Raw genomic sequence first — 72,089 nt, forward strand, 5'->3', positions numbered from 1 at the left:
CGTCACTTTTAAACACTCAAGGTTACACAACCATTTTTCTCTTTAAAATAGCGACGGATTCAATAAATTTTATTGATATTGTTCTCCCAATAACTCCCCAATATAAATTTCTAAATTTCAACATTCAAGTGATAACAAATAACGGTCGCATATTCAATGCATTTTCTCTCCAAAAAAAAGGTCAAACTTAACAAGAATACAAAAAAGGGTAAAGGTTGGAATTATATTAATAAATTCCCCCAACGAAAGCCCATAAAAGTTCGTTTGTCTATAAATCTAAGTATAAAGGAACCTACATATACGAAAGAGAAGTATCTCGATGAGTTTTAAGCTATAAAATATAAATTTCAAACCCACCAATAAAACACATTTTGCCAAAACATAACCCAAAAACACCTTCGTTTGAGTACGCTTTAAAATAGCCTCGACTATGTCTCCCTCTCTAGAGTGTAAAAGCATCACTTCAAGTGCTCTCATGCGGTTCTATAATTCCATTTCCACAAGGAAGATACATTTGCGAATTTAACATAAATGAATTTATAATTACTTCAGCCTCGACGACGAACGACGACGACGTGTCCTTTCTCTCTATGTCCATGTGGAGGGAATTACCTATAAATGCATTAGGCAATAGTCCAATTCTCTATCTCTCTCTCGTAATACATAAATTATATTAATACTTAAGAACAATTCGAGCCATTACAATGGCAATTTATGTCTTACCTATTTATTTCGTACACTACACTTTTCCTAGTATAAAAAAGAGTATTAGACAAAAATTCTCATTCTTCCCAAATTTTGGGTGCGGATTGTTAACAAACATGAAGCTAAAGCTTTCACGATATAAACTCGACTCTACTCTTGCCTGTCCTAAGTACCACCCATCACTTTTTTAGTCTCTACCAAGAATATACACAAGTCTAAACTGAGTGAGCTTCATAATGAACTCCCAATGACGAAAACCGACAAAGTTGAAAGAACAAGGAAAACAGCTTATACCTTTTTACCCCCCAAAAAATAATATACATACACGTTTGAGTCCAGTCGAGAAGGAGACTTCCCTGCTCAAGCCCAAAAAACATACAATGGGTTGGGTGTATCGTTATAGTGCTGACTCCAAAGTTTGCTCTAATCCCATATCCGTTCAAAAGCAAGCACAAAATTTAAGGACCAAAAGTACCAATTCAGGAAAGGGTATCGAGTTGGGTTGGTTGAGAATATAAAGACGAAAGACGACAAAACAACACACAAAAAAAAAAAACACCACAAAAGGTCGGATGCCAACCATTTTGGAAAAGAGGAACATTGAAACGCTTGCTTCGGTTGCTTCAGAGCACACATTGTAAACTGCACAATAATTCAAACTCGTAAAGGTACTTTAAGCTTTTTGGCCCTTCTTCGACCCTCTTTTCGAGTTCTTCCTCTTCCATATATCGTTCAACTATCTTTTTTGATAAGTGCGGAATCGAAAAAAGCCTTTTTGGATAACCTGGGAAGTTTCTTAAATAAATTGCCCATTTTCGTTTTTAGAATGAAGGCAATATCCTCGTTCTTGTTCACTATTTTCAACGTCATCTAGCGTTTCGTTGGACTACTACAGCAAGTTTGTAAAACAAAATAAAGGAGCTCTATACGAGAATGAACGGGATATAGACTTTCTTAACCCTCTTTATATTTTATTACTTTTGTATTGCTATTTGGAAAATGATTTTGATTGTAACTGCTTTTGGATAATCTTTTACTCGCTCTCTTCTGGTAGTTTTTGAGCCTATTGAAATGTCTATCAGGGTGTAGTAGTACAACCAAACACATACCTATTAGACCATTTTCATTCGTTTTGTTTGTTTTTTTTATTTCATTTGGGGCAAAAACCTTTTCCATTTCTAACTTAAAGTGGAAAACCAAAAATGTGTGACGAGTGAAATTTAAATAAGATATAAATTTTGTCGTTTTTCAAAATATTGCTTGGGGGTGGGGGGGGATTTTGTGTCAAAGTTAAATAACGTATGTTAAATGGGATAGAGAAAGGTCTATATTTTGATTGTGACATGCGTCAATCTTCTTCTATAACATAGTAATTATGATTAAAATCACATGAATATGGTGGTATAGCCTTGGGCAAGAAGTTGTGACCTTTTGAAACATATATTTAAATTTTATGTGATGGAGGATGGAAATTTATTTTGTTGGGGGGGGCCGGGAAGGTGTTAATTGATAGAAATCAAACACAGATTTTGAAACAACCCATATAGAGCAAGAAGATGATTTATTATACTTTGATTTATTAAAAAACAAATTTAATTAGCCTCAAGGATTATCTAATATGTGTTTATGGTAGGTACATAAATTTTCTGCAATTCATAATATTACTCAAGGAAAAAGTTTACAGTTTTAATTTGAGAAGATAATGATTTTATTCAAAATTAATTAATATTTTTAGACTTGGATGTAGTTTGGATAAGAAAGAGCCTTTTAAAATAAAAGACACCAAATAATTTCAAAATGTTATTTCTAAACAGCTCGGTACAGAAAAGTACAAGTTTTTGGCGTTTAAGTCTACGTTACCACCCTCGAACAATTTGACGCATAGATTTTTGTATTGAAAATTCGATTTTACATCCAATAATGCAGCAATATTTTAAGAAGCCATTCAAATAGGTATAATTGTAAAGAGTTTCAAATACCATAATGGGAATTGATTAATTTTTTCGTCATTTGGACAACGTTGATTTGAAAAAAATTTGTGGCAATAGGTAGATATATTTTGACAAATTTCTTTAATGTAGGTATAAAGCGGTTTTGAAAATTCTTTATCACAAAATAATAACTCAAACATAACTTGTGTTTTCATAAAAAAAAAAGGTGACATAATTATTTTATCTGACTGCACCAAACGAATGATCACATTTCATATTCCAATTCTGAAAATTGTAATAATGGCCTAAGTTAGTTTAGTTATTGTATATAAATAAGAAACAAATCAAATAGGTTTTCAATAATGAATTATTTAATGTAATTAATCAAAAAAAAAATTAACAAAAGTTCAAGGCCAGAATTTAGATAAATTTTATCGCGGAGCTAAACAATTTTTGATGTGAACACGGTGATGGTCAAACAGCAAGAGAGCGAGTTAGCTTTGCGAAAATTAGCATTAGCTGTAGTTTTTAAGTATGCATTAGTATTATAGTTGATAAGCAAGAAAAAGAAAAAATCTGCATTGGCCGTTAAGATAAGAGAACATAAAAGAATTTAACATAGATGAAAATGAAACATAGAATAATTTAGGGTGCATTGGTTAATGTTTTGTTTTTTTAAATGTTTGTGCAGCACATTTCAGAACAGTTATATTTTATACAACGACTGAATAAGCAGACAATTTTTACTTGATCTATAGGACAAGGGCATCACTGACGTACGAGTACATGCGTTGCGTACGGGTTGGGGTCAAAATTCTGTTTTCAAAATCCTGCTTTACAAAATTCTGCTTTCAAAATTTTGCTTTTCAAAATTTTGTTTTTCAAAATTCTGTTTTTCAAAATTCTGCTTTTCAAAATTCTGTTTTTCAAAATTCTGCAAAAAATTAAAAAAGGGTTTGGAAAATGTTAAAAAAAAATTTGTAAAATCATCTTCATAAAAAATTTTCTGCTTATTTGATTACTTACCTTCATAATTTGTCATTCTTTGAAAGCAAATTAATTTTTGTTTTATAAATGAATAAATTTGAAAATATTAAAAAAAAGGTTTTTAATACATTTCCGAAAATAATTAAAATTTTTTAAATTTATCAAATAAAGATGAATATTCAAAAATTTGAATAAGAAAAGGAATATTTTGTATCAAACAACATCGGTTCCAATTAGTTTAACATAGATTTTATTACCCGTATAAACTTAGCATGACAACTTTTGAAAAGTTAATTTTTTTTTGGCTCAGTAATTGCCGCATAATTGCCGTGTTTATGCCGTGAAGTCAAAAAAATTGCCGCGCGCTTAGTTTGGTCAGAATCGGTAAACCAAGTTTGTCATGCTAACTTTATATAAAGTTAGCATGACAAATTTTAATTTTTGATCAATTTAAATTTTTTTTTCGCTAATTATTTTAAGTTTAATTGCCGTAATTATGCCGTGAAATCGAAAATAATATATCTCTTTTGGTTTTCTCAAAAAAAAATAAAATGTATTTTTTGTTAACCCTATTCCATATAAAGTTAAGATGACACACCCTGTATTTCTTAAATCCTTGGTCAATTTTTAATTTTTTTTGGCCAATTAATTGCCGCATTGGGTTAATATAAAAACTGCAAACTCAAAAAAATTGCCGCGCTTTTGGTTTTTTAAAAAAAAATTAAAAACTGTTTTTGGCCTCATATCGTATAAAGTTAGCATGACAAACCATCTATTTCTTAAATCCTTGGTCAATTTGAAAATTTTTTTGGCCAATTAATTGCCGCATTGGGTTAATATAAAAACTGCAAGCTCAAAAAAATTGCCGCGCTTTTGGTTTTTTTTCAAAAAAAATTAAAAACAGTTTTTGGCCTCATATCGTATAAAGTTAGCATGACAAACCATCTATTTCTTAAATCCTTGGTCAATTTGAAAATTTTTTTGGCCAATTAATTGCCGCATTGGGTTAATATAAAAACTGCAAGCTCAAAAAAATTGCCGCGCTTTTGGTTTTTTCAAAAAAAATTAAAAACTGTTTTTGGCCTCATATCGTAAAAAGTTAGCATGACAAACCATCTATTTCTTAAATCCTTGGTCAATTTGAAAATTTTTTTGGCCAATTAATTGCCGCATTGGGTTAATATAAAAACTGCAAACTCAAAAAAATTGCCGCGCTTTTGGTTTTTTCAAAAAAAAATTAAAAACTGTTTTTGGCCTCATATCGTATAAAGATAGCATGACAAACCATCTATTTCTTAAATCCTTGGTCAATTTGAAAATTATTTTGGCCAATTAATTGCCGCATTGGGTTAATATAAAAACTGCAAACTCAAAAAAATTGCCGCGCTTTTGGTTTTTTCAAAAAAAATTAAAAACTGTTTTTGGCCTCATATCGTATAAAGTTAGCATGACAAACCATCTATTTCTTAAATCCTTGGTCAATTTGAAAATTTTTTTGGCCAATTAATTGCCGCATTGGGTTAATATAAAAACTGCAAACTCAAAAAAATTGCCGCGCTTTTGGTTTTTTCAAAAAAAATTAAAAACTGTTTTTGGCCTCATATCGTATAAAGTTAGCATGACAAACCATCTATTTCTTAAATCCTTGGTCAATTTGAAAATTTTTTTGGCCAATTAATTGCCGCATTGGGTTAATATAAAAACTGCAAGCTCAAAAAAATTGCCGCGCTTTTGGTTTTTTCAAAAAAAATTAAAAACTGTTTTTGGCCTCATATCGTATAAAGTTAGCATGACAAACCATCTATTTCTTAAATCCTTGGTCAATTTGAAAATTTTTTTGGCCAATTAATTGCCGCATTGGGTTAATATAAAAACTGCAAGCTCAAAAAAATTGCCGCGCTTTTGGTTTTTTCAAAAAAAATTAAAAACTGTTTTTGGCCTCATATCGTATAAAGTTAGCATGACAAACCATCTATTTCTTAAATCCTTGGTCAATTTGAAAATTTTTTTGGCCAATTAATTGCCGCATTGGGTTAATATAAAAACTGCAAACTCAAAAAAATTGCCGCGCTTTTGGTTTTTTCAAAAAAAATTAAAAACTGTTTTTGGCCTCATATCGTATAAAGTTAGCATGACAAACCATTTATTTCTTAAATCCTTGGTCAATTTGAAAATTTTTTTGGCCAATTAATTGCCGCATTGGGTTAATATAAAAACTGCAAGCTCAAAAAAATTGCCGCGCTTTTGGTTTTTTCAAAAAAAATTAAAAACTGTTTTTGGCCTCATATCGTATAAAGTTAGCATGACAAACCATCTATTTCTTAAATCCTTGGTCAATTTGAAAATTTTTTTGGCCAATTAATTGCCGCATTGGGTTAATATAAAAACTGCAAACTCAAAAAAATTGCCGCGCTTTTGGTTTTTTTCAAAAAAAATTAAAAACAGTTTTTGGCCTCATATCGTATAAAGTTAGCATGACAAACCATCTATTTCTTAAATCCTTGGTCAATTTGAAAATTTTTTTGGCCAATTAATTGCCGCATTGGGTTAATATAAAAACTGCAAGCTCAAAAAAATTGCCGCGCTTTTGGTTTTTTCAAAAAAAATTAAAAACTGTTTTTGGCCTCATATCGTATAAAGTTAGCATGACAAACCATCTATTTCTTAAATCCTTGGTCAATTTGAAAATTTTTTTGGCCAATTAATTGCCGCATTGGGTTAATATAAAAACTGCAAACTCAAAAAAATTGCCGCGCTTTTGGTTTTTTCAAAAAAAATTAAAAACTGTTTTTGGCCTCATATCGTATAAAGTTAGCATGACAAACCATCTATTTCTTAAATCCTTGGTCAATTTGAAAATTTTTTTGGCCAATTAATTGCCGCATTGGGTTAATATAAAAACTGCAAACTCAAAAAAATTGCCGCGCTTTTGGTTTTTTCAAAAAAAATTAAAAACTGTTTTTGGCCTCATATCGTATAAAGTTAGCATGACAAACCATCTATTTCTTAAATCCTTGGTCAATTTGAAAATTTTTTTGGCCAATTAATTGCCGCATTGGGTTAATATAAAAACTGCAAACTCAAAAAAATTGCCGCGCTTTTGGTTTTTTTCAAAAAAAATTAAAAACAGTTTTTGGCCTCATATCGTATAAAGTTAGCATGACAAACCATCTATTTCTTAAATCCTTGGTCAATTTGAAAATTTTTTTGGCCAATTAATTGCCGCATTGGGTTAATATAAAAACTGCAAACTCAAAAAAATTGCCGCGCTTTTGGTTTTTTCAAAAAAAATTAAAAACTGTTTTTGGCCTCATATCGTATAAAGTTAGCATGACAAACCATCTATTTCTTAAATCCTTGGTCAATTTGAAAATTTTTTTGGCCAATTAATTGCCGCATTGGGTTAATATAAAAACTGCAAACTCAAAAAAATTGCCGCGCTTTTGGTTTTTTCAAAAAAAATTAAAAACTGTTTTTGGCCTCATATCGTATAAAGTTAGCATGACAAACCATCTATTTCTTAAATCCTTGGTCAATTTGAAAATTTTTTTGGCCAATTAATTGCCGCATTGGGTTAATATAAAAACTGCAAACTCAAAAAAATTGCCGCGCTTTTGGTTTTTTCAAAAAAAATTAAAAACTGTTTTTGGCCTCATATCGTATAAAGTTAGCATGACAAACCATCTATTTCTTAAATCCTTGGTCAATTTGAAAATTTTTTTGGCTAATTAATTGCCGCATTGGGTCAATATAAAAACCGCAAACTCAAAAAAATTGATGCGCTATTGGTTTTTTTTTGCAAAAAAGTTTAAGTTTATTATTTGAGTCACTTTCCATATAAAGTTAGCAGGGCATACCCTCTGTTTGTTAAATCGCTGATTAAAATTTAATTTTTTTTTTTTTGCGAAATAATTGCCACACTTGGTTTTTTTGTAAAATGCAAACTCGAAATTCTTTTTGGCCAGTTTTTTATTCAAAGTAAAGGAAAAAAAAACTACCTACTATTTTTTATGTAACTACATTCTTTGTTAAGTGGTTCCTATAAAGTCATACAAAAAAACATTTTTGTTTACAATGTAAGGTGTTCTTGAATTTTGTAGGTCAATCACATACACCATTTATTATTGTACTATTGTACATTCTAGGACATAGCTTTTTATAACTGAGTGATAGTATGATAGACAGGATGTCGGCCGAATAACAGGTAGCTACCTATTACATATATTATAAGATAGTAATTTTTCGTTTGAGCAATTAACATTTCACTGGCTAACAGAATAACGTTACAGACGTCCATCCCAATAACAGCTATTAAAGACTATTATTACTTTTATTATAATAGAAGCAATTATATATTACGTCCTCGCAGAGATTTTTTTCTCGTTTATTACAATTTTAGAAATGCTTAAAATATTAATACTTAGATACTTTGCTTTATGAGCAGTGAGTTGTTGTTGCCACTTAAAAACCCATCCTTCCAATACTTGTTATTGAAAACAAGTCATTGGAATATCGCTTTAACAATAAAAATAGTTATTGGAATAGAAATTATGTTAAATTAAAATAAAAAAAAAAATAAAAAAAATAAATACAAAAAAAAAAACTCGTTCCCATCACCGTACTCGAACTCATCGTGTAAGAGGCCGACATCCTGTCTATCATACTATCACTCAGTTATAAAAAGCTATGTCCTAGAATGTACAATAGTACAATAATAAATGGTGTATGTGATTGACCTACAAAATTCAAGAACACCTTACATTGTAAACAAAAATGTTTTTTTGTATGACTTTATAGGAACCACTTAACAAAGAATGTAGTTACATAAAAAATAGTAGGTAGTTTTTTTTTCCTTTACTTTGAATAAAAAACTGGCCAAAAAGAATTTCGAGTTTGCATTTTACAAAAAAACCAAGTGTGGCAATTATTTCGCAAAAAAAAAAAATTAAATTTTAATCAGCGATTTAACAAACAGAGGGTATGCCCTGCTAACTTTATATGGAAAGTGACTCAAATAATAAACTTAAACTTTTTTGCAAAAAAAACCAATAGCGCATCAATTTTTTTGAGTTTGCGGTTTTTATATTGACCCAATGCGGCAATTAATTAGCCAAAAAAATTTTCAAATTGACCAAGGATTTAAGAAATAGATGGTTTGTCATGCTAACTTTATACGATATGAGGCCAAAAACAGTTTTTAATTTTTTTTGAAAAAACCAAAAGCGCGGCAATTTTTTTGAGTTTGCAGTTTTTATATTAACCCAATGCGGCAATTAATTGGCCAAAAAAATTTTCAAATTGACCAAGGATTTAAGAAATAGATGGTTTGTCATGCTAACTTTATACGATATGAGGCCAAAAACAGTTTTTAATTTTTTTTGAAAAAACCAAAAGCGCGGCAATTTTTTTGAGTTTGCAGTTTTTATATTAACCCAATGCGGCAATTAATTGGCCAAAAAAATTTTCAAATTGACCAAGGATTTAAGAAATAGATGGTTTGTCATGCTAACTTTATACGATATGAGGCCAAAAACAGTTTTTAATTTTTTTTGAAAAAACCAAAAGCGCGGCAATTTTTTTGAGTTTGCAGTTTTTATATTAACCCAATGCGGCAATTAATTGGCCAAAAAAATTTTCAAATTGACCAAGGATTTAAGAAATAGATGGTTTGTCATGCTAACTTTATACGATATGAGGCCAAAAACAGTTTTTAATTTTTTTTGAAAAAACCAAAAGCGCGGCAATTTTTTTGAGTTTGCAGTTTTTATATTAACCCAATGCGGCAATTAATTGGCCAAAAAAATTTTCAAATTGACCAAGGATTTAAGAAATAGATGGTTTGTCATGCTAACTTTATACGATATGAGGCCAAAAACAGTTTTTAATTTTTTTTGAAAAAACCAAAAGCGCGGCAATTTTTTTGAGTTTGCAGTTTTTATATTAACCCAATGCGGCAATTAATTGGCCAAAAAAATTTTCAAATTGACCAAGGATTTAAGAAATAGATGGTTTGTCATGCTAACTTTATACGATATGAGGCCAAAAACAGTTTTTAATTTTTTTTGAAAAAACCAAAAGCGCGGCAATTTTTTTGAGCTTGCAGTTTTTATATTAACCCAATGCGGCAATTAATTGGCCAAAAAAATTTTCAAATTGACCAAGGATTTAAGAAATAAATGGTTTGTCATGCTAACTTTATACGATATGAGGCCAAAAACAGTTTTTAATTTTTTTTGAAAAAACCAAAAGCGCGGCAATTTTTTTGAGTTTGCAGTTTTTATATTAACCCAATGCGGCAATTAATTGGCCAAAAAAATTTTCAAATTGACCAAGGATTTAAGAAATAGATGGTTTGTCATGCTAACTTTATACGATATGAGGCCAAAAACAGTTTTTAATTTTTTTTGAAAAAACCAAAAGCGCGGCAATTTTTTTGAGTTTGCAGTTTTTATATTAACCCAATGCGGCAATTAATTGGCCAAAAAAATTTTCAAATTGACCAAGGATTTAAGAAATAGATGGTTTGTCATGCTAACTTTATACGATATGAGGCCAAAAACAGTTTTTAATTTTTTTTGAAAAAACCAAAAGCGCGGCAATTTTTTTGAGCTTGCAGTTTTTATATTAACCCAATGCGGCAATTAATTGGCCAAAAAAATTTTCAAATTGACCAAGGATTTAAGAAATAGATGGTTTGTCATGCTAACTTTATACGATATGAGGCCAAAAACTGTTTTTAATTTTTTTTCAAAAAAACCAAAAGCGCGGCAATTTTTTTGAGTTTGCAGTTTTTATATTAACCCAATGCGGCAATTAATTGGCCAAAAAAATTTTCAAATTGACCAAGGATTTAAGAAATAGATGGTTTGTCATGCTAACTTTATACGATATGAGGCCAAAAACAGTTTTTAATTTTTTTTGAAAAAACCAAAAGCGCGGCAATTTTTTTGAGTTTGCAGTTTTTATATTAACCCAATGCGGCAATTAATTGGCCAAAAAAATTTTCAAATTGACCAAGGATTTAAGAAATAGATGGTTTGTCATGCTAACTTTATACGATATGAGGCCAAAAACAGTTTTTAATTTTTTTTGAAAAAACCAAAAGCGCGGCAATTTTTTTGAGTTTGCAGTTTTTATATTAACCCAATGCGGCAATTAATTGGCCAAAATAATTTTCAAATTGACCAAGGATTTAAGAAATAGATGGTTTGTCATGCTATCTTTATACGATATGAGGCCAAAAACAGTTTTTAATTTTTTTTTGAAAAAACCAAAAGCGCGGCAATTTTTTTGAGTTTGCAGTTTTTATATTAACCCAATGCGGCAATTAATTGGCCAAAAAAAAGTAAAAATTGACCAAGGATTTAAGAAATACAGGGTGTGTCATGCTAACTTTATATGGAATAGGGTTAACAAAAAATACATTTTATTTTTTTTTGAGAAAACCAAAAGAGATATATTATTTTCGGCAATTAAACTTTAAATAATTAGCGAAAAAAAAATTTAAATTGATCAAAAATTAAAATTTGTCATGCTAACTTTATATAAAGTTAGCATGACAAACTTGGTTTACCGATTTTGACCAAACTAAGCGCGCGGCAATTTTTTTGACTTCACGGCATAAACACGGCAATTATGCGGCAATTACTGAGCCAAAAAAAAATTAACTTTTCAAAAGTTGTCATGCTAAGTTTATACGGGTGATTTTATTTGAAAGAAAGTCAGTCTATGCATTTTAAAAAATATTTGCGACACTTTTCTTTAGTCAGCGCATATGCTAAAAAAAAAACCGAATTGGCAGAATTTTTTTGTTCAAGTATAATGCTGGCAGAATTTTGAAAAGCAGAATTTTAAAAAGCAGAATTTTGAAAAGCAGAATAGAAAAAAAGCAAAATTTGGATAAACAGAATTTTCGTTAAAAACAAATTCAATCCTAAGTGGGCTTTAGGTCTGGTTTAAAAAAAAAAAAAAAAATTATAAACCAGACCTAAAGCCCACTTAGGATTGAATTTGTTTTCAAAAATAAGGTCACGAAGATAGGAATTATTTTCGTTAAAAAGGCAGAATTTTGAAAAGCAGAATTTTGAAGCCAGAATTTTTACCCGATCCCGTTGCGTATACATTTCTACTTCCTAGTGAGTAAAGGGACTTTCTTTTAAATTTGGCACAGACGAATTTAATTAAATTCTGAAAGTTATGCTTTTTTTTATTTTTTATTATGCATCTTACTTGGGACGTACAATATTCAATACAAAATTTACGAGTTATTACAATTTTCTCGAAAATTGCTCAAATGATTTTGATTAAAATTTAACATACCTACAATAATCAAATAGTTACAATTAAACCGCATTTTTTAGTCCTAAAAAAATCAAAAAGCGGAAAAGTAGTAGTTTTTTTTTTCAAAACTTCTGGTCATAAAACTTATTGGTTAAAGAATATTATGTGCTCGAATTTTTTAAACAAAATTTTGGAAAAAGCTAAAAAAAGTGAAATTTAAAACGAAAAAAATTCATTGGAACTTCGAATGTTAATAACTAAACCCAAAAAATTGTAAACGATTAATATAACAGATTAACAGATTGGAACTCAGAATTGATGTTTCTCTCTTCAGAATTTTTCGATTACACATCAACTAGGTAATAACAGTTGGCATCGGGCTCTGTTTTCAAAACTTTTGTCAATTTGTCAAAATAAGATTTTAAATTTTTTTTTATCAACTATCAACTGATATATGCAAATTGCAATAAGGGTGATAAACTATTTAAATGCGTGTATTTTTTTTAACAAAACTTGTATTGAAAAATCATTTAGTTGAATTATAAAATATTCGTCAAATACCTATATTTCAAAAATTTTATTATTATTTATTATGTATTAAATTTTAATAAAATTAAAATTAAAGACCTATATGTAACCCAAAAAATATTAAAAAATACACCAACATTTTTAACCGTTTACCAAATAACACGAATTTTTGCGAACCTTGATATTTTTAAGTGTTTTGATAGTTTTAACCTAATTTTTCAATCCGAGGCTGAACACTATATCTACCTAATACATCAGCATCTGTGAAATATAACACAAGCTTCAGCTTGAAAAAGCTCATTGTAGGTTTCTCTTTGCTTTGAAAAAAATGCAAATTAGGAATTAATATTATTATATACAAATTTCATGTTTTTATAAAAAAAATGTACCCGAAGTCTTTCGAATATTTGAACAATTTGCAGATTTGTTTGGTATTTATGACGTGCTAACGGCTAACATTCAATCTTTTTCAGCTTTTATTCTTTTAGTTTAGGTTTTTAAGATATTTGGTACAGGCATTTATTAAGCTGACTTAGCTGTAACATATCAAAACACGCGCCTGTATAATGGTGCTAGAAAGCCATTATAGATGTCTTTCTGAAGTCCTTGTTCCATCCCACTGAAGTCTTGACGATGTTTGAATATTTTCGAAAAACATTTTAAACTCTTTTGAAGTTATTGACGAAGTTTTAACTTCTATAAAAATATTCCTTCAAAGGAAAGTTCCTATTTTTGAAGAAAAAAGAATCATTACATAAAATCTCATATTTTTAAAAGGTAATACTATTAGATATTTTTTTACAAGTTCTTTTTAATTATGATTTTATTTAATATTCAATTTTAAACTAATATTTACAAAAATGAAAACAAAATTTATTTCACATTCAAATTTTATGAATTCATAAACATTTTAAATGCTTGGAATATTTAAAGAACTAATCGAGCCTAATCAAGCTCTAGATTGCAGTCGAATAAGCACCATCATACATCAAAAATCCTATCATAAAACTAGTGACTCTTGGGTATACTCGTTGTAGTCGTACCTATATAAACCAAACCTATAATTATACCTATATTGATGGCCTGTTTTCTGTTTTGCTACCATTAATTTTGTTCGTTCTTCAAATAGCTTTAAGCTTCACTCTTGATGTTAAACAAGCAAATTACCTTTGTTTAATGAATGAACGAAGACTCATCTATATATATCTAATGAATAAGTAAACACTGCAATAATACTTAAATACCAAGCCATCAAATTACGTTTAAATGTATGTACTTAAACTTAAACATATATTTCTCTTAAAGCGGCTAACTACTAAAACAAAAAGGAACTTTCCCCAGCAGATGCGTGTGCTCCTTTAAATAGAATATGTAGGTATATTTATGTACATAAAATGAACCCCTTCTATTTTAACAAGGAAATTGCCCCGTTTTGTATTTGGTTTTCCTGATGACCCAACTCTGTCTCAGACTTAAGCATGCATCTAGCCAAAGTATTTCCGGGAAAAGAGGAAAATAGCCTTTTGTATTATAACCTTGCCATGGAAGCCATAAATAATTTATTTCTCCTTTCTCTTTCTCTCTCACTCTCACTCACTGAATATACAAAGAATGTGGGTAAAGGAGTCATTTTTAATGGTCACATCAGCTAAGCTTGAAAGGATAAAATGTTGAATAATAATAATAATAATAATATGGACGAAGGAGATGATGATGGAGAGATTCCTATAGGTGGTATGAAATTTGAAGAATTTGTTGAAAATGTTTGCAGCTCACTTCAAGAAAATGTCAAAGGAAACCGCCTAGGAATATGTTTCCGTACCATCATAAAGAGACATATCCTTTTCTCTATATAAACGGGTATTTTAATAACAATATATCATTTGAAATCCGAGTGAAATTCAATGGGACTAAGCAACACCACCATCACCTTTAAGTCCTTGTGGGAATTTTTGTTTTATATATATTTTTTTATTTGACTTTAATAAATTTATGAAGATTTAAAAAATTTTCACAAGTTTTACAGTGGTACAATGAATGTTTAAAGCTGGGAAAAATTAACATAATTTTTTTCATTATTTTAAATTTCATAAAATAAGCTTAGCAAGTAGGTACCTATATTTATCGAAATAAGTGATTTTGTTTTATTTGCTAAAAGACAATACTAAAAAGCAAAATCTGAGAGATTTGAGAAAAGGTGTCGGACAGAGGACCTCGAAATTTTTTGAAAAGTAAGATTTTGACTGTGTATTGTGTTTTTTTGAAGTTCAAAAACTTGGTTAAAAAATACCTAATTTTTTTTCAAAAATGTTAGTTTTTCAAAACAAAAAAATTCATTGGATCGACCAAATTTTTTAAATATGTGCGTAGTACCTACGTATATCACAAGTTAAAATAAAAACGCTCAACAAAATCTGCACTTATTTAAGTCTAATCCTCCTTTTAAGTCTCATTTCTAAACGAAGCTTTCCGTTAAGTCACACTTTAATTTCGTTAAATCCTCATTCATCACGAAGACTTTTTAACATGTTGTGAAATTTTCCTTCTTTTTACCGAACGCGAATTACTTTAAACTATGATTTGTTTAGATTTTCGAATCCAAACAAATCAAACAAAACGATAGCGATACACTTTTAATAAAAATAAAAAAAAATAGCAAAGCACGAACCGCGTGCAAAAATGAAAATGACAGTTCGATAAAAAAAATGAAATTAGACAACTGACAGCAAGAAAAGTGCTGCCACTTTTAGCTCAGATTTGGGGTGGGTTCGATTTTTTTATTGGAGACCTTTTTATCAAGTATAGTACTTTTTTTATACTTAATCAAAAAGTCTATCAAAATAGATTTAGATTAATTAAGAAAAGAAAAAAAAAATAAAACCAATTCAGGGTCGTACCTACAAAAAATTAAATGGGCGCCAGGAAACTTTTAAGGTAGTTTACCAAACCGTACACTGAAAATAATGTCTTCAAATAAATGAAAGATAAAGTATTTAAATTTTAATTCTTTTAATATCTAAGAAACCTTGGATAACCAGGATAAAAACTTAGAATTTTTTCAAAAAAAGTTAAAATATACAATTTTTAGAGTATGGCCGTGGGCCAATTATTGTTGAATCAATAAATGTAAAAAAGATGAATGTAAAACAAAACAAGAACAATTCTTTGTGTCACAGGACACAAAGGAAAATCACCAGGGGTTAATTTCCGAAAGTTCAACTGTTTCAGAAACGGACGCGAGTCCCGCAATATCGGGAAAAAAATAACGGATAGCGAAGGCCTACCGGTACAAAATTATTGCCACTCAAATGGGCCACAAAATAACGCACTTTTCTGACAGAACAAATAATAGAAACAATATCAAAAATATACTTAGCTTCTTTTTAATTCCCCAGATTCTATCTCCTGAACTTCTGATCTCCCTCTAGAAAATAGTCCTTCTCCAACGGTTATTTTTCCCTTCTGGAAAAATAATCAACTCCTCCTTTTTTTTTGATATATAAAATCCCCAACTGGGCTTTTTATCAAACACCTCTTTTTTTTTTTTTTACAAAACTATCCAATCGTAACAAAAACTGTCGCAAAATAATTTTTGGCTAACTTTTTATGTTCTCACTCGTTTGGTGGGCTTTTCAAAAGTGGCCATAAAAATGGTGGGTGAAGCTCATCCATGAGGTTACGACATATAGCCATCCTACTCAGATCTTTTTGCATGGTGGTGTTCTCTTTCGGACATTCAGCAACATCTCGCCCATTGGCTGAGATTTTGCGTCCAGCTAGAAACAACCATCGCACGCGATCCCGTGCATTGGTGAACGTGATCACCAATAGCTCAGTGGACGCATTCAACCCTTTTCCGTCAATTCCAATATAAAAAAAAGTTAGCGAAAAACTATTTTATAAAACTCGCAAAGTCCCCAGTCCAAACCGGCCCAAACTAATAATTTGGAGAAAGAGTATTTTCGTCGAACGGAATCTACACCATTTTCCCTCTAAAATGGTGAGATAGAATCTGATGGATTTTCTTTTAAATCTACTCTAAGCCCGTAGACCTTCGCGCAGATAAACAGGGGATAGGAAATTCATCAACCGGGTGATTTTTCTTTTATGTCGACGACACATTAGGGTGGGCACTCAGCCATACTAAATTTAGGTTGGGTGTTTTATAATTCACACCTTCGTTGGACATGGGTAAATACTTCATGCCTTTTTAAATCCTGTGTGACTCATCTCTCACACAAACTCCAATTATAGTTATTTGTATGTTTATTGGACCGCCCGTCCAAATATTATGGTGTGTTGTTTATGGGACCGCCTGTCCCAATATCATAGATATGTATTTATTAATCGGACCGCCTCGCCTGTCCAACAATTGTATATGGATAGGTGTTAACCACCATTTACACCATTATTTATAAAGCCTGTTTGGGTTGCATTTCCAAAATACTCAGAGAGTAAGCTTCTGGCTGATGGCCCAGGTCTCTTAAAACCTCTTAGAATATTTTGGAGCAGCAATTAAAAAGGATTTGAAAAGAAAAGGTTAATCTTAAAAGGAATGGGTCGTTGAAACTTGTTGTGGTAAAATTTACCGCAACAAACACTCAAAGTCACATTTTAAATGAAGCCTTGATGCATTATTTTTATTTCATTAAGTCCTAAGCTACATGAAGTCACGCTTTTTATTTTTTGAAGTGCTCATTAGTCAGACTCAAAGTCTCATTCTCAATGAAGCCATTTATTTCAATTAAAAAGTTAATAACTTTTTATTATTAAAAAGTTAAATTGACCTCAACTCCATATGCGTTTCGCCCAGGTATGACAGTGGGCTCATCAGTTAGATGCTGTCATACCCTTACTAAAACGCAAAATTTTGGTCCATGAATACAGACACTTATAAAAATCACAACCTGAATAGACTGTGAATTTTAATATTTTAGGGGAACATGGTTACATTCTTGCACCTAAAAACATATACCAAAATTTTGCGTCTTAGTAAGGGTATGACAGCATCTAACTGATGAGCCCACTGTCATACCTGGGCGAAACGCATATGGAGTTGAGGTCAATTTAACTTTTTAATAATAAAAAGTTATTAACTTTTTAATTGAATTATATTCAATCACTCCGCTTAAAAATAAAAATAATTTTTATTTTTATTATTTTTTTCACTTTGTTTGCCATTTATTTCATAAATTTTTCACTTGCCAATTAATAAATACTAGCCGACCCAGCCCTCGAAATTCGAGTGCCAATTTCTTTATTTTTTTTTATTTGCAACAATTTTGAACACAATTATACCAACACCACCACGAGATAATTTAGTTCGTCTGTGATCGTCGTCGAGTCAACATCGGAAACCAGCTCCAGGAAATTGGTGAGTATAGAATTAAGGCTTGTTTGGGACACGTACGGGACATATCCGGGACATGTCCGGGACACGTCCGAGACATGTCCGGGACACGTCCGAGACATGTCCGGGACACGTCCGGGACATGTCCGGGACACGTCCGGGACATGTCTGGGACACGTCCGGGACATGTCCGGGACAGGTCCGGGACACGTCCGGGACATGTCCGGGACATGTCCGGGACATGTCCGGGACACGTCCGGGACATGTCCGGGACACGTCCGGGACATGTCCGGGACATGTCCGGGACACGTCCGGGACATGTCCGGGACACGTCCGGGACATGTCCGGGACACGTCCGGGACATGTCCGGGACACGTCCGGGACACGTCCGGGACATATCCGGGACACGTCCGGGACACGTCCGGGACATGTCCGGGACACGTCCGGGACACGTCCGGGACATGTCCGGGATATGTCCGGGACATGTCCGGGGCATGTCCGGGATATGTCCGGGACATGTCCTGGACACGTCCGGGATATGTCCGGGACATGTCCGGGACACGTCCGGGACATGTCCGGGACACGTCCGGAACATGCACGGGACACGTCCGGGACATGTCCGGGACATGTCCGGGACACGTCCGGAACATGCACGGGACACGTCCGGGATATGTCCGGGACACGTCCGGGACATGTCCGGAACACGTCCGGGGCATGTCCGGGATATGTCCGGGACATGTCCTGGACACGTCCGGGATATGTCCGGGACATGTCCGGGACACGTCCGGGTCATGTCCGGGACATGTCCGGGACACGTCCGGAACATGCACGGGACACGTCCGGGACATGTCCGGGACACGTCCGGGACACGTCCGGGACATGTCCGGGATATGTCCGGGACATGTCTGGGACACGTCCGGGACATGTCCGGGACAGGTCCGGGACACGTCCGGGACATGTCCGGGACATGTCCGGGACACGTCCGGGACATGTCCGGGACACGTCCGGGACATGTCCGGGACATGTCCGGGACACGTCCGGGACATGTCCGGGACACGTCCGGGACATGTCCGGGACACGTCCGGGACATGTCCGGGACACGTCCGGGACATGTCCGGGACACGTCCGGGACACGTCCGGGACATGTCCGGGACACGTCCGGGCCATATCCGGGACACGTCCGGGACACGCCCGGGACATGTCCGGGACACGTCCGGGACACGTCCGGGACATGTCCGGGATATGTCCGGGACATGTCCGGGGCATGTCCGGGATATGTCCGGGACATGTCCTGGACACGTCCGGGATATGTCCGGGACATGTCCGGGACACGTCCGGGACATGTCCGGGACACGTCCGGAACATGCACGGGACACGTCCGGGACATGTCCGGGACATGTCCGGGACACGTCCGGAACATGCACGGGACACGTCCGGGATATGTCCGGGACACGTCCGGGACATGTCCGGAACACGTCCGGGGCATGTCCGGGATATGTCCGGGACATGTCCTGGACACGTCCGGGATATGTCCGGGACATGTCCGGGACACGTCCGGGTCATGTCCGGGACATGTCCGGGACACGTCCGGAACATGCACGGGACACGTCCGGGACATGTCCGGGACACGTCCGGGACATGTCCAGGACATGTCCGGGACACGTCCGGAACATGCAAGGGACACGTCCGGGACATGTCCGGGACACGTCCGGGACATGTCCGGGACATGTCCGGGACACGTTCGGTACATGTCCGGGACATATCCGGGACACGTCCGGTACATGTCCGGGACACGTCCGGTACATGTCCGGGACACGTCCGGGACATGTCCGGGACACGTCCGGGACATGTATGGGACACGTCCGGGACATGTCCGGGACACGTCCGGAACATGTCCGGGACACGTCCGGGACATGTCTGGGACACGCCCGGGACATGTCCGGGACATGTCCAGGACACGTCCGGGACATGTCCGGGACACGTCCGGGACATGTCCGGGACACGTCCGGGACGTGTCCGGGACATGTCCGGGACACGTCCGGGACACGTCCGGGACATGTCCGGGACATGTCCGTTACACGTCCGGGACATGTCCGGGACATGTCCGGGACACGTCCGGGACATGTATGGGACACGTCCGGGACATGTCCGGGACACGTCCGGGACATGTCCGGGACATGTCCGGGACACGTCCGGAACATGCACGGGACACGTCCGGGATATGTCCGGGACACGTCCGGGACATGTCCGGGACACGTCCGGGACATGTCCGGGACACGTCCGGGACATGTCCGGGACATGTCTGGAACACGTCCGGGATATGTCCGGGACACGTCCGGGATATGTCCGGGACACGTCCGGGACATGTCCGGAACACGTCCGGGACATGTCCGGGACATGTCCAGGACATGTCCGGGACATGTCCAGGACATGTCCGGGACATTTCCGGGACACGTCCGGAACATGCACGGGACACGTTCGGGACATGTCCGGGACACGTCCGGGACATGTCCGGGACACGTCCGGGACATGTCCGGGACACGTCCGGGACATGTCCGGGACACGTCCGGGACATGTCCGGGACACGTCCGGGACATGTCCGGGACACGTCCGGGACATGTCCGGGACACGTCCGGGACATGTCCGGGACACGTCCGGGACATGTCCGGGACACGTCCGGGACATGTCCGGGATATGTCCGGGCATGTCCGGGATATGTCCGGGACACGTCCGGGATATGTCCGGGACACGTCCGGGATATGTCCGGGACATGTCCGGGATATGTCCGGGACATGTCCGGTTTATGTCCGGGACACGTCCGGGACATGTCCGGGATATGTCCGGGATACGTCCGGGATATGTCCGGGACACGTATGGGACATGTCCGGGATATGTCCGGGACATGTCCGGGATATGTCCGGGACATGTCCGGGACACGTCCGGAACATGCACGGGACACGTCCGGGATATGTCCGGGATACGTCCGGGATATGTCCGGGACACGTATGGGACATGTCCGGGATATGTCCGGGACATGTCCCGGACATGTCCGGGACATGTCCGGGACACGTCCGGGACATGTCCGGGACATGTCCGGGACACGTCCGGAACATGCACGGGACACGTCCGGGACATGTCCGGAACACGTCCGGAACATGTCCGGGACATGTCCGGGACATGTCCGGGACACGTCTGGAACATGCACGGGACACGTTTGGGACATGTCCGGGACACGTCCGGGACATGTCCGGGACACGTCCGGGACATGTCCGGGATATGTCCGGGACATGTCCGGGACACGTCCGGAACATGCACGGGATACGTTCGGGACATGTCCGGGACACGTCCGGGACATGTCCGGGATATGTCCGGGCATGTCCGGGATATGTCCGGGACACGTCCGTGATATGTCCGGGACATGTCCGGGACATGTCCGGGACATGTCCGGGATATGTCCGGGATATGTCCGGGACACGTCCGGAACATGCACGGGACACGTCCGGGACATGTCCGGGATACGTCCGGGACATGTCCGTGACACGTCCGGGACACGTCCGGGACAAGTCCGGGACACGTCCGGGACATGTCCGGGACACGTCTGGGAAATGTTTGGGACATGTCCGGGACATATCCGGGACATATCCGGGACACGTCCGGGACATGTGTGGTACATGTCCGGGACATGTCCGGTACAGAAAGCGTTATATTTGATGGGTTATTAATGCGTAATTTATTAATACATAACTCGGTCTTTTTGCTGTTAGCTAAACGCTTTTTTTTTTTAGTATAGTAACACATTAATTAATTTTTCTATTAATATTTTAACTTACTCACTCCTATAATTTGAAATATAATTTCATGATCATCAAATTGGGAGCGGGTCATAATTCTGCTTGTCAAAATTCTGTACGACAAAATTCTGTAGGGTCAAAATACTGTAAGACCATAATTCTGTACGTGTACGTCATTATACTGTAAATACAAAATTCTGTACGTCAAAATACTGTATGAACAAAATACTGACTTGCAAAATTCTGTTTTGTAAAATTCCGTATGGCAAAATACTGTATTTTCAATACAATATTTTTAAAGAAATTTCCTTTGATAAAAAAACACTAAATAGTAGCTTTATATATAATTATTGACAGCAAAGTTGTAATTTTATACAAACATAATTATTAAAGTAAAAAAGTAAATCAATTCTAGGAACACAAATCAAACTTTTCTTAAACATACAAAATACCTACATTTTACAAAAAAAAATGTCAAAATCAATATAAATTTAATTTTTTTTTTCAAACCGTTTTAGGTATGCAACGTGGTTTAATTCAGATTGTTTTTTTTAAATAAGTGTAGTTTTGTTTTCTCTCTCTTTTTTCCGTAGCTCCTAATAAAGTACCTAGATTAATCAGCACTGGTCGAGTGCCAATTTCTTTATTTTTTTTTATTTGCAACAATTTTGAACACAATTATACCAAAATAGTTTTTTTTTTATTTTTTATTGTATTTGTTGTTGTTTTCTTGCGATTAACTACAATTTTTGAAGACAAATAACACAGGAATGTATAATATACCTACTTTTTGATATATTTTAAACGATTTAGATATTGTTGAACTACGTTTTAACTATGCTCAACTACGTAAAAAAAGTATTGAATAAGAAAATGCAAAGTGTAATCGCCTTAAGACATTGTGTTTGCACCTTGCATTTTGCGATTCAATTCAACCTGTTTCATGTTCCATTCGTTCAAATTCCAACATTCAATCATTCAACCTACACCAACTTCACTCAAATTTGTCATTCACACTTCATTTTTTTCATGCTTTCTGAGTTGTATATGTGTACAGTAGTAAAAAGTTAATCCGTGGTACTGTGTGGTCAGTGAAATTTTAAGCAAAACATCCATTTGAAAGTGAGAATCGACATTTTTTAATTAAACAAATCAATTCTTAAGGCTTTACCCATCGACAAACTATACCAAGACTGGCAACTTTCGTACGTCTTACCCCCCAAAACCCTTTTGTGTATAATGTTGTCTGTGAATATATATGAAAGCCACCACGTTGGTAAATGACGTTAACACGCACACATTTTTAGATTCACGACATTCACCACACATCCAACATGAACACAACGATAGATTGACGACATTCACTACACCTCGCCTCGCAGCTTGTAGGCAAACGTCATTCGACCGCTCAGTTTCCAGTCTTAGTATTTTTTGTTTATGGCTTTACCACACCAACTGCGTCGCACGACAATGTTTTTTTCTGTTAAAGCCAGAACTACAATGACCAAAAAAGTAAAAACGTGGGAAATTTTAATTTTTTTTATTTCTTTCTAGCGCTATTTGTTTTTGGAAAAAATTTTGGGAAAAAAACTACAAAAATTGTTTTTGAAACCAAAAAAAAGGCTTTCTGCATTATTATTTTTAATTCTGTAGTCGCAAAAACTGTCACAAAATGAGTTTGAAAATTTTCATTTTTTGACATTTTGCAAAAAGTGGCCATTATACATAGCTAAAAGTGACCTTAAAAGTGAAAAAGTGGGAAATTTACAAAATTAATTTTTTTTTATATCTTTCTAGCAATATTTGTTTTTGGAAAAAAAAACAAAACAATTTTTTGAAACTTTTTTGAAGCTTTTTTCATCATTATTTTTTATTTTGTCGTCGTAAAAACTGTCATAAAATGAGTTTGAAATCTATCACTTTTTGAATTTTTGCAAAAAGTGGCCGTTTTAGTTATTCCTATAAAGCCTTAACTACATTGGCTCAAGAGGTGAAAAAGTACAAAAGTGAAAATGCATTTTTGTATGGTTTTTTCGGGCTAGAAAATTAAAACAAAAAATGCGGAATGCATATTTTTTTTGCATAAAAAAACAATTTGTTAACTCTTTTTTACAAAATTTTACAAAAATTTTCAAACTCATTTTTTGACAGTTTTTCTTACTTAATCAAAAATAACACAGCCACACAAAAAAAAAAAGTTCTGACCTGGGGTTGCGACTATATTTTTCATATAGTTTTTGGGTCGCTGAAACCGAATCCGAATCTGTTTTGCCCCATCACGTCAGGTTTTCGAGATAACCTCAAAAAATGTCATAAACAAAATTTGGTTTTTTCTGATCTGGATATACGAATATGTTAATCATATAGTTTTTGGGTCGCTGAATCCAGATTTGAAGTTAATTTTCACCAATCACGTCAGATTTCTGAGATATCCTCAAAAAAATGTCAAAACCAAAAACACAAAAGTTCTTATCTGCAGGTGTGAATATGTTAGTCGTATGGTTTTTGGGTCGTTAAAATCGAATCCGAAGTCTATTTTGCCGTATCACGTCAGGTTTTCGAGATATCCTCAAAAATTGTCAGATAAGAATTTTTTTTTGGTTTTGACATTTTTTGAGAATATTTCAAAAACCTGACGTGATACGGCAAAATAGACTTCGGATTCGGTTTAAGCGACCCAAAACACATATGACTAATATACTCGCATCCCCAAATAAGAACTTTTGTTTTTTTGGTTCTGATGTCTCGGAAATACGTGATAGGTTAAAATTTACTTCGAATCTGGATTCAGCGACCCAAAAACTATATGAAAAATATAGTCGCAACCCCAGGTCAGAACTTTTCTTTTTTTTGTGTGGCTGTGTAATGATGCAGAAAGCTTATTTTTTGCTGTAATAAACAAAAACAAATAGCTTACAATTTTTTCGTATGTTTCCATACTTTGCAGTGACTGCTTTTTGTTCCGTCAATTCCATTATAATCTTTGAACAACAACAACATCTTGAAGGTGCTACCACCAAGTGTTTTATGGCTAGAGTTACAGTACTGTTTCACGGATGCCAATCCGATCATCAGACTCCTTTTATTCCATTTTGTGTGTGGTGCTTGGTCTAGTAATTTTTTCATTTGATTTGAAAAACTTCTTCCGTCACACTTGAGTATTGAACCTAGACCAAGCGAGTTCAGAAGCCAGTACACTACGCACTGCGCTACCTCACCCACGTGATTAGCCTCACCCAATTGCAGGTTTTCTTAGTTTATCAACATGCAAATGAATAGACTTAGCATTTTTACTAGCTCCTTCAAGTATGATTGTTGTTGTTCGGCTCTTTCATGTTTTTCTCCATAGTCTTAAGCATAGCAACAATTCGTTTGCATATACGAAAGTAGGAAAGTGATTAGAAAGATGTTAGGCGCGGGCCCTGATTATTTTTCATCATATTAAGTTTACAATTTTTTCGTATGTTTCCATACTTTGCAGTGACTGCTTTTTGTTCCGTCAATTCCATTATAATCTTTGAACAACAACAACATCTTGAAGGTGCTACCACCAAGTGTTTTATGGCTAGAGTTACAGTACTGTTTCACGGATGCCAATCCGATCATCAGACTCCTTTTATTCCATTTTGTGTGTGGTGCTTGGTCTAGTAATTTTTTCATTTGATTTGAAAAACTTCTTCCGTCACACTTGAGTATTGAACCTAGACCAAGCGAGTTCAGAAGCCAGTACACTACGCACTGCGCTACCTCACCCACGTGATTAGCCTCACCCAATTGCAGGTTTTCTTAGTTTATCAACATGCAAATGAATAGACTTAGCATTTTTACTAACTCCTTCAAGTATGATTGTTGTTGTTCGGCTCTTTCATGTTTTTCTCCATAGTCTTAAGCATAGCAACAATTCGTTTGCATATACGAAAGTAGGAAAGTGATTAGAAAGATGTTAGGCGCGGGCCCTGATTATTTTTCATCATATTAAGTTTACAATTTTTTCGTATGTTTCCATACTTTGCAGTGACTGCTTTTTGTTCCGTCAATTCCATTATAATCTTTGAACAACAACAACATCTTGAAGGTGCTACCACCAAGTGTTTTATGGCTAGAGTTACAGTACTGTTTCACGGATGCCAATCCGATCATTAGCAATTGGGTGAGGCTAATCACGTGGGTGAGGTAGCGCAGTGCGTAGTGTACTGGCTTCTGAACTCGCTTGGTCTAGGTTCAATACTCAAGTGTGACGGAAGAAGTTTTTCAAATCAAATGAAAAAATTACTAGACCAAGCACCACACACAAAATGGAATAAAAGGAGTCTGATGATCGGATTGGCATCCGTGAAACAGTACTGTAACTCTAGCCATAAAACACTTGGTGGTAGCACCTTCAAGATGTTGTTGTTGTTCAAAGATTATAATAAAAAACAAATAGCGCTAGAAAGAAATAAAAAAAATTTAATTTTGTAAATTTCCCTTTTTTTTCACTTTTTAGGTTATTATAGGCTTTAAGGAAAAAACAAGACGTTTTTGTTAGTTTTCCCTGAACCTCATAAGAAAAACGCTTTGTCATGCGGCATTTTGTGTGCGACAAAATGTAAACGCAAAAAATGCAAAAATGTAAACATCTAAAAGTTAAAACTTGGTAAAATGGTAAAGGAACTGTCAAATTCTTATGTTCTTTCAAGAGAGAAAAGGACGAAGATAGATTTCATTGGTATCAAAAGTGTTTACAAAAGATTGGTCCTTAGTAATAGACTCGATTTTAATAGAATTCAATTTTCACAAAAAAAATTCATGGTAATAAAACAAACATCTTACTTCTAAACTTAGATAACTTAAACAATGAAAGTTAACCATAGTTAACATGCGATCTTAAAACAACGCACCAATGTGAAACCACCTTTATGTTTTTTGATTTTCGCTGAATGCTTTCATTCAACTATTCATTCTTGAATGACATTTCATTCCAGTCGATTGGAAATTTTCCAACGGATATTCCAGTTGTTTCTGTTTTTTTTTTTTTTTTTTTTTTTTTTTTTTTACTAAAATATCGAATTTTAATTTATTGAATTTACCTATTTCGGTTAAGAAAAAACTTTTAAAAAATTAGATTTTGCACTTCTAGAGCAAATTTCTAATCGTTCAGTATATGCCCTTCGGTTTTTCTGGGCCGCGTAGTTTGTACCACAAAATTCGCGTTCGTCGTTTTATTATATGATGATTATTATACCTAATAATAATTTAAAATCGATTTGTCATGTTAAGTTTTATATGTGAAACCAATTGTCAGTGCCACTCAAAATGATGAGAATCAACAAGAACAAACATTTTATTTTATTTTAATTACTTTTGCATTCAAATTATAATGAATCGTTTTTTAATTGTATTATGACAAATGTGACAATTAAAAAAATCTATTTATGAGACAGTTTTAATAGAGCTTGTATAACTCTTTAATAATTAATTAAAAATTTTTAATGCAAATAATGTAGTAGGTGTAGGTACAAAGTTTTCACCTTTAATCCCCCAAAAGTATAATAAATCAAAATTTTTCATTGTCACTAAAAAGTCTGTTGTGTATTTTTTTTGTATTTCTCTTTTATTTTATTACCTTTTCAAAATTGTTTGTCAACAAAATAAATTTATACCCACACATACACATGGCAGGAACCATGTGGTGTTACAGCAAAATAAAATGAAGTAGTGTCAGAGGTTTTACATAAAATTCATTTTATGATTTAATTAAAAAAACTTTTTCAACACCTTATACTCCAGTCAAAGCGTCATTTGACCTTGCGCTGAGAGGCACTGCCTGTTTTTATTTCATGGATCGATAGGGGTATATTTAAAAAGCTTAAACCCAATTTCTCACCACCTGATCATTCTTATAAGCGGAGTTATTCGCAAAAATGCATTTTTTGGGATATTTTACTTCTAAGCTAATATCTTTGCTCCAGATTGTCGTAGACCAAAAAATAAACATACATTCTCTTCCTTATAATATTTTCTATCGTTGTATGTAATTTTATTGTATTTGAGTGAGTAAATATAAAATAGCAGCGATTTAAAGTCAAATTCTTGTTGTTAAAAAACACATTTTTGTCATTATTTCGAAAAAAGCTTATATCATGATTGACATTTTTCTAACCTATTCTGTAGCCCTGTTCATGTCCTGCATTTTAAAGAAAAAATGAGCTCTTTATCTCCAAAGATGGCCGCGGTATTGATAAATGAACGCATGCAAAACCGGTGCGAAAACACCCAAAAATATCGTTTTTTGGGAATAACTCGACTTCAGAATGTCCTACGGCAAAAAATAAAACAATGAAAAACATTGTTTCTTGTTATAAGATAATTTGTCTTATGTTTTTTCGTTGGTCATTTGGACCTTTTTTAAAAAAATTAATTTCTCAGATCGTGTGTTTCGTAGAGAGCTAATTTTTTTTTTTAATTGTAGATAATTTAAAGGACTACAATAATATTTTATTTTAATAGCCAATACTTGCACCGTTTGCAAAATAATAAGGCAAGAGTTTGCTAAACAAAAAAACGACTTTGACTTAATATTACTTATTTTTTATTTGTTTCAACAAAAAGATTGTGCACTAAATTGATAGAAAATGTTGTAACGAACAATTCATTGCTTTATTTTTTGCTGTAGGACATTCTGAAGTCGAGTTATTCCCAAAAAACGATATTTTTGGGTAATTTCGCACCGGTTTTGCATGCGTTCATTTATCAATAGCTCGGCCATCTTTGGTGATAAAGAGCTCATTTTTTCTTTAAAATGCAGGACATGAACAGGGCTACAAAATAAGTAAGAAAAATGTCAATCATGACCTTTTTCGAAATAATGACAAAAATGTGTTTTTTAACAACAAGAATTTGACTTTAAATGGCTGCCATTTTATATTTACTCACTCAAATACAATGAAATTACATACAACGATAGGAATATAAGGAAGAGAATGTATGTTTATTTTTTGGTCTACGACAATCTGGAGCAAAGATATTAGCTTAGAAGTAAAATATCCCAAAAAATGCATTTTTGTGAATAACTCCGCTTAAAAGAATGATCAGGTGGTGAGAAATTGGGTTTAAGCCTTTTAAATATACCCCTATCGATCCATGAAATAAAAACTGACAGTGCCTCTCTGCGCAAGGTGAGGCCCTTTTTTCCGACGCTTTGACTGGAGTATTATACCAAAAATATGTATGGAATAAGCTTGATATATATAATATGGTTGTTCTTTATAGAAAAAAAAAACATAATCACAAATCCAAGACACGTCTTTTGAGGCTATCATATTCCTTTAATAACATCCTCGCACACGAGAAAAGGATATTCATAAATTAATTCCTGCTGTTTTAATTGCATATATAAGCTTTGACATTTCAACACTCACCCCAAAATAGACCTACTACATGTTAGCTTAAGCAAGGTCATCAGCTAAAACTTATTTAGGAATATAGAAATAAAATTCCTATGCGTGTTCGCATGTCCTAGCATACTTCCGGATTAAAAGAAAAATCCCTAAAATTTTATTAAATATTAAAAGAACAACGACGAGTATAAGTTTTTATATATTCGTCCCGATATCTTAATTTAATACAAAGTTATAATATTTGTATGAGCGTCCAGTGAAAATCGACATTCGTAACCACTTTGTTTGTTTTTGTTTTTTTTTTTTTATTTTCTTTATTATTTTGTATATATTTTTCAGGTGGGCTCAATATGGCCGATTGGCACGTTTAAATTGCTTTAGAGAGACATAGCATAATGCTACAGAAAAACGATTTAAATATAGCGTCCAAGAGTAAATTACTTGTGGCATTTACCACCAACATGTGGCATTAAATGCCAGTGGAACACGCAACCTATAAATAACTTGGCGCTTGGAATTGTGCGCGGAGCGGCATATCGCGGTGGTGGTGGTGGCGGCGGTGATGGTAATAATTATAATTAGGTTTAATAATAAATTAAGTGCTACACTCAGTGGACTTAAACAACTTTTCTTTATCGTGATTAATTTAATGGCTGATTGCGATCGCCACGTAAAAAATAATTTTTATGTCTCCATTAGGTGTTTTATGTTATAACTTTTGTGTATTGTTTGCGCGTAGAGAGCCTCTGCTTTTGGTCCTGGGTCCCGGTCGGTGTACCTTCATAAGATTTTATGTAACATTTTAAAACATTTCATTTGAAAAATGACTCCCAAAATTACTGTACTGCGATACAACATTATTTGTTTGTTCAGCGTTTGTAGTTTAAAATTTTGTATATTAAGGGACGACGGTATCATTTTAAAACTTTTGGCATTACTTTTGGCTATTTGTATTGAAAGGTATTTAACTTTATAAAAGTGTGTAGGTAGATACCTAATTTGGCCTTTGGAATTTTACCCTCTGTCGGCACACGGGTGCGAATTTGGCAGGACAAAAATAAAAAAAATTACGATTTTTCAAAAAAGTGGTCACAAAAAAGTCTCTTTATAAGGGTGAAAATATTTTTTTTCGGAATTGTGAATACAATATTCGAATTCTTCGGAATATTCTACATCAATTTCATACTTGATTTTCATAAAATATTGTGACCGAAAAAAGTTCTAGCGACATGAAAAAGTATAAACCAAATTCGCACCCGTGTGCCTATCACGTCACAAAAAAGAGGTGTGCCTACAGAGGGTTAAGAAACCCTATTTTGTTTTTAAATAATAATTTGAATTGATTGTGGTAAATAAAAAAAATTGTCAAAATTACAATAAAACTATAAATGTTGTCAATACTTTTGCGGAAAATAATGATAGGTAAAATTAAAAAGATATGAAGGTATAGCATAGGGTGGTGTATAATACATTGAGACATACATTAAATGAAAGGTACTGGATGAGCGCATTATTTCTTTGAATTGACACAAAACTCTATCTCGTGAAAGGTGCAGTGGTGCAATTTATGTTCAAAAAATGTATTCAAGGTTTTATTGTTTTATCTATTCTGCGCTTATGTGTCCTAAAATATATTAAAAAAAAACGCAGTCTCCTTCTTAATAAACTTCTTGAGATTTAATGCCGCATCGGACACAAACTACACTTCCTGGTATAGCAGGAGAGGAAGACAACTAAAACTAAATAGCACAACTGGGTCGCACGCACTTGCTCTTATGGTAAAAGTAGCTCGTATCTTAAAGCTTTCCATTAAGAAATAAATTGCACGACTGGGGTCGCACGAACTTGCTCTTAGAGTTAAAGTTGCTTAAATTTTTAAGACTTTTTATATAGAAATTTGAAAAGAAATAAAATTAATTTTTTAAAAAAATAAAATATAATCTGAAATCAGATTGCCCTTCAAAACAAGTATGCAGATTTGATTGATATATTAAGATGCATTTTTAGACAAAAAATTTTAAAAATCGTTAGAACCGTTTTTTAAAAAACTAATTTTGTATAAATAATTTTTTTGAAAAAAAGTTTTAAAATAAAATTGGTATGCCATTTTGTAGAAATCACTAATCAACATCTAAAACCAAAATTTCAAAAAAATTCAATGTCCGCACTGAACCAAATCCTTACGTAAATACAACGAAAAAATTCGTTGAGCCAACGAAAATTTAATTAATTTTCAGCCGATGAAAAATTTTATTGGCTCAACGAAATGGCTTTCATACGTTAATGAAGAACTTCATCAATCAACGAAAACTGTAGTATTTTAATGAAATTTTTCATAAAAATTTTTGATCGAGAGTTAATGAATTTTTACATCACTTTACGAAATTTTTCATTGATTAACGTAAAATTTAATTAACCACGGTGATATTTTTCGTTAGTCAATGTATTTTTTGATTAATTTATGAAAGAACTTTCGTTAGCTAACGAATTTTTTCGTAAATTTAATGAATATTTTTATTAAATTACGAAAAAATATTTGTTAACTAACGAAACTTTTCGTTGTATTAATTGTATTTTTTTATTGGACTTGTTAAATTATTATTAATTTAATATAGTCCAAACCAAAAATTGGCGTTTCGACCCGGTGGAGCTCACTTAAGTCAACTGATGAGTCCGACTTATCGTGAGACACCTTGTCAATACGCAAATATTTTTTATATTCAGCTCAGCTTACATATGTAGATTTTTAAACAAAAACCTAATGTGAACTATATAAAGCAAGATTCAATTTTTAATCATTAAAACAGAAATGCACCCAAGTCTACGTTTTTTTTTTTTGTAAGGCAACGATTTTTTTCGTTAACTGATGTATTTTTTCATAAGCCAATGTAATATTTCATTAGTATATGAAGAATTTTCATAAGCTTATGAAGATCTTCGTTAGTTAATGTTGAATTACATAAGTTAATGAATTTTTTCGTTACTTAATTAAAACTTTAATAAAGTAAGGAAAAAATTCTTATTTGTATTCTTTAAAATGAGTATGAAATTTTTCGTTAATTGATGAATCTTTTCATTGAATTGGATTTTTTGGCACTAAAAAGGGAGAAAAAGTGTATGAAACGTTTTCATTAATTGATGAAGGTTTTCATATTACGAAAAATTACATATTTTCGTTGAGCCAACGAAAGTTTCGTTGGCCCAACGAAAATGTAGTGTATGAAACGATTTTCGTAATTTTACGAAATTAATTATTTTCAGTGCGGTTTTTGAAAATTTTATTTTTCCAATCCAAAAATTATTTTTTTCGATATTTTATTTTTGGCTTATACTTGAATCATATAAATGCTTCTTTACAAAAAGTTTCGTTGAAATCGAATAAGCACTTTCGGAGATAATCGGACTTGAAAAAAAAACGTTGTATGGCAGGTACCGTTAATAATGATTTAAAAAAAAAAAAATTTATTAAAAGATAGACCTTGTCTTTAAACTTATATTTGAATTTTTTAAACAAAATCGTTGGAGCCTTTTTTGAGAAATTTCAATTTTACTAAAATCGGTATATGACAAGAACCGTTATTTTTGGTCCAAAAAAATTAATTCCAAAAACCCCTCTGTAGAGTCGCCAAATAATGCTACATACCAAGTTTGACATCAATCGGTCCATCCGTTTAGGCTGTAGCTTCGTTTACAGACAGACAGACGGACTTCCGGGACCCACTTTTTTGGCATTCTCTACCATCGTAATGTCATGGAAAAATGCTATCTCAACTGTTTTTTTTTTTGTACGAATGCATAACTTGATATAAAGTACCTATATCGCAAGTAAAAATTAGGGAAAATTATAATTTAATTTAATAAGGGAATTTGAACACTATTGTAAAAACTACCTATTTAAAATCTGTTTTTTTTTTTTTTTCTTTTAATGTATGAAACATTATTTTAAATGATTTTGGTCACAAAACAAAGAATTCCATCTGATTTCTTGTAAGAGCCTTCTATTTTATAGGTACCTTTATAAAAATTTCCCAACACTTTTCAAAAAAAATAAGTTTGTAGGTACCTATGCCATTTTAAAGAAATAATTAATTTGAACTTAAAAACGAAATTTGGAAATATTTCATAGACCCGTTTTCAAAAAAACTGATTTTTCAAAAAAATAAATATATTTTTGAAAAATCCAAAAATGTGTTTTTTGAAAATTTTCTTAAATTTTTTGTATGTATAACAATTTTCGTTAAAATCAGGTTAGTCGTGTATTCAAAAAATATCATTTCAAAAAATATTTTTTTTTTTTATTTCAAAAGTTGAGTCTTATTTGCAAAATTACACAAAAAAAATTGAATCAAAATCGTTAGAGCAGTTAAAAAAAAAAATTTACTTTTCTATTTCAATTATTTGGTAATAAAAAAAACAGACAGAATTTTTGGGATTCATAGAAACTGAAAAGGCCAGTTGGAATAAAAATTAAGTAAATGGCACCAAAAAAAAAAAAAATAAAGAAAAATAAATGACTTTGAATACAAAAAAAAAAAAAAAAAACAAACAAAATTCTTTGGAGCATTTTTTTGTAACCATTTAAGTTTTTCTCATAAAAATAAAACTCGGATAACTGAAACTAAAATTTCAGAAAAAAACAATGTCCTAGTTTTGAAAAATTTATTCTTCAAAAACAAAAATCATTTATTTTATCAAACGCAAAAAATATTTTTTTGAAAATTTTATTTTTCGTTTGCATTAAAATTACTTTTATATTTTTTTTTTTTTTTACTCAAAAATTTATTAAAATTTATTATTCTTTGGAAAAAAATTAGAAAATATTCACTTTCAAACTTTTAGCAAAAGTGGCCTATGTAAAATATGGCCTATGTTAAAAACGGCCAAAAAACTTGGGACAAAAAAACTTGTTTTTCCCGTTATTCGGTCAAAAATCATTTTAAAATTTAAAAATTTGTAAATGCTTGCGCATGACTAAAGCCTATATTTCCTATAAGTTTGACATTTTTTGCAGACTTTAAAAAATTCCAAAAAAATAAAAGACTACTCAAAAATGTCCCTAAAAATTAGGTTGTTTTTCAAAAATTTTTATTTCAAAATACAGGGCCTTTGAAAAAAATCCTTTTTAGACCCCTAATTTTTTTTTAATATCTTTCTCATGGTGTAACTCAAATTTCTTTGCAAAATTTTGCGTACCTCTAATTAGTCTTTTGTCGAAGGTCTATGACTTCAAAAAAACCTTCACAACTTGGTTTTGAATTTTTTTTTGAATTTTTTTCAATACCTTTTTTAACTATTGAATAAATTTGTCTATCATTTAAAAAAAGTCAACTCTTTACGACTTACCGTTTAGAAAATATCCTCTTTTTTCAATGTTGTGTTACACCTATTTACCCTATAAAATCTTAAATTTTTTTTCCTTAAACCTTCTCCTCTTATACCTCTTTGATAAAAAAAAAAATTAAGAAAATAAGTCAGCCGGTGTGGGCAGTTAGCGAACGTACACAAAACCAAATTTTAATATACATATATAATAGATGCAGAAGTCAGATTTAATTGAGAATGAAACTTTTAGTCTTCATGACGAATGAGGATTTCACGAGATCAAAAATTGTGACTTTATGGAGTGGTAAGGCTGCATTGAAAATGAGACTTAAAGGAATTAGAAGTCATTATGGTGTAGAAAGACTTCATAAAGTAAAAAAAAGCATTATTTTACTAAGTCAAATATTTACTTTTTTATAAAAAAATCCGGTAGCCTAAACTTGAAAGAAAAGAATAAGTTCCTACCGCTAATATAATTTTTAGTTATTTCCCAAAAAAAACTTTAATTTAATATACCTAGACTCTTTTCTAATTCCCCTCACAATTTCTGTAGCTTCCTTGTAAAAGTTTCGCAAAATAATTCACCAAATCCTTGAAGCTAATTTTTAACTCCCATCTGTTTGGGAAACCATTTTGTGTGCTTATTTTGTTCTGTATTTTCAAAATACAAAATTAATTTTACACAAAAAAAAAAACTTATTCATCAAGTTGTAAGTTTTCCAAAAGAAGAATTATCCAATTAGGCCGAAAATTGTATACACTTGAGCACAGTAGCACAGAGTGCAGCCACTCAAACAGAACAGCGAGTGAAAGTGTGCCCTTAATATAAAAATTTATATCTCTTTCTATTCTGCGAGAGAAAAACGTCCTTCATTGATATCCTTAAATCCCATTTACAAACACATTGAAAATTGTATACGAAAATCTTTTAGTTCTTCTTTTCTTTTGCACTCGTTTTTTTTTTTTTATTCCTTGGAAGAGATTTAAAAATTATTAAAGTAAATCCCTAGAACTGGGTTGACTGAGAATGGCAATGATGATGACGTATAAAGTTTTTAATTTAACTGAACACACAAAACTTTTTCATTATCCTGGATTTACAAATAATAAGTTCTGTGCGTGCAAAAAAGGATAGAGTTCTTCTAAAAGCACATTGTGTATAGTGCTCTCTTGGAACACTTTTAAAAAAATTAAAAAAATGATATAAAAAATGGAAGAAAAAAACTTGAGGGCATTCGCTTCATCGTCCGTTATAAGTTAATATCCGAACATTGATTTTGTTCGTAATATGACGGCTTCAATGCTTTCCTTTCAATTTGCTTTATCCCTTAGGGGAAAATTCCAATCCGGTTGATTTCTATTGCGTTTGGAGCGTGATTTCTGTGGCCATCATCTCATCTCTCTCTTGAGATAGTAGCAAGAGATATACAACGTACGTGAGGACACATAGAGCTAGTGTATGGATAAGGATTCATTTATTATTTAGCGAAAAGAGTTTTTGGCAAAAGTTTTGGTCACAGGATGGGATTGTTTCCTGCTTCGGGAAATTCAATTTATTTTCCAAGAGGACATCTCATACACAAAAATGAAAAAAAAAAGAAATAATAAAAAAAAAAACAGATTTTGTCGCCTGGGAATCCTTGAAGTTTTCTCTTCTAACAAAAATGAACACGAAACGACGACGACAACGACACGATGACGATGAGTCCTTTTTGCTGCCTTAACTGATGGAATAAATAGTATTGTACCATTGTGTTCTTAGTATTACACAGGAAAATTACTAAATTCCATTTAGTTTCACCCAGAAACTCATTAGAAGTTTTCCATCTTTTTTTGGTGAAATGAAATGATGTCTAAAAGCTAAAGGATTCAGTTGGGTAGTGTTTTTTTTTATCTTATTCGACTCAACTTTTCCCCCTGATTTTGATTTGCATTGCCGATTTGATTTAATTTATTTTAATTCAATTAGATTTTTGTTCAATGAATAACAGAAAGATTTTTGGGGTAGGTTTAAGTTGGAATTGGAAATGAAAATGGATGATGTGCATTTTAGAACTACGCATTAGTTTTTTTTTTTGTGTCAGCCTTCACCAAATGATCTTTTTCTACGAACAGTGTTGTGTTGTGTTGTGTTGTGTTTTGTTGTGTTGTGTTGTGTTGTGTTGTGTTGTGTTGTGTTGTGTTGTGTTGTGTTGTGTTTTGTTTTGTTTTGTTGTGTTGTGTTGTGTTTTGTTGTGTTGTATTTTGTTGTGTTGTGTTGTGTTGTGTTGTGTTGTGTTGTGTTGTGTTGTGTTGTTTTGTGTTGTGTTGTGTTGTGTTGTGTTGTGTTGTGTTGTGTTGTGTTGTTTTGTTTTGTGTTGTGTTGTGTTGTGTTGTGTTGTGTTGTGTTGTGTTGTGTTGTGTTGTGTTGTGTTGTGTTGTGTTGTGTTGTGTTGTGTTGTTTTGTGTTGTGTTGTGTTGTGTTGTGTTGTGTTGTGTTGTGTTGTGTTGTGTTGTGTTGTGTTGTGTTGTGTTGTGTTGTGTTGTGTTGTGTTTTCGTTTAAGATAATTATTATTTAAAATCTATGTACAGCAATTATTTAAAATGTGTTCCTTTTTTTGTATGCATGATAGATGATGAATCAACCCCCTAAAATCACCAGCACTTTCAAATATTTTTAAGCGAATCACTTAAAGGTCAAAAACTGCAAAGTCCGTCGTTTTTATATTTTTTTTTTTTTTTGAAAAGTCTCTTGATTCAAAAATTGTTTTTAATTTCAATATCTCGTAAAAGATTATTACTCCCAGTAGTACTACCCGAATCTCTTGTTCCGTCAACTTTTCAGGGATGAATTGTATCCACCCATATTCCAGATTCTTATTCTTCCTTCATTTCGTTTTTACTAACAGTAAGTGCGTAGGAGTGAAGCCATATCCTAACTGTCCCTGGATTTTGGTCTATTAAGTTTTAATCTTACCAAAAAAAAAAAAAACTTTTCTAAGGAAGCAAACAAATCTAACCAACAACAGAGAGTTTTTATCTCCAATTTATTCTCTCTCACTAATTTCTATTTTCATTTGAATTGAAATTCGTATAGAATATTCATTCCAAAAGATGAAATATTAATTTGAATTACTTACCGCATAATCAATTAATACCGACGAAATTAAGATTGTATATTCCCAGAACCAAATATATAAAAATACTGCAAAAAAAAAAAAAATATTGAACGATGGTTAATTAATCCCATTAAGGCAGTGCTTTGGTAGAAATAAATTAGAGATTAAATGAATTGAAGGTTGAATAAGAATTAATTCTAATGAAATTCGAAGGAAAAAGAAGAACAAGAGAATAAGAAGAACAAGAATACATTGAAATACTACAGTTTTATCTTGGGAACATTATTTTTTGTGTGAATATAAATAATTTTTTTTTATTTCTTGGAAAATGGACCTTACACAATAACGATTTGAGAAATTTTATTGAAAAAGATATGAATTGAAGACCAAGTTTTTCCCTAATTGCACTTTTGGAAGGAGCAAAAATAAAAATAATTTATGTATTAGTATAAAATGAGTATTACAAAAGTATCTCAATCAATAGGGGGAAGTGGTCACCCTTCGTACACGGTCACCCTTCGTACAGTGAGCATAAAACAAAAACTAAACGGTATTCAAACACGTGCATACTAGTGTGCATAGACATAGTAGGCGCCGAGCTACTAGATAAATTTTGAATCCTAAGTGCAACGGATTCGGTCACCACAAGACTTTTTGTGTTTTTTAGTGCTCTGAGTAATTTTTTTATGTACATTTGATGTCATGTTGTGTTTAAGTTAAGTATGTTTTTGGCTAAACAGTAATGAAGAATTGTTGATTGAAGTGTTAAATTTGTGTTTTAATTATAAATATTGCAAAATCTCAGTACATTTTTTCAAAAATCGATTTTTCTGCATTATGTACAGCTTGGGGAGCATTCGTACAGTCAAATATGGGGCACATTCGTACGCATACGTATGCCCGCCAGTAAATTTTCTTCAGCAGATAATAATCAAAACACGGAGTTACAGTTTTATTGAAACGAAATTTAAACCTCTATAATAAGTATTTCGCATTCTATAGTGAATTAAGGTTGGTATTCTTATATATGTAAATAATAATTTCTTTCAGAATCATCGAATCGCGAAAAATTAAGTGTTTTATTTGTTTTTGTTTTTTTCTGAGTCAAGTTCAATTAATTGATAAATTAATAAGTAATTAAATGTTTTAAAACTCATATTTGACATTTGACAAATCAAAAGTTAGTCAAATTAACGTTTTAAATATCCTGTACGAATGTACCCCATGTGCTGTACGAAGGTACCCCACGGGTGGGGAGGATTCGTACAAAAATCTAATCCCAGTAAAATGGCTATAACTATTTAAGCCTTTGATTTAGAAGTGTCAAATTTTTTTCTAAAGTGTAATTATATACATGTTACAAATAAAGTCCATTTTCTCGAAACTGGAGTGAGTAAATAAATAACTAAAAAAAAATAAGTAAAAACTGTACGAAGGGTGACCACTTCCCCCTATATTTCTCTGAGCACCAGGGAATTTGAGTTTTAAATTTGTTTTCTTAAAAAGGTTATTTCAAAAAGCAAATAGATTCTGCTTAAGGAAAATCAATTCATTCAAGTTTTTATGAAGAAAAATGCTTCTTTAGAGATTCAAAATGGTTTTTATTTTTTCTGAAATAAGTTCGCAGATAAGGCTTTATTTCAACTTGATTTCCATACAAATAATATCTTCTATCCTACGATCAGAAGCAGAGTGTTGTAGGAAATTTAATCCTATTTTCTGTATTTTACTCATCTATTGCAGGAGTGTACATCTTTTATGCAGTTTGCAATTTTTTTTAACACAATTCCGTTAAATAGTAAATATTGAATCGGGCATTTCCAAAAATACTCCAGTAATACAATTTGATTTTTCTTGGAACCAATAAAATAACAATGTATTTCATCATATAGATACTATATCTATATGTGATTTCATTTTTAAATATATAAATCTTAAAGAACTTTAATATTTAATTTAGTATTTTAAATCTATGTACAATAGCCATCAAAGTGAAAAAATTCCCTAAAAATCATAGCGTTTTGATTTTTGTAGGATGTCCTGGCACGGATTTCCTTCAAGGACACAGATGATTTTAATAAATTCTGACAGTTCTTTTCTTGGTTTTTAATATCTCGCTTGGGATTGATACCTCACATAAATAACTATTTTGACTATACTCCAATATTCTCGAAAACGGCTTAAACGATTTTGTTAAAAAATAAAATGCAGGGCTTGGTCGCATGTACTTGTTCTTTTAGTACCTAAGAGTAAAATATTAGATTTGTAGTTATTTTTTTTTAACACCATTTAAATTTTTCATTTCTTGAATAGAAAGAAATTTTTAGACAAAAAATTGAAAATTCTTACACTTAAAAAAAAAAACAAATTGGTATGCAGCTTAAGAAAAAAAAAAAATCAATCAACACATAAAAACGAAATTAAAAAAAATTATCTAGGTAGGGACTAGTTTTTTAAAAAATTGATATTTGAAATAAAAAGTTGTTTTCTTTTTATTTTCGTATCATGGCAATAAGTAATATTCTGTATAGAAATTTTATTTATAAAGGCTTAATCGAATACGAGAAATTCAGATATATAAAAAATGGCAGGAACCGTTAATAACCGTCCAAAAACATTTTTTTTTATTTCTTATCGAACACTGAAAACTATATTTTCCTAGTTCCTATGTCTTCTAGATTTTGAGAAAACAGAAAATATATTTTTAATACGATGGCCCTTGAGCTTAGGTACATATATTCTGGCACCAATAAATTTGTGTGTGTGTTTTTTTTTTTTGTTGAAAAATAAGGATCGGGTCAAAATTCTGGCTTCAAAATTCTGCTTTTCAAAATTCTGCTTTTTCAGCGAAAATTCTGTTTTTCAAAATTCTGCTTTTTTTCTATTCTGTTTTTCAAAATTCTGCTTTTCAAAATTCTGCCAGCATTATATTTGAACAAAAAAATTCTGCTAATTCTGTTTTTTTTTTTATAGCATATACAGTAAAATACACCTCTTTTATGTAATTCAACATTGGTACTTTCCTAAATTTTTTTATTTAAATGTCGCAAATATTTTTTGAAATGCATATACTGACTTTCTTTCAAATAAAATATGTATACTAATTGGAACCGATGTTGTATATTCCTTTTCTTATTCAAATTTTTGAATATTCATCTTTATTTAATAAATTAATAAATTTTTAGTTATTTTCGGATATTAAAAACCTTTTCTTAATATTTTCAAATTTATTCATTTATAAAACAAAAATTAATTTGCATTTAAAAAATGACAAATTATGTAGTAATTTTAGATTAGTAAGTAATCAAATAAGCAGATCATTTTTCAAAAAGATGATTTTACAGAATTCTGCAAAAAATTAAAAAAGGGTTTGGAAAATGTTAAAAAGCCCTTTTTTAATTTTTTGCAGAATTTTGAAAAGCAGAATTATGAAAAGCAGAATTTTGAAAAACAGAATTTTGAAAAACAGAATTTTGAAAAGCAGAATTTTGAAAGCAGAATTTTGTAAAGCAGAATTTTGAAAGCAGAATTTTGACAAAAGAATTTTGACCCCGGCAGAATTTTGACCCCAACCCTGAAAAATATCCATTAGGGTGCTTCTTAAAAATCAATTTTCGAAATTTTAATGGGTCGCATTTTGTTCTTTCTGCCTTAAATATAAATTGGGTAAAATTTGGTCCAGTTTAAACACGTTCTAGGGGTCGCTACCACAATTCAAAGTTTTGAAAAATACACCAAATTTTGTTATTTTTTTCTCAGAAAATTTTAAAATTTTTAATCAGAATTTAGTACTTTATATTATATCTTTAGCTGTTTTGAAAGAAATTTTTATAAAAATACAGTGGAATAAAAATGACGTTTAATTTTGAATATTTTTGAATTTTACATTTTTTTTTGTGTTATTCTGTAGAATAGCTAACTGAATGATTTTTCTAAATTGAAAAATTCAATGTTTTTATCTGATTGTTTTTGAGCCTAATATCTTTATTCGTCAGACAGTTAACTGACTGTTTATTAGAAGATTGAAAAATCGGGTCTTAAGCGTATTTTGTATTGTAACAAAAAAATTTTTGTTGAAATTGATCGTTTTTTTTTTTTTACTTTAATCTTTAGTGAATGGTAGCGACCCCTAAATTTTAATATTAAAATCGAAAAAAAAAAAAAAAAATACTACATTCTATGCTTATATGGTAGAACATAATGCAGGGGTGTCCCATTAAAAAATCGAAAAAACAAAAATTTTCGACCATATAAGAAGCACCCTAATATCCATGTGTTTTAATGATTTTATTGTTTATGCAGGATCTAAGGCAAAACCGTCCTATAATGAAGTAAAGTAGTAACAATTTGAAATGTGGCTTTATTTCCATAGAAAAACTGAAATAACGCTTATCGGGTCATACAATGTACTTTTTAGTTAACCCTTTCGGACCCAGCGTTACTCTCATGTAACATATTTTTAAAAATTCGTAAAAAATATTCCATTAAATATTATTTTAGGTTTCGATGGCTCAATTGAAAGATAATGATGCCTAGTTACTGGATTATTACAAAAATTTAGTCAAATATCTTACCTTTAATTTTTTTTATCGAAAAAGGAACTGAATTTCACATTTTTTCTTTTTTTGTTGCAAAAAATTTTTTTTTTACCATATTCATATATATGAAAAAAAGATATAAAAAAAGTTAATCCAGAAAGTGTTTTGCTTTTTGGCTTAGAAGAAGTAGCATATATTATTGTTTTATAAAAAGTTATTTTCTCAATTGTCCGACTTTTTTTGGTGGTCATAGGCAGTGCATGTTACTTACATGCAAGATTACAGTAACACATTAGTTTTGGTATTTATTATTTTGGAAAATAACTTCTTGCTATTCATATTTCTTAGTTGTGATGTTTTTGATATGATAATACTGAAAAAAACATATTTTAATATTGATTTTCATAGCTTGGGTTCGAAAGGGTTAAAAAGGTGTTGACATTGGGACATACCTGGTGACTTTACATACCTTAAGCTTAACAACGAGGTTGGGTGAGAGATACAGAGGGCTCAAAGAGGAGTTAAAAATCCTAATAGTAGTGAGAACTAAAGCCGCTCAGAATGGATTAAATTTCTAGGGACTTATTTCCCTGCACCATGTACAAGGGTCGTCTGGTCTTCATATAACCAGGGGTGACCAACAAATGTTAGGTACATCAGGGTCCACAAAATAAATAATGCGGCGTATACCTCTATACGTACCTACTTTTTTATTTGTTCTGTGAAGGGATCGCACCAGCAATCACTTAATTAATTGCCTTAAACATAAAAACAATTAATAGAACATTCAACCTGCTTCGATATTTAATATCCATATTCCCATCGCATTACATTTCATAATCAGCTATAGCAAAGCCAATGCACAAACAACACAACATTTATATTTCCGTTGGCACACTCAGTGCATTGTGCATATAGCTATAACATCATATAGCTCATATAGTTCAACTGGCACCTTCAGTGCACGAGCTATATAATATGACACCAAATTCATATACAACAACACTTTCAATGAATGAAGAAAAAACAAACATAATTAAGGGTCGCTGACTTATGGTAGTAAAATATGCATCATAAGCAAGCTAGCCCAAAACACTTGAAGTGCATGGCTATTATGCTGATGCTGCATTTTATGGGAATTCCTATTGAATATCGAAGTATTGTTGAATAGCAATACAGGCATTTTTATTGATAAAATTTTGTATAAAAGGAGAAGAACAAAATAAAAACTGACACTTCTTATTCTACACTAAACGATTGCGTTTCACTTTAACAAGCAACTCGCTGGAGTTAAACCAATCTTGTAGTAATATAGACGCCCTAAAGAGCTACTCGCTTTTGGGTCAAGGTTTACACGGCTACTCGCCGGACCCGTCTAATTTACTAAGGAGTAATTTCCATCTATACAGTTATCCAGCTACAGACTTTACAGTTCATATTTCTATATCAAAGGCGGCCCAAAATTTAGTCTTGCCCCTGTACGCTCCTGCTTATAACCTCTGCTCAAATATTTTTGAGATATTTCTGACTTTACTGACAATAGGTTTTTAAGGTCATTCCAACAGTGGTACTAACGCTGAGTTAACTCATCAATGGAAAACTGTCCCTAGGATTATTTTGTTGTCATATCGTTTGCTGAAAATTATAGAGTTGTATGCCTGCAGGCGTTTACAATTAAACATTAATAATTCTATGCCATCGATGGTTCTTAATTTTCTACAGTAAAAGGCATTTCCGTAAAAACATAACTCCTGCGACTTTTATCAATAACTTTTTTAGTTCACTTTAAAAAAAATATTCTATAGACGAAAAACTTTCAATGTTCCCGATAAAAATTCATCAAAAGTTTAACTTTTTTTACAAAAAATCAAACTCATCAAATATATACCTACTCGTTAGCGAAAAAATTGTAACCTCTCCAATACACGGCATAAAATAATTTTTTGTTATTTACATCCTGATAACTCTTCCATCCATCCATTCGTTGGCTCAAACTTTTATAACAATCATATTCTCTCTCTCTCTTCTTTCTGATGGACAGTGGACACCCTTTCTGGTTTATTGAACACACATAATTGAACAACTTTTTTTCTGAAACAACAAAAAAAAACAACCTGCACTCGCCGAAAAACCACATGATTCATTAAAATTAAAAAAAAAAAAATAAGAAAACAGAGGGGAAAAAAATATTGAAAATTTACAATAGGTAGTCCTTTCGATTTATCTCCCATCATAATCATGGCCACCGCCATTATCGTTGTGTGTGGGGTTATTAAAAAATCTATATATTCATTCGAGAGAAATAACCGGGAGCAAGCACGGAAACAATGCACTCCCTTGGGTGCAATTATATGAGCTTATAATGCCAAAGTAAATCCAGAGTGCACAGGCATTTTTTTTTTACTCCTCGTCCTTTTTTTTTTAATTTCAAAAGAACATACAAGCTATATAAATGACATACCAACATGTGTGCCTAAGTGTGTATGTTGCATATGACAGACAAATATACAACAGTCAGGTATTATAGGTAAATATGAATTATTGTGCAGCAAGCTAGCCCCAAGGCTTGCTTTGTGTAAATACAAAAAAAAAAACCCATAAGCATACAATATTTAGAAATTCTTTCCAAATAGGAATAGGTGACTATTAAACAAATCATAGACAGAAAAAAAAACACCCATTAAACAAAGGGAAGCCGTTGCACAGGTCGTCAATCCTGAACACAAAAAAAAGTGCCTCGCCGGTTTTTATAGAAAGTAATCATCAGCAACCGAAAGAACGAGGTCTTCCACCGTTCGTATATGTCAATTTTGATGAGCAGACAAACACGTAGTAAAACAGCTTTTGCGGCCATGTTCTTTTTTTTTTTGTGTCTGAAATGAAAAAACGTCACCGTGGTACTGAACGCGAATACAGCACATATAAACAAAAAATTTCATTTCGTCCTTGCACCGATACAGACCGGTTTATAGACCAAAACCGACATTCCTTCGATGCACAAATGCAACCTGTTTCGATTCAGGACTTTCCGGCATCCATTTTGCGCATGGCTTTTAGACTGCCTTGGTTTTTTTTCAGTTTGGCTCTCATACTTTGCTCTTTGTTCTACTCTCTTAACCTGTCAGAATGGTGTCCTGGGAAAATACAATGAGTAACGGAATTTTTAGGAAAGAAAACAAATTTGTATTTCCCTTAAATTCCAAAAAAACTCCTTTGTTCCTTTTTTCCATTTTTATTCCCGTCAGTAGTTTGGTAAGATTTGTGGTGTTTTTTGGCTTTTGGGTCAACTACTCCGAGAGAGTAGGTATAAAGTGTGCCACGGTTAGGTTTTGTGTGTTGAACGGATGTGAAAGGAATAAGGCCTCTAATATGAATGAGCTGACATTTTTAATGCCAGACTGGACTACAACAACGATTATAGTACTCAGGCTTTTCAGTGGGCAAATGGCGACAATGATGAGGACGATGTTGTGCTCGTTGGTCATAACTTTTTTTTTTTCTCCTCCTTGCTCTTATTCTCATTTTTCGTTCTTCGACATTTTTATCGTCTTTCATCGTTGTTTTTGGTTCTTTATTCAGTCCCACTCCCAAGTTCCAATGTATTGAAACTTTTTCCGTTATTTTTTCTGTTTTTTTTTTTTTAGTTTAGTTTCGTGTGGTTAAAAGAAAATGGTGATTCAACGGAAGTAAGGTTTATGGTTCAGGAAATAAAATGTTTATGATTTATATTTCGTGTCCCTAGCAGCACCCAATAGTGCCACTTCCACTGTGTCGCTCTTCATACGACAAACAACAACAACAAAAAAACTAAAACAAACAACGAACGAATAACGACGAGGACTAAAGTTTTATATCATAAAACCATGGCATTTAATGTTTGAAGATAATTTTTTGTTGCTTTTGGCTTAGATAAGAGGAAAAGTCCAGATTTGTTTTGGCCATCAGGATTTTAATATGATTGTTTCGTTTTGTTTTTCTTTTCTGTTTTTGTTTTTCTTTCCTTAACGTCCTGGGGGTAATAAGGATATCTACCTTACCTCTCTAGCATGCAAATGTCATATTTCATTGTCATTTATACTGCTTTTAAAAATTTACTAAGTAATGTGTTTTTGAGTTTTTACTATGAATTTTTAATGAAGTTCAAAAAAAAAAACGTTGAAGTAATTATGTATATTTTTACTCTTATATCCTTGTTATCCCTTTTTGATATTTTTAAAAGGTTAAATCTTTTTTTTTTATGAAAAAAAAAACTAATTATAGAATTCTATCAATTTTAGGTAATGAGAATTTTAACAATAAATATGCTATTTTTAATTCAGAGTGGGAGCTTGAATTATTTTGGTTTTTTTTAAGAATTTAGTCTCAAAGGTTGACTTGATGTCAACTTTTTTCTTTGAAAAATCATTTTTTAAATTAATTGATGAATTTTATTCTAACTTTGTTTTTATGTACCAATTAGTACTTTCTTTTAGATTGCACAGTAATATCTTCTTTGTAAAATGTTTAAAATTGCTAGGCTGTCTCTTGAAGATGTTGGATGCAATATCAATACTAGTTTTTTTTGTCAAATCAAATTAATTTTTAATTCTATTTGCTTATAGCTCTAGAATAAAAAAAAACTTATAGTCAACTGACCCCAACTTAACCCGGTTCTGGGGTAATTTGACTAACTTAAGGTTGTTTAGGAAAAAAGGTCTTAGTGTTAACTTATTTCAGAAGACATATTTTTTATAAATCAATATTTATAAAAAGGCATTTAAATCGTCTCCGGTCTCATATACCTCTCATAGAACCATTTTTTAATTTCTGACCATCTCACAAATAATTGGTATAATTTTAATGATTTTACTAATGCACGAGTATTTAAATTGTTTGAGATAAATCACAATCAAAATAACATTTTTGAATTTTTAAAAAATTTGAAGTTTTTTTTTTTTTTGTAAAATCAAATTTTCGAAAACGAAACTTTATTTTTTTCTAACTTTGGATTTGGGTGTCGATTTTTTAATTACTACATTGTGGCATAACAAATTTATTTGAATAATAAATCGTTGAAATTGGTTAAATAGGGTCATGTTTTTTTTTTGTATTTTGAAGCACTTCACAATAATAAATTATTATTTGAACGAACAAAAAATCATATAAAATATTTTCAAATTCTATTTTTGTGCATTTTTTACTTATTAAAAGTTTCTCTTAAATCATTATTTTGTTTGACGCTAAAATTTTTCCACTAGTTTATAAATTTGTTTTAATACATTTATGTATCTTCTCATTATTTTTTTATATAATTTTATAATATAAAAACTTAATTTTAGTAGGGATAGCTATTTTAACCAATACAGCAAGAAATACTCTTAACGTATGATTATATAGTTAAAAGAACAAGTTAATCTGATAGTTTTAATAATATTTTTGGTTATTTTTACCGGGTTAATTTGATAAATAAAGACCCTACTAATTGACTATATGACTGTGCCAAAAAGATACAGACAAAATTCATACCAAGGCTTGATGAGCATTTAAAAAAAAAAAAAATTACAAAATAAAAATATTATTTAGTTACAAGCAGACTTATTTTAAAGGCTTTGATCTCCAAACGAAGTGGCATATAGGTAGGTACTTTGATTTCTTGTGTACAGAATTTTTAGATGTTTATTTTTGAAAATGGTTAAAGTAGTTTTAAAAAAAAATAATATTTTACACATAAAATTGTTTAAAAAAATACTGGTAAGCCGTTTTGTAGATTGAAAAAAATCCACCAGGCAGTTTTGACAAAATTGAAAAAATAAATAATTGAATATTTTTTACAAAAAATATCCTATGTTAATAATTTTGAAAATTGTTCGTAATCTTTAAAATAAGGTTACTAAAATGTTTTTGTACAACATTTTATAGTTTTTTTTTTTAAGTGAAAACTTCTTTAGTATCGTAGTGATTTGAAACAAGATGAAACGAAAACGCTACACGATCATTCAGCTTGTTATAACTTTTTTGTTTTAATAGATACTAGATGAATGAAATTTGTACTGTAGATAGGTAATTAAATAAAATAGAATTGTACAAAGTTTCAATTAATTTCATATTCAAAATTCTGAGATAACGGTAAAAAGATGCTCTTTTCCTGCACACATTATATCTTTTGATCTAGTGCACATACAAATTTGATTTAACTTTAATACGCATGCTGATAGCATAACCTTTTATTTGATATATCACACATAACGGTACGTGCTCTACAAGTTATACAATCTTAAATTGAAAAAATTGAAAAATACCTCAAAACACCTGTGGAGATCTGTGGCCGATGACCAGCCACCAGTGTAGGAATAACGTAATCTCAGTTTTAAATTTCGAGATGGTTGACTTTAAAAAATTCTTACTTTTTTTGTAGGCATGGTAGAAACAGGATTGAAAAGTCAAATAAAAGGTGAAATAATAAGCTTTCAGATGATATAAAATTTATTATTATTTAAGTTATTAGGTTGTCATATAAAAGATATGGATTTAAAGATGAGGGAATAAAAATAAGGTAAATTTTTTTCGATTTTTATTTTTTGCAAGACAAATAATTTTTAAGGTTTCACTTCTACCACGTGTGAATTGCACACATGATTTTTTTTATTAAATAAAATAATAAATACGAAAGTAGGCTCTAATCGCAACGGCTTATTACACGTTGGATTTCGAAAAAAAGAATTTTTGCATTATTCATACATGCATATTAGGGTGGGTCAAAAAAATCGAAATTCTTTTTTTTGATTTGGTACTCCCAAAAATCGATTGCTGGACCCCTCTAGAATATACACACCAAATATGAGCTCTTTATATTAATGGGAAGGTCCTCCGCTTTGCAATTTTCCATTTTTACATCAAGCTTCTACTAAAAAAATAATTTTTTTATTAATTGACTTTTTAGCAAATTTCTTCTCATATTCTTGTAGGAAATTGAATGCTCTACAAAAAAGGCCTTGTACTTTTTTCGTTTATCTGACCGTTTAATAGATATTTGAGGTCCAAAAATCGAGAAAATCCTTCAAAATTCGTTTTTTGTTCTTAGTTTTGTAACAAATTGAAAAATTATAATAATCAAACGCGCAAGACATATTCTTGTTGGAAATTGATTGTTCCACAAAAAAGGTCAAGCTAACTTTTTTCATTAATTTAACCATTCTAAAGATATTCGAGGTCAAAGTATTATATATTATTTTATATTTTTAAAAAATTTCCAATTCACTGAAACTTCATTATTTTCAAATTAACAAGATATATTCTTGTAGCGGCTTAAACGTTCTACAAAAAATTCTTCGGAATCAAATTGATTGCTTTAACCGTTTAGAAGATTTTCGTATCCAAACCAATGCTCACTGATTTCAATAGTTTTTTTATGACCCGTATGCATTGCGATTTGGATACGAATATCTTCTAAACGACTAAAGCAATCAATTTGATTCCAAGGAATTTTTTGTAGAACGTTTAAGCCGCTACAAGAATATTTCTTACTAATTTGAAAATAATGAAGTTTCAGTGAATTGGATTAGAAATTTTTTTAAAATATAAAATGTTTTTATATATTTTTTTTTTACTTTGACCTCAAATATCTTTAGAATGGTTAAATTAATGAAAAAAGTTAATAGGACCTTTTTGTGGAACAATCAATTTCCAGCAAGAATATGTCTTGCGCGTTTGATCATTATAATTTTTCAATTTGTTACAAAATTAAGAACAAAAAACGAATTTTTAAAGATTTTCTCGATTTTTGGACCTCAAATATCTATTCAACGGTTAGATAAACGAAAAAAGTGTATAAGGCCTTTTTTGTAGAGCGTTCAATTTCCTACAAGAATATGAAAAGAAATTTGGTAAAAAGTCAATTAATAAAAAAATTATTTTTTTTTAGTAGAAGCTTGATGTAAAAATGGAAAATTGCAAAGCGGAGGACCTTCCCATTAATATAAAGAGCTCATATTTGGTGTGTATATTCTAGAGGGGTCTAGCAATCGATTTTTCGGAGTACCAATTCAAAAAAGAAAGAATTTCGATTTTTTTGACCCACCCTAATGTACATAGCTATATATAAAAACAGTCCGGCAGGTATTCTCTTCCACATAAACGTCATTAATAATGAAATTTTATCAAAAAACTAAATTTCTCAATTCCATTACAAATAAATGTGAATATCAAGTATTTACATTTAGGTCACAAAAAGGGCTTAAATCCTTGACCATGTCATAGAGAATACCTTCTCATCAAAAATATAAGTTCTATGATATATTACGACTCTTCCTCAACCTCACCAACAGACCAACACACTTTTTACAAACAAAAAACTGAATAAAATCAACAAATAATAATAAAAAAGTACCTATCTATGTTTTTTTTGTATGCACAGATAAATCGAAGAAGAATAATATTTATTTCAAATTAGATTTTTCATCTTATTTTATTTTTTTCAGAGTATTTCCGGACTCATATTTGCATTTTTTTACTCAATTTTTTTTTTTTCCAAATGATAAATCACATCATTGGTATTTTGAATAATATTTAAAAAAAGAAAAAAAGAAATCCAAAGTGGAACGGAAACAAAAACGAACAAGAATCTAACAAGCCGAAAGGTATATCGTGATGAGCGTTTGGAATGTGATAAAATTCCGTCGCATTTTTCTCTTCTGATGTTTCTACTCTCTAGGTTTTAGTCCTGGTGTTTTTTCAAATGGATGTGAATAGGCAATAGATAGGGTTCCCGTAATAAATCTCGCCTTACAAGTGGGGAATGTATTTTATGATTACTCCGGAAATAAAATCCACATTTGTCATTGTAATCAATGCTATACGTTAGAATCCATGGTGTGTGAAAAGTCCTTATATCGATGCTATCAAGGGCAGATGTCGAGAGAATTTATTGATAGGTATTATACCAAGAGTGTATGCCACATAATGGGTTGTAGGTGCCTCCCTTTTCTCCAACATGATGTTCTACGAGGTTATACCTTGCCTATCCAACTCTCTTGGTTGGTTGAATGGCAACCTATAAATTTCATCACTAGATATGTGTTCCATCTATTAAATTACCTACTTTTGTACTTTTTTCTTCTATATGACTTGAGATAAGGAACGACAGAGAATAATAATGCAGAATTGTAAATTTAATTTTTTTTTTTTTGTCAAATTAAACATCCTTGATATGGAACTTTTTAACTTCTCTTGAGAATGATAGGGACACAAATTATTATGAAAACGATATCATGTTTAACAATAAAAAATTCCCTATTTAACATTTTAAAGCATCATTCAAGTTTAACATAAAACTTTCATTTACTGATGTCAAATATGCGAAGCATAGGAAGCATGTGCAACGAACGTTGTTAATAGAATACGGATCAGGACACATCTGCTAAATACACGTAAAGTTATTATTAAAACAAACATCGCTTATCGAAGAGCTAATACAGGAACTTTGATAAATTGACTACTGATTTTGTTGTTAATTTGTTGCGATAGTCACGATTTTGAAACTCTGTGTACCTATATTTTGTATTTAGCAAATAGGTGTGAAATCGGTTTCGGTTCCTAAGCGAAATCGACAATTTTGTCTTGATAAATAATATTGTCAATTTTGATTTTCTACTACAACCTACTTTACGATATGTATTGTCTTATGAAAATTCAGTTGGGGTTAAAGTTAGTGTTAAAAGTGGCTTGTAATATAAAAGTTTTTTTTTTCTATATACTCACCAAATATGAGCTCTTTATCTTAATGGGAAGGTCCTCCGCTTTTCAATTTTCCATTTTTACATCAAGCTTCTACCAAAAAAAAAATAATTTTTTTATTAATTGACTTTTTAGCCAATTTTTTTACATATTCTTGTAGAAAATTGAACGCTCTACAAAAAAGGTTAAATACACTTTTTTGAATTATCTAACCGTTTAGTAGATATTTGAGGTCCAAAAATCGAGAAAATCTTTAAAAATTCGTTTTTTGTTCTTAATTTTGTAACAAATTTAAGAATTATAATAATCAAACGCGCATCGTATTCAAATCGCAATGTATACTTGTCATAAGAAAACTATTGAAATCAGTGGGCATTGGTTTGGATACGAATATCTTCTTAACGGTTAAAGCAATTAATTTGCTGCCAAGGAACTTTTTATAGAACGTTTAAGTCCCTAACAGAAAACATCTTGCTAATTTGAAAATATTGAATTTTCAGTGAATTAGAAAATTTTGAAAAGTAAAAAAAGTTTTCATGTTTTTTTTTAACTTTGACCTCGAATATCTTTAGAATGGTTAGATTATTGAAAAAAATTATTAAGACCTTTTTTGTGGAGCAATCTGTTTCCTACAAGAATATGTCATGCGCGTTTGATTATTATAATTTTTCAATTTGTTACAAAATTAAGAACAAAAACCGAATTTTTAAAGATTTTCTCGATTTTTGGACCTCAAATATCTACTAAACGGTTAGATAAACGAAAAAAGAGTATGGAGTCTTTGTTGTAGAGCATTCAATTTCCTACAAGAATAAGCAAAGTAATTTGCAAAAAAGTCGATTTATAAAAAAAAATAATTTTTTTTTGTAGAAGCTTGATGCAAAAATGGAAAATTTAAAAGCGGAGGACCTTCCCAATAATATAAAGAGCTCATATTTGGTGTGTATATTCTAGAGGTGTCTAGCAATCGATTTTTCGGAGTACCAAATCAAAAAAAAAAGAATTTCGATTTTTTTGACCCACCCTAATCTTCTTCTTTCAACCTAAAAATGACATTTAATTTCTTGTATAACAAAGAATAGAAAAAGAAAAATTGAAAATCTTTAGAGCCGTCTAAGTCGAATTTGCCTCTAGCTCGAACTTTTTGACCATATGTTTAATTAAAAATTACTCTAATTTCCTTCTAACTCTAACAAATTTTTGGTGTTCCATGAAATTTCGACTTAGAGGGAGACGACTGTAGTTTTTCTTATACAAATTTTCAAAAATGTATGAATGTATGGTATGCTATTAAAAAGAAAATATTAATTGACAAATAAAATAATGCTTTTTTTTATTGGATTTCAAAATATTGATATTTCAAAAAAAAAAAAATAAAACTCCTTTTAAAAATAAAGGAAAATTTTTCTCAACTTGAATATTGAGGCCCTCAAGTAATTTGAATTTTTCTCACTATCAAATATTTACCATTTACAGATTTGAATATGAAATTAATTGAAATTGAAAAATTGTACAATTATAGTTTATTTAATTACCTATCTACAGTGCAAATTTCATTCATATATCTATTAAAACAAAAAAGTTATAACAAGTTGAATGTTCGTGTCGCGTTTTCGTTTCATCTTGTTTCAAATCACTACGATACTAAAGAAGTTTTCACTTCAAAATTTATCTCATTAATTGTAGTTTATTAAATGCTAATTTGTTGCGCAAACCAAAAATTTGTAGCTTGCATAGTTTTTGAATTATTGAATTTTCCGTTAAAATAAGTCTGAAGTTTATGGACAAACTCTGAAATGATTGAAATTAATGAGTTTAGTTGACCTCCAAATTTGTAGCTTTTTAAATGCTCTTCAATTACATTAACTTGGTTTTTGTAGCTTGAACAGTTTTTTTGTTATTCAAAATTCCGCTAAAATAAGACTGAAGTTAGCGGACGAAAGTAGGCAAATTAATTTTTTTTTAATGCCTAAAATTGTAGCTAATTAAATGCTAATTTGTTGCAAAAAAATTAATTTTGTAGCTTCACCCAGTCATTTTTTATTTCAATTTAAAGTTTCAGAAGTGCACTTCCGGTTTGGTGAGGCCAGTGGAGACCTTTTTAAAAAATCACTTTTTTAAGTTTTTTCTTTTTCCATTAATTGTAGCTTTTGAATACATTATTTTTGATACAAACCCCAATATTGTAGCTCAAACCGTTTTTGAAATATTCAATATTTTGTTTTAAAAACATAGCTCAAAAGTAACCTTCCAAAATCCAAAAAAATGCGAAACTCAAAAATTTTTTTTTGCACAAATTTGAAGTAACCTAGAATAAGACAAAATCCAAAAACCTCGATTTTGTAGCTCTATTAGTTTTTTTGTTATTCAATATTCCGCTAAAATAAGACTCAATTTCATATGTAACTGTCAAAATTTTCAAAAAAGTTGGATTTTCAAATTTTTTTCTTTTCTTGAAATTGTAGCTTTGCAAAACAAAATTTGTTGCGCAAAAATTAATTTTGTAGCTCCTCTCAGTCATTTTCTATTTAAATTTGAAGTTTAAAAAGTGCACTTCCTGTTCGCTGCACCAATGCACGAAATTTTTAAAAAGACTTTTTTTAAATTTCGTGCATTGGTGCAGCGAAAACTAAATGGGTTAAAAAAATTCTAGATCTTTTTGTAGATGTTGTATTAGTCTAAGAGATGGTTGCAAGTTTTCGGACTGACTCGGGAAATGGAATTTTTTTTCATGAAATTGTTGGATAGGGGTGGGATAAGCAAATGCCAAATTGGCAGAAAGCAGACTGGATGGAATAAGCGTGGGTGGGGGCTCAAACTTGCATTTTTTTTTGGAAAAAAAACTTTCTCGGAAATGGGTGCAAAGTGGTGGAGGTGGTTGAAGAAGGTGTTAAAGTGACAATTCCAAAATGGCAGAAAGCTAAGTGGATGGAAAAGGGGTGGCAGAAGGGCGCAAAGTGGTAAATTTTTTTTTGAAATTTACTGACTCGGAAATGGCTGCCATTTTGCAAGTGTGTTCCTGATGGTATGTAGTTTCTAAATTCAAAATGGCAGAAAGCAGACTGGATGGGTTCTATTTTTTTTCAATTTTTTACTTCGGAGAGTGCCAAAAAAAAACTTTTATTTTAAAAAAATATTTAAAAACAACGGCAACACCTTAAATCTTATATTATAACTTTTTTTAAAGCCAAAACCCTATTATATAATAATCTTTTTAAATAATGTTGATTTTGTGAAAAGATTTTGAAACAAAAATTTTTAAACTCAAAATTTTAACTTTTTTTTAATTTTTTTTTTTGTAACTTTATTTTTTTTTTAATTTTACACGATCAAGCTTTGCTTTTTGTATTTTTATTTAATTGTCTAGCTAATTTTCAATGAAGTGTTGAAAACCAGATGCTAAAATGTCGTATAGTTTTTGAAATAATTAATTTTTAAACTCAAAATTTTTAACTTTTTAAACATTTTTTTTCTCATTTTAATTTTATTTTTAATTTAACGATATCAAGCACTGCTTTTGGTAATTAAAATCAATTTCGTAATCAATTCTAAATCAATTACTGAAAAGCAGATGCTAAAATGTCGTAAAGTTTTTGAAATAATCAATTTTTTAATTCAATTTTTTTTTTATTTTTTTTGTAATTTTTTTTCTATTTTAATTTTATTTTTAATTTTACGATACCAAGTATCGCTTTTGGTAATTAAAATCAATTTTGTAATCAATTTTATTACTGAAAACCAGATGCTAAAAAGTCGTAAAGTTTTTGAAATAATCAATTTTTTAATTCAAATTTTTTTTATTTTGTTTGTAATTTTTTTTCTATTTTAATTTAATTTTTAATTTTACGATACCAAGTATCGCTTTTGGTAATTAAAATCAATTTTGTAATCAATTTTAAATCAATTACTGAAAACCAGATGCTAAAAAGTCGTAAAGTTTTTGAAATAATCAATTTTTTAATTCAATTTTTTTTTATTTTTTTTGTAATTTTTTTTCTATTTTAATTTAATTTTTAACTTTACGATACCAAGTATCGCTTTTGGTAATTAAAATCAATTTTGTAATCAATTTTAAATCAATTACTGAAAACCAGATGCTAAAAAGTCGTAAAGTTTTTGAAATAATCAATTTTTTAACTCAAATTTTGTTATTTAAAAAATTTTTTTTTTCTATTTTAATTTTACGATATCAAGCACTGCTTTTGGTAATTAATATCAACTTCCTTATCAATTTTAAACCAATAACTGAAAACTAGATGCTAAAATAACATACAGTTTTTGAAAAAAAATAATTTTTAAACTCAAAATTTTAATTAAAATTTTTTTTTTACTTAATTTTTTTTTCTCATTTTGCGATATCAAGTATCGCTCTTGGTAATTAAACTCAATTTTGTAAAAAAAAATACCTACATTAGTATATACTATAGTTAATAGTACATGTTCTCGTAAAATGCAAAAAAATCAAAAAAACTTTAATTCGAAATATTTTTTTTATCATTGTTTACAATCTTGGCCTATTTATTAAAATTTACAATTTAATCACTCAAAAACTGTAAGATTTCATGTAACATTGATAAATCTTACGATTTTTGAGTAATTAAAGTAAGATTTATCAATGTTTAGTATTTGCATTTTATGAGAACATGTGCATTCTATAGTATACTAATGTAAATTTTTTTACACTATCAGAAAGTAGACATTTTAACGAACGAAATGCCCACCGACTTTTTGAAAAAAGCTGGTATTTTAACACGTAAATTTTCGTTTGAAAATTAGGGTGCTTTTTTTGATATTAAGCCAAAATAGGATGAAAAAATAATATTTGAAATCAAATAAGTTACAGTGTATTTGTGACATAATAAGGTAAGACATTCTTTTTTTTTTTGAAAAAGATAAAAATAAAAACCAAAAACTCGGTTATTTGAATTTTTTACATAAATTTTGAGGTTATGTGAAAAAATGGTCGATATAAAAGTTATAGATCTTTTTGGCAAAGATATCTGCAGTAGACATTTTAGCATCTGGTTTTCAGTAATTGATTTAAAATTGATTACAAAATTGATTTTAATTACCAAAAAGCGATACTTGGTATCGTAAAATTAAAAATAAAATTAAAATAGAAAAAAAATTACAAAAAAAATAAAAAAAAATTGAATTAAAAAATTGATTATTTCAAAAAATTTACGACATTTTAGCATCTGCTTTTCAGTAATTGATTTAAAATTGATTACAAAATTGATTTTAATTACCAAAAGCGATACTTGGTATCGTAAAATTAAAAATAAAATTAAAATAGAAAAAAAATTACAAAAAAAATAAAAAAAAATTGAATTAAAAAATTGATTATTTCAAAAACTTTACGACATTTTAGCATCTGCTTTTCAGTAATTGATTTAGAATTGATTACGAAATTGATTTTAATTACCAAAAGCAGTGCTTGATATCGTTAAATTAAAAATAAAATTAAAATGAGAAAAAAAATGTTTAAAAAGTTAAAAATTTTGAGTTTAAAAATTAATTATTTCAAAAACTATACGACATTTTAGCATCTGGTTTTCAACACTTCATTGAAAATTAGCTAGACAATTAAATAAAAATACAAAAAGTAAAGCTTGATCGTGTAAAATTAAAAAAAAAATAAAGTTACAAAAAAAAAAAATTAAAAAAAAGTTAAAATTTTGAGTTTAAAAATTTTTGTTTCAAAAACTTTTCACAAAATCAACATTATTTAAAAAGATTATTATATAATAGGGTTTTGGCTTTAAAAAAAGTTATAATATAAGATTTAAGGTGTTGCCGTTGTTTTTAAATATTTTTTTAAAATAAAAGTTTTTTTTTGGCACTCTCCGAAGTAAAAAATTGAAAAAAAATAGAACCCATCCAGTCTGCTTTCTGCCATTTTGAATTTAGAAACTACATACCATCAGGAACACACTTGCAAAATGGCAGCCATTTCCGAGTCAGTAAATTTCAAAAAAAAATTTACCACTTTGCGCCCTTCTGCCACCCCTTTTCCATCCACTTAGCTTTCTGCCATTTTGGAATTGTCACTTTAACACCTTCTTCAACCACCTCCACCACTTTGCACCCATTTCCGAGAAAGTTTTTTTTCCAAAAAAAAATGCAAGTTTGAGCCCCCACCCACGCTTATTCCATCCAGTCTGCTTTCTGCCAATTTGGCATTTGCTTATCCCACCCCTATCCAACAATTTCATGAAAAAAAAAATCCATTTCCCGAGTCAGTCCGAAAACTTGCAACCATCTCTCCGTCTATATAGACATGGTCGATATAAATATTTTGAGCTGAAACAATAAGCTTTCAGATGGTATAAAATTTATTGTTGGTTTTCATTTAAAAAAAGTGATGGAATAAAAAAAATGTATACCTATATTTTGATTTTTTTTTTAAATGATTTTTAAGGTTTCACTTCAACCACGTGTGAATTGCACACATAATTTTTTTGCTTACTATCGAGTATATTTTGAAATTATGGCTTTATAAAGTCTTTAACCTTGTTTACCTTACATATTTTAACATCTACTAATTTTTCAAAATGTTCTATTTTGATGGTGTTTTATTTCGTAGTTACTAGAGATCAAAATACAGCGAAACCTTTACTGTAATTTATCGTCGGTCTCATAAGAAAACCTCGTGACTCCTAAAATCGAAATTTTACAGGAGAGACGAAAGAGTAAACAAACAACAGAGTAGTTGGGAAGAAACGCGCTGTGCAAAATTTGAATTTAAGTCTATTTAGAGTATTCGGAATGACCCCAAATTTTCTGAGTTGCTCCGCTGACATATTTCAAAAGTCATTTTTGAAAAAAAGTGGAGTTACGAGGTTTTCTTATGAGACCGACGTTACACTTATGAAGTTTTAACAAATATTTTCCAATCCATTATTGGAGAGTTGGAAAAAATATAGTAAAATCCTTTAAGTTACAAATTGTATAATTTTTGGGTCACTACGGTGTATACGTAATATTTTTTACAAAAAAAACTTGAACACTCTATAAAAAAATTTATACCGCTGCAACGCCAGCGCAGCGGTATAAATTGACCAAATAATCCAATACATTGATACCTTATCATGTGTTTTTAATAGTTGAAAGGTAAGAAAAGCTGCTCGTTAAAAAAATTATTATGAAAGGCGTAAGACTGGTAAGAGCTTGACTTGAATGGTTTATTTTTAGGTCCTGTAATTCTGGTCTATCTATTAGTGAACTTGTCTGTCTTCAAACCTGGTAATTATGTGTTTCAGGTGATTCCCAATTTTTGTTAATATTAAATATAAAATTCTGTTAAAATGATAAGCATTTGAGTGATGACCATAACTTGGATTAAATGTTGATCTATAAAATCCTTTCAAAAATGTTTTTATTTTAGTAAATAGATCAATACTTACTTAATCAAATTAAATTTGTATTCCATTTTTTCTTATAACAGAAATCTGCTGTAATATTTAAGAAGTCTTTCGAAAATGTTTTCTTATCGACGTTATTTTTGAATTTTCTTTCTCAGAATTAAGAAAGTTTAATATTGCTTCTTTATTTTTTGTTGATATAAAATATGTTTTACCTTTAACAAATTTGGAAAAAGCATACCTTCAAAATTGCTTAGAAAAGGAATTCAATTTTATTTTTATTTTCATATTTTTGACGTTCAAAGTTAAGTATGTATAAAATAAAAGAAAATATGTTTTTCTTCATTGGGCGCCATTTGGGTGGACTGTTGAACGATAAAGTTGAATGCGTTTTTAAGATTTTTCGTCCAATAAAAATAAACTTGAGTTATTATTATATTCTCTCGGAATTGATGTTTGTTTTTTTTTTTTTCATAAATATTTCATTATTTTCTAAGCTAACCAAACCAACTTTTTTCCTTATGCCATATGAAAATAATGATAAAAATAAACTTATAGCAATGTTTATACTTTTTTGAAGCTCATTATAATGAAAAAAAAAAAAAAAATCCACCATTTAATGCTTGACGAGAAAAGAGAGTAGGTATACGTATTGCGTAGGTACCGTAACCGCATACGCGCTTAATATAAACGAGTCCTTTTGTGCGTTATTATTATATTTTTGTGGACGTTTGCGGGATTTTTTTCCGTTTGAGAAAGTTTGAATCGCACAACTCTTAGCCTCTTATTCTTGAATAAGAGATTTATAATACCATGTAAGTACTTGACAATTTTTTTCCAGGAAACATAAAACCAGCAAAGCGTTTTTTTTTTTTTGGTTATAGTTATACCGCTTTATACCTACGAATACCATAATTCCTATGTAATATTATTTTTTCGTTTATAGTATTTTTCATGAAGGTTCTTATTTTTCTTATTTTCTGTTCATAGCCCCGTTTGATGTGGAGTCATGGATAGGGAGTTGTTATATTTCGCCTGCTTAATCAAAAACAAAGTAATGGTTACGAAATGAGGCAATGGAAATTCGTTCAACACAAAAATGTATAAGGGAGAACGAAAAAAAACAGTCTCAGCAGCAGTCAGCATCAGCACAGTACCAATGCCACCTGTGTAGGGGAACTTTTTGAAGAACTCCGGGTGATTTTGACCTGTTAGCAAGTCATGCATATTTACTCTATACGAAAGCAGAAAGTCGCCCTTTTGTGAAACGACATGGGGCATATGGATAGGATATTATACAAACTTGTGTTTTTAAACCTTTGAGGTCGTTGTTTCAGGACCATTCAAAGAAACTGACGTTTTAAAAAGGTGTACTCATGTATTCCAGACTTATTTTTGTTTTTTTTTTATGTAGTTAAGTTATCTTCACAATTTTATACAAAAACACATACCTACACACGTTTTGAGTTCTTTTATTATACAAAATCAACTTTTATGTCAAAAAATATGAATAACTTTACACAAGAAGTTTTTTTTTTTTCTTATTATTTACGAATTTGAATGGACTGCTAAAAGGTTTAATGCTTAAACAAAAAAAACTTTGATACAAGTGCATTTTATTCAATAAAGTATGCATTCATATGATTATCATTTATAAAGAAATGGAGGTTTTTATTTCTGTGCATTCAATGGTTAAGTTTGGAGATTTTTTGGTTATGGTCATTTTTTGTCTGGATTTTATATTAAAGAAAATAATCCACTGTGAATGGAGCTGAAACTTGAAGTTTTTCATTTTATATGGTCTATGGCACACACAAACATTGTAGATCACTTTGGAGATGTCAACTTAAAAAAAAAAATATTTTTCTTTATGAATAAGAAAAGCTAGAAAAATTTATAAAAAAAAATTCCTACAAATCTATCAAGTGAGACATTGAAAGAACGGTCTCTTTAAGCCATATTAGTAATTGAAAACTTAAAGTTTCTTGGAAGTTTGGTGCCTGAGAAATTTCCAGCCAAACATATTTTTTTGTCTTACATTTAGAAGCCGATATCTTTTGACTTAAGTCTCAAAATTGGATTAGAATTAAAGATATTATGACTTCATAATCGAGAGGCAAATACATTCAGGTAAACAAAATTCCAAATTATTTTTTTTAGGTTTTCCACAAAAAATCCAAGGTTAACCCCTTGACAAAAAAAAATGCATTTTAAAAAATTAACTAGAAATTTATCGAGTGAGATATCAAAAGAAAGGGCCCTTTGAGCTCTGTTAGCGACATAAACTCAAAAGTTCTTTGGATGCCTGGTTGAAAAGTTATTTGCAATCAAAGTTTTTTTTTTTAATTTTCGCAACTTTGGACCAGAGTCTCGAAACAAGTTTCGAATTGAAGAAATTAGTTCATATTGAAGAGACCTCTGCATTCAGCTTCAAAAATTTCAAATCTATTTTTATATTTCCGACAAAAATCCAATATTAACCCCTTTCCAAAACAACAAAAACAACAACAAAAATGCATTTTAAAAAATTTTCTCCAAATTTATCGAGTTTAGGTATACTCGATAAGATAGGGCTTTTTAAGCTCTATTAGAGGTCTGGTTGAAAAGTTATTTGTTATCAAAGTTTTTTTTTTCCTAAAATTGCAATTTTGGAAGCCGATATCTTTGGACAAAAGCCTCGAAACAAGATTTGAATTAAAGATATGAGTTTGTAGCGAACATAACTATGCATTTAGCTTCAAAAATTACTAAATATATTTTTTAGATTTTTGACCAAAAATCCAAGGTTAACCCCTTGCCGAAAAAAATGCATTTTAAAAAATTTCCTCCAAACTCACTGAGTGATATATCAAAAGAAAGGACTCTTTGAGATCTATTAATGATAGAAACTTAAAAGTTCTTTGGAAAGCTGGTTGCTGAGTTATTTGCAATCAAAATTCTCTTTTTTTTTTCTAAAATTTGCAACTTTAGAAGCAGATATCTTTGGACCAAAGTCTCGATACAAGTTTTGAATTGAAGAAATTAGTTCATATTGAAGAGGCTTATACATTCAGCTTCAAAAATTACAAATCAATTTTTTTTTAGATTTTCGACAAAAATCCCTTGCTGAAAAAAAAAAAAAAAATTTAAAATTTCCTCCAAATTCACCGAGTGAGATATCAAAAGAAAGTGCTCATTGAGCTTTGTTTATAACTGAAAAGTAAAAGTTTTTTGGACTTTTGGTTCCTGAGATATTTCCAACCTACCTTTTTTTTTCTTTTATATTATTTATTATTATATATTTTTTATATTTTTTATTACCTAAACATTTCGAAGGCTTTGTCCATTGACCAAAGCCTCGAAATTTCTTAAGGTATTATCCAACTTTTCGTGGTTTTCAAATTAAATGTTCTTTATGTGACATTTTTTTAACATTATCAAATACGTTTTCAGAATCAGTAATACGTCAAAAGAAAAATTATTGAAAAAATCAAGGATAGCAAACCAGTTATAGCCTTCAAAAAATGTTTATGTTTTATTACTCAATTGAAACCACAATTAAACAATTTCTTCCAAAAGATTGCTTTCACAAAAAAAAACCATTATGTTAAATGGGTATTGGCATTGATTCCTTTCACAACATAAAGCAAACAAAAACTTTGCTTCAAAGTATAGTAGGAAAGTTAATAATTTGTAAAGCCTTTGATTTATTCAAAAAAATAACTACTCATTCCTATACCCTTTTTAAGAATCGCGATTATTTTTATTCACTAATTTTTTTTTTCTTGATTTTATTTCGTTTTGTTCATTTTGTTTTTGTTTTGTCATACAGAAAATAAAATGACTTTGTTAAAAAGTCAAACCCCACTTAATTCGCTCAAGCATAAAGGTTTCAACATTTTTGACCATAAAATACAATGCTTCTGTTTTGTTTTTTTTTTGTAAAAAAGAAAGTGCTTTTGTGAAGCGAAAAGGAAACTTTTATTATCAAAAACATACCAAAAAGAGGAGTACGAGAATATCCTTGTCATGCTATTAAACCAAGTTTATGACAATATTCCTCGAAATTATTAGTCGTCGTTTTCTGTATTGTATACGGTCTATAGGTACACTTTATTGACTTATTAGGGAGAGTTTTGTGCCATTTCTACATAATATAAAGTAAATTCAAAAACAATGACATATACAATGAATATAATCGATAGCTACTATAAAATGAGCTATAAAATTGCGATACTTAAATGCAAAAGTATCGGCAAAAGGCGAAGCCTTTTTATATTGAACAATGAAAAACATACACTCCCTAAATTCCCTCTACTACCATCAAAATCATCGCATTGAAATCCTCTTCTTCCTTCTGTAAAAATCTTTGTGCTGTGCGTCATTAAATTCAAACAACAACAAAAAACAAAACAACAGTACTCCTATTATTTGCAGCTGGCAGTTTGAATATATTATTTTTAAAAAGTCTTTAAAAAAGCTTAGTCTTAAAATAAATAGCTCTCACTTTCAAATTCAGTTGCCATAAATTTTTCATTTAAGATTGCTTAAAACTTGTTTATGGCAATATCATTAGGTATAACGAGTATGTGTATAATCGCTTGTATATGGGGAATGGTTAAGGCGTTAAACATAATTCACATGAATTACTTTTCGTTTTTATCGCGATGCCACTCAATTAATTTTTCTATATTCAAAATTTATAAATGTTGTTGGAAAATAATTTCCTAAACGAGATACAAGTAAAAAAAAAAACAATGGCACTTAATTTTTGCTTAAATTAATATACCTATTCTGAATTTGGATTTTCGTTTAGGTACTTATTTAGCAACTAAAACACAAAATTCAAGTTGCACACAAACTAATATTAATCTATCTATAATCTTCTATCGGGAGATGAAAAAAATAAATGGACGTCATACAATTTTCCGAATTTTTAAAAAGGTGTAGTTATTGAAATAAATGAAAATCGGCTTTTAAGACTGGGTTCCCTTTTTCAGCAAAGTCAAATCTCATGTAAAAGCATTTGTGTGTATTAGTGAATGTGTTTCGCTCTCTCGCCATCGAATTCTCTGGTTTTTTACTCTCAGGATGTTGGTTATGGTTTTCATTCATTGTCTCTTTGTGAGATCGCCATCGCACTCACGCGTGCGGGGTGACATGCAAATGGATGTAGGTATACTACATAGATCTTTATATGGATATGGTGTTTGTGGACGAAAACTGGTTTGAAATTCTATATTTTCATGAAAGATTTCTGGAGTGTACCTATATACCTATTTATTTTTGAAATGAAAAAGAAACTTGTTTCCATGTTGCTGTTGTGGATGGCATTTGAGTTTTTTGTGTATCAGAGAAATTTTTTGCATTATAATAATAATTTTAGTTGTTCAGCGGAGAAGCAGGTAAAGGATGTGTTATATGGGTGCATTGATATAATATACTTGACAGTATCCTTTGTGTAGTGTGTATAAAAATATGAGTTGATGCGCAGAAGGATTGATTTTCAGGTTCTTGCTCGCTTTTGAGTTGTTCTTCGTTGAGAAATTTTTTGTCTCGCATCGCGCGTGCCGGCTGACATGAAAATGTATTTACATACAATATATAGAATGTTTAGGTTCTTATGTGTATGTTGTTTGAGGATGGACTCGATATCAATCCAATTTACTTTCAACACCTTTTTAATAAAGGTTTTTTTAGAGTCACCAATGCAATGAACTCAGTTCGTAACTGAATCGATTTTGTTTTTTATTTAGGTACCTATACCTACATTATTAGGAAACAAAAATAAGGCATCATTAATAACTTATAAGTTACTTTTTTTTAAACCTTGATTTTTTTAAAACTTGAATTTTTCAATTATGTAATCAAAGTTTAGGGAAGTTTTCAAAAATAATTTTCAAGCTCAACACTTTGAAAAAAAAAAAGATCTATTTTTTCAAACTGATATTTTATTTATAAATTCAGATAGGCATTAGCTACTTTTTTGCTTCTGTTTCCTCAGTAGGTGTAATTTTAAAAACTTTTTTTTTGCTAAGGAAACATACTGAGCATCTTCACATATTCAAAACTATTTCTATAAATACCATCAAGTGCATTCTAACCACAAATACACTTATATAACCCTTTACCCATTCCCCGCGAAAATATAACTATTATACCTACAAACCTACAAAAAAAAACCGAATCCGCAACATATAAACAAAGACAATGAAAAACAAAAGCACATATTTATATTATATAACCCCGCACGCACGCGCGAGTGTAGTATAATAAACAATACAACCCAGAAATCAACCTAAATATGGAAATCAATCATTGTGCACAAGCACATGTCAAATGTCAATACACATTTTTACACACAAACAAATGCATACCACATATCTAATCCTTTACCTATATCCCCGCACGAGCAATGTGAATCAGGGATGGAAAATGAGATTTTTTAATTGTACTGAAAATTTCATTTTTATTGTACTGAAATGAGTCCAATTGTATTGAAATTTATTTTTTTACACGAGAAATTAATATAAAATTTATTCAAAATGTTTTATTTGAAAAAACTCTAAAATTTTCCATATATCTTTCATTATTTTCTGCGTAAAAGAGTAATTTTTATTTATTTTTGGTAGGTATAAATAAATATTGGATGAAGTACATATTCACAAGTATTAAAAAATTTTTTTTTTAAATTCAAAAATCGTAGGACCCAAAAATACCTAAAAGTACAATTTTGACAGGTTTGTAGATAATGGCTCACTTTTGAACTTAAAATAAGTTAAACTTTCTAAATTTAGGATCAATTTATTCACACTCCATTAAATTTAAAGTCGCCATTTAAACAGTTAAATTTTAAATTTTGTATGCTATTTGACAAATTTCTAATTTTTAATGGAGACTTTAAATACAATGGATAGGGAATAAATTGGGCTTAAATAAGAAAAAATAAAACAGCTTGATCAGTTTTATAAATAATTTCAAAAAACAAGTCATTTCACTCAAAATGTAACATTTATTTTGAATCAAAAATCAGAAATTTGTTCAAAACTTAATTCTTTCGATTTTCTCGTTTTTTGAAAGCTTAGATTGTAAGAAAATTTTTAAGACACAGATTAAAAAATTGTATCGAATTTCGACAAATTGTATTTTTGTACTCGAGCAAACTCATTTGTATCGAATTCGATACAATTGTATCGACTTTTCCATGCCTGATGTGAATATTAAACAAAAAAAAAAACCAAAAGTGTCAACTCGCAAGCGCGAGTGCGATATTATAAACACGAAATGAATTGTTAGGAAAAACCCAAGAGTCAACAAGAACAAAACAACCCTTTTTGGAAACCAAAGATAATGATCTTGCAAAAAATATCTACTACTACCTACTCCTGCATCATCTTCATAATTTCATGAATGATTTCTGCCTGCCTGAGTGAGGAAATAGGAAACAAAAAAAAAAAGTATTATGTAAACACAAAAAAAAAAACAAAATATAACGAGAAAATGAGAGCGCAAGAGCAATTTTTTTTTTCAATAAATATAAAAGAAGAGAAAAAAAGAGTTCATCAGCGCCAGCTTATGCGTGGCATTCTTTTGAACTAAATTTGCATGTGTGCGTGATCAATGGAATTTTCAAAGTACAAAAAGCTAAAATAGACACTTTTTCAACAATTTATATTAAAAATACTGTGAGCAAAAATAAATATCTTTTTTTTGAAACTGATTTGAAATATAATGAAAAAAAATAATAAAAATAAATTGTGGATGCTTTGAATGCCCCTTCCTCAAAAACAGAATGAAAATATTGGTTTATTAAAATCAAATTTTTAGTGTGTAAATGAAAAAAAATATTTTTTTTTGGCAAACGGGTTGCATGAACAACTTTATTAAAAAATACAAAAACATTTTAAAAAATAATCACGCTTTGCCCCACGACTAAAATGCTAAAAAAGTGCATTTTGACACCTTTCCTTCAAATTAACCGTTCAATCTACTTCAAATTAAATTTTAGAAATTTTATTGGATTCTCCTAATTTCACTTTATTGTTTTCTTTTTGTTTCATCTAAAAACACTAATAAACGCTAAAGTTATTCTAAGAAGAGTGAGTAAAAAAATAAAAAGTTTATAAACAACGGTGCCCCAACCAAAACTCTGATTCAATCTAAATTTGCAGGAAAAAAATCATTTTCGACCTTTATAAAAATCGCACAAGAAATGTTTCTAAAATTTAAATGATGCAAAAATATTTGCGCGTTTCTTACCTTTTCAAAAAAGTACGTTTCATAAGATTATCTTATAAACTGCAAAAGTTATACAACAATTAGTCAACCATCTTCCATTAAAATGCTATGGAAACCCCCCCTTAAATCGATGAACTGGTTTTTATAAGGCCTATAAAATAAAGAGTTTTAAAGTTTTATCTAAAGATTCTAGTCATGTTGTATGCTTTTTACCAAAAAGCAATAAATTATCGTTGCAGACCAGTATAATTTATTTCTTTTAGCAAACCAATTTTTCATAGTTTAATTTTTTTGTAATACTTTTATATATTATAAATTTATAATTTAAAATTAATATGTAATAAGTACATTAGTTACAAACAAATTTTAAAAAAATCGACAGCATACCATATATTATGTATCATCATGAAAATAAAATGTTTATGGATACAGTAAGGTAAGGATATGTTTACGAAATATGATTTTTAAAGTTTTTTGTTGTTGTTTTTCAAGCATACCCATACTATTCGGGCCTTATGTTAAGTAAAAAAATGACCAATGTGAACAGAAGAAAATGAATCAGAAAAATAATGCACGAAACACTCAAATAACTTTTCTGGGTCACTTCAGATGTTTAAGTCTAAATAATCCAAGGAAATTTTGACACACAAAATTTTTTTATCGAATAAAAATTCAAAATCGAATCCTTGAAATTTTTAATTTTTTATGTATAGTCAGTTTCAATCTTATAAATACTTTTCTTAAATATCTATGGATAAGTCATATCCATATGGCCATTTTTGTAACGATACAAAATGTCGACATTTTTTAGTAGAGTAACTGAAGCAAATTATTAGGGAACCCAGCCGAACAGCTCTGATTTTGACGATTTTTTTTTCAAACGTAGGTAATTAAAAATACTTTAAAGTTTATAGATTAAAAATTGCCGTAATTACCGTGTTGTTTTTTTAAATAAAAATTAAATTTTTTTTGAACAAAACCATTTTTTTTTGTTTAGATTTCATAAAACATATAATAGCAAAAGATTATCTAGGTAATTTAAGGGAAAAAAAATATAAGGGAGTAAAGGATAATCTTCCATCCTTTAAGCGATAAATGCAATTTTCTCATAATCTGACTTCAAACACAAAAATAATATTTTGAAAACAACGGGAACACCTACAATATTTTAAAATACATTTTTAGAAAGCCAGAAGCTCATTCTTATCTCCTAAATTTAAATTCACTAAATTGAATTAAGAGTTTTTGGAAAATTGGTCCTCAAACTCAGAATTAAAAAAAAAAAATATGTTATAAAAAAAAAGTTAAAATGACTTTTTCCAAACTTTTTTTTAATAAAATATGAATTTATTCTAAAAATTTTTTTAGCCATAAATATTATCAGTTGAATTCCGAAGAAAAGGTAATATATACATATCACACTTTTGAAAAAAAAAAAAATTAAAAATTACTTCAATTTCAATGGTTTTTTTTTTTTTGATAAAAACTGAATTTTTGCATTGAAATAATTGATTTTCTCAAAGACTTTGGCAAATAAGATCTTTAAACTTTTGCTATTTAACTTTTAACAATAAGGACTATTGAATGAATAAAAAATAACTTTATATTTAAATGTTGAACTTAAAAAAAAAAAAATAAGTTAAATTTTTTTCAAACTTTTATAAAAAAAGTTCTTCGAAAATGAAATACTTTTTAATTCTTTTCATAAACCGTAATACATATTGACATTTCCTTTTATAATTACAAATCATAATACCTAAATGTGGCCAAAAAAATTGAAAATAAATGCATTTTATATTACGAAAAATTTTTAATACGACATGTTAAAATTTTGTCAATAATTTTTTTTTTTTTTTTTTCAAAAATCAGAGTTCAATTACCATTATTTCAAAAGCGCTTAATTCAATTTACTTAATTTTAATTTTGTTGGGTTCAAATATTTTTTTTTGTGTTTGAAGTCAATTAATAAGAAAATTGCATCTATCGCTTGAACGATGGAAGATTGTCCCTCACTCCCATATATTTTTTTTTCCTTGAATTTCCTAGACAATCTTTTCGCATCAAAGTAAGTTTTAAACGGGAAGTTTATATATGTAGGATTCGAAAAAAAATCGAATCGAGATTAGAGACATGACATTACGATAAAAAATGGGGTTTTCAATTCTGTCTAAGTATCTATCTGTGTCTGTCGGTTAGTCTGTCTCTATATGAGATGCAGACTTAACCATTGAAGTGAATTATTAAACTTCGAAGCAAAGGGATTTTAGTGAAATTGAAAAGAAAATTGAAATGTGTTATGGTAGGTACTACCAAAATAAAATGTATTTCCCAAATGACTAAAATTTGAGAGTTTGTTTCTCTCAAAAGCAGCTCTAAAAAAAAACATAGCAAATAAGGTAGTCTTCGAATTAAACACAAAAACAAAAATTGGACCGTTATTAATGTTACTTAATACGGTTTTTTTTTGTATGTCTGACTTTTTCATAAGCTCGATGAGTAATTTCATTGAAAATTTTAGTACCTCTAATTTCAAAATTTTAAAATAAAACCAAAAAAATCTTTTGGGTTAAAATTAAAGTTCAATTTTTTTCTGAAAAATCAATTTTTTGAAAACGGACCAATGAATTGGAATTTAGTTTTTATGTGTCGATTTCGCTTTTTTTTTATCTTGGGATACCAAATTTTTTTTTTTATATTTTTGAAAAATTTTATAAAGAAATTCTGAACGGAGTCTGAACGTTCTGAGCACGCTTTCAACTGAACGTGTTCTGACCGCTCTGAATTATTATTGATACTGATTTGAGAACAAAGCTGTCACCAAGTGACATTTTACAAGTTTACTGAAAAGTTCAGGTTTTTCGCTCAGGTCGCTAGTTCAATTTATTTTTGAACTCGTCTTGAACAAGCTTTTTCTGAAAAAAAAAAGATACAATACAAAGTTTTGAAGCTCTGAACGCTCTGAGCAAAAAGAAGCAAGATATTTATTTTGACAGATCAGACTCTGTTCTGAACGAAAAATGAAAAAACGGTAGAGAAGCTCATTATTCTTAAAATTGTAATATAAAATTTTGTGGTATCACTCACTATCGAATACTGCCAAGTGTCTTTTGAAGATTTTTATGACAAAATTGCATTCATTTAAAATTCGTACTAATGTTTGAAATTCTATTTCTGATTTTTATTTTCTAAACGGTAAAGTTTAAGTAAAATAAGCTGAACTTTTCATCAACCTGTTATAATTTTTTTTAAATTTAGTAGGTTTGGCATATCTTCCCATTAAGAAACTGATCTCTAAAAATTAATATAGGTATCTTTCTCCCTAGGACAAAAGTATGCTTTTCTAATGGACTTTAGTGTGCTGATTTTGAATCCGAACTCAAAAATTTTCGGTCAGCTCTGGTTTTTTAGATATAGTAGTTTTTTTGAGATTTTCTAAAAAAAAAAACTTGATTTTGTGATACTTTAATGCGAATATCTTAAAATCCTGACGTGATAGAATTCTTTGGATTCTAACTCATTACATCAAAAACTATAAGAAAAGTATACTTTTGTTTCTAGAAGAAACAAATCTGAAGCTTTACAAGAAGTTTATAGAATGGTTTATTACAAATAAGATATTTCTAAATAGTATATCTATAAAATTACAAAACACGTAAAAATTTTGTTTAATGTATTTTATTATGGTTTTCTTAACATATTTGACGTTTTAAATATAATGGGCATTTATATTTAACATTTTCCTTAATTAAGGTGCTTTTAGGATTTACTAAAAAGTGAAAGATTTCGAAATGTCTGCTTTTTTTGTTAATCAGTATTTTAAAAAATGAATAAACATTAATGTAAAATTACATTATTTGGTGTCAATCGATAGGTCATATTATGAAGAAAAAGTCCTTCAAATTTGAGCTCAATGCGACAAATAGTTTTAATTTTATACAAGTTCAAATGAATATAAGAGGGTGAATTTTTAGAAACTACCCACATTTTTCAAAAATCATTTTTACAAAAATATTACCTGATAGAATTTAGATTCAGAAAAGTCTAATCTTTCATAATACCAAAAAATTATTTGAAGGAGAAAAAAAATCCCTGGTATCCCATGCAACCGCATCAATATATTAATTGAAAGCCATAAATTGCATTCAAATCTGCATAAACCTTCGTTTCGTATAGGTATAAGCTATATGCAGTTGTTAGCCAATCTAATTTCAAAACTGTCCTTTTCATTCGATTTTCGAGCATTTGCAAGTGCACACTTCAATCTGTCTACTGCATTCGTCCATAGAGTCGTTGTCGTCGTCGTTGCCGTTTGTAGTCGTCGTAGAATCCTTTATAGCTTTTGTAGTGTCTAGGTTATTGGCAATTTTAATGGTATATATTGGTATTAGCACACAGAAGAGGATATACCTTTTTCAATTGTCATTTACTTTATTAAAAAAAATATATATCGCACAGAGTTTTCATTTACATCACAATTCCATTGACGCGATTAAGTTGCTCTCTGACAATATTTAAACGAAGGGCTAAACGATTGGCTCTTATCGAATAAATTGAAGCAAACGTTACGAATCGGAACGAATGATTAAAACTACATTTCATTGCTCCATGAAAAATAGACAGAGCGAGTCTAAGGATATAAAAGGAAAGGGGTTCTGTTCAGTTCTGTTTGGAGTTGCTGTTTCAATATTGAAAAAAAAAAAAAAAAAATACTGGAAAGAGGGAATATACAATAAAAAATGTTTTTCATTCGCATCGAATATTTGCATCCCTGAGCAGTGAGCATCTCTGGAACATCCCGAAGCATCGCTCAACCAACCCATATAAACCATAAACTGACTGTGCCACTATGCTACTACCCCATAAACTCAAACCAACACACAACAGAGC

This window comes from Episyrphus balteatus, chromosome 4, assembly GCF_945859705.1.
Source record: "Episyrphus balteatus chromosome 4, idEpiBalt1.1, whole genome shotgun sequence".
In the NCBI taxonomy this organism is placed as follows: Eukaryota; Metazoa; Arthropoda; class Insecta; order Diptera; family Syrphidae; genus Episyrphus; species Episyrphus balteatus.